We start from the raw sequence: 72,089 nt of genomic DNA, 5'->3' as shown, positions 1-72,089 counted from the left end.
GTGCAATAAGAAAGAGTGCCTTCTTAGTCAAGTTCCTGAGTGAAGCCGACTTCAAAGGCTCAAACGGTGGCCCCACCATGAGGAACTTAAGCACCACATCTAACGTCCAAGCCACTGTATCTTGCGGTAGCTTAGTGGTTTCGAAAGACCTAATGAGGTCCGACAGATCTGAATTGGAGGAAATATCCAAACTCGATGTCGAAAAACCGAAGAGCGCATGGCTCTATATACCTCTGATCGTCGAAGGAGCAGTTTTTCTTAGAGTTCCTAAGAAATAGAAGAAATCTGCTATTTCTGTTAAAGAGGTCGCAGAAGTAGAGACTTTAGCACTTCTTACACCACTCTCTGAAGATTCTCCACTTCCCTTGATAGAGTTTGTTAGAAGACTCTCTCCTACAACGAGCGATAGCTTTCTGCAGCTCTTCTTGAAAATCCAAAATTTTCCTTTCGCTCTGACAATTATTCCGGACAGTCTGAACCCTGTCAGAGCTAGAGCGGACAAGTTTTGGTGGAACCTCTTGAAGTGAGGTTGTTTGAGAAGCCACTTCTCTGGAGGAAGAAGTCTGGGGAAGTCTACTAACAAACTGGGAGAAGGTCGGGGAACCACTCTTTCCTGGGCCAAAGGGAGCGATTAACGTTAGCGTTACATTGCTGTGCGACATGAACTTGTTCAGCACTCTCTTATTAGACCGAACGGAGGGAATGCATAAGCTTCCAGACCCGACCAATCCAACAGCATTGCGTTCCACCGACCAAGCTAGAGGATCTGGGGACTGGAGAACAAAAGAGAGGAAGACGGTTGTTCCTTGATGTCGCGAACAGGTCTATTGACGGTCGTCCCCAAAGGCGCCAAAGTTTCTGACAAATCTTGTGTCCAAAGTCCACTCCAGAGGTAACACTTGCTGTTGACGACTAACTCGTCCGCCAGGACGTTCTCTTTTCCCGGAACAAATCTCGGGACTAGCTGAACCTTCGCTTCTTGTTTGACCACAGGAGGAGATCCTGGCTACTTCGTACAGAGAGAAAGACTGAGTCCCCCCCTGTTTCCGCACGTACGAGAGAGCGTGGAGTTGTCGGAATGCACTGCCACTACTCGACCTTCTACTAAGCTCCGAAACTGTCTGAGCCCCAAGAAAATTGCTAACAGTTCCTTTACATTTATGTGGAACTTCTTCTCCTTCTTCTCCGACCAAGCTCCTGAAGTCCGTTGATTTCCCAGTAGGGCTCCCCAACCGTGTCGATGCGTCGGAAAAGAACTGTAGGTTCGGGAGGATGGGTCGTAAATCTAACCCTTCTTCCAACCTTGCTCGAGAGAGCCACCACCTTAGGTCCTCTTTTATTTGATCTGACAGAAAGGTAATCGAGTCTGGTTGTGTCTTCCTGCACCAAGAGGCTCTCAGGAAAACTGCAGAGGTCTCATGTGCAGTACTTCCCAACGTCACAAATTTCTCCACTGACGTCAATTTGCCCAGAGCCTCATCCACTGATTGGCAGAACTTACCTTTTTGTCCAAGAAACTCCTGAACTGTCTCCAGACAGCCTTGAACCCTCTTCGGGACAGAAAAGCCCGAAAAACTTGAGCATTCAGAATCATCCCCAAATAAAGGATGCTCTGAGATGGAACCAACTGGACTTCTCTGTTTGTTGACCAGAATTCCTAACTTTCTGGCAAGATCCAGAGTTGTTTCCAAGGTCCTTCATGCACCGACTCTCTGATTCCGACCGGGAGAAGCCAATCGTCCAGATAGAGAGATTCTTACTCCTAATATGTGTAGCCAGCTTCCTATCGGGGATAGAACCCTGGTGAAAACTTGAGGAGCGGTCGCTAGTCCGAAGCAAAGCGCCCGAAACTGAAACACCTTGCCTTCGAACATGAAACCCTCAGGTACTCCGAGATTCGCGATGTATCGGAATGTGAAAATAAGCGTCTTGCATGTCCAGAGAGACCATCCAATCCCCCTGTCTGATGGACTCCAGAAAACGACCGAATGGCTCCATATAAAAGTTTGTTTTCTGGACATGCAAGTTCAGGGCGCTCACATCCAAAACCGGCCTCCAGCCCCCTGATGACTTGGGAACTACAAAAAGGCAATTGTAAAAGCCTGGAGGACAATCCCCTTCTATCTGTTTACTATCGCTTTCTTTGAGAACAAGCGCTTCACTTCTGCGGCTAGCGCCAGAAATTTGTCTGAGCCCGGAGAGTATGCTGGAATGGAATTGGCACAGGTGAGAGCGAGGGAGGTGAAACGAGAGGAATGCGATAGCCGAACTTGAGTACTTGCACTACCCAGGCTTCTGCTCCTCTGTTTTCCCATTCCTCCCAAAACAGAGCCAGCCTGGCTCCCACTGGTGCATGAAGAACCGAGCTTTCATTTGGAAGGTTTGTTAACCTTGGCCGAGGCCTTAGACTGAGGTCGCAAATTCGATTTCGGCCGAAAGAAGCGCTTGGGTTTTCTCCCTCGAAAAGGCGCTTGAGCCAGAGGAGAAACCGAAGGAAACAGTCCACAGAGCTTTAGGTCTCTTAGTAGACTGTGCCAGTAAATCCGAAGTAGATTTCTTATCTAGCGCAGACGAAATTGACAAACACTACATCGTCTGGAAAGAGGTTATCTTTCACAAAAGGAGCAAACAAGAGAGCGACTTCTGTTGGGACGTAACCCTTTTAGAAGCAAAGGAGCACCAAGTTGCCTTTTTCTAAGGGTACCAAAGGCGATGAGCGAAGCTAACTCATCACATCCATCCCTAATGGATTTGTCCGCACAGGACAGAACACCAATCCAATCCTCCGCTAACTCCTGAGAAAGAGAAGGACAGTCTTCGATCTTGGCGCTAAAGCGCCAATAGTCCAATCAAGGAAGCTAAAGACTTCCAAAAATTTAAATTGATTCTTTACAACGTGGTCCAACTCAGGCGCGTAAAGAAAACTTTCGCTGCGGTGAAAGCAGATCTTCTAGAGGAGTCGATTAAACTGGAGAAGTCTCCCTGGGAGGAGGCAGAAACTCCCAGAGAAGGAGCTTCCCCAGTTACATAAAACCTATACCTCTTACGAAGCAACTTAGAGGGAGGGGGGTAAGCAAAAATAGCCTTCCCTAAGTCTCTTTTCATAGACATCCATTTCTCCGTCTCTTTCAACGAATGTCTAACCGCTTTAGATAGAAAACAAGTTTTGGGAGGAGAGGGTCTGAAGTTTTCCTCCTCATCAAAAAAGTCGAAGTTGGGGAGCGCGGAGCCGCTTTCTCAAAATAATCTGGATAAGATACCAGAAGAAATCTAAGGAGACGTGAATAACACGAGAGGTGATGTGAATCCTCCTCCTCTACTTCTTCTTCATTCTCCGATACGCCGAAGAAGTAGACGGAACTTACAACCGGATCTGAAGGTTTCGAACCACCCTTGGACTCATTCATCCAGTTGGTTAACATCTCTAACTGCTTGCGCAAAGGCGCAGAGACGAATCAAAAAACAGTTAACGTAGGCTTGGAAAGAGCCTAAATGTTCAGCAGAGGCGGAAAAACTACTTGCGCCTCGCTCCGGAGCCGCCCCGAAATTCGAGGCGAAACAGGCGCATCAGGCGTAACAGACGAAAAAGCGCCTAAAGAAACACCCTTAGAAACTGCTAGCTACAGCGCTAAAACCACAATCTCTACTAGTAGATGGAGCCGAAAAAGGCACAGATTGAGGCGACGAAGAACGAGCCGCTAACGGCCGAGGCGCAACCCTACTCTCAGGCTCCTTATACCGCTTGACTGGAGGAGCGAAGAATCGGCGCCTGAACGCTCTTTAAGGGACGAAACGAAACGCGAATCTCGCCAAGAGCGCCGTGCGACCGGAGACGAATCGCTTGAATCATTTGAAAGGCGTCTGACCGCAACACCTTTCCAACGCTTTAACCGAGCCATGTTGAGGCGCAACAGGCTCAACAAGAGAGGCGCCTGTCTGTGGGCAAATCCCGATCGACTCCCTTGGACTTCCGGTAGTCTTCTCCCCGGTGCGGGGGAGCTGGACGGTGACCTTTGTCTAGGAGACGTGTCAGGACAGACAGACGCACCCTCAACTACACTCTTACCTGAAGCCGCTTTCTCCAAAAACGTCTTAACTGAATTACCAAGTTGCAAAACCGTATTTCGCTAGTACCGAAAATTTCTGATCTAACCTCGATTCCAGACTGCTGGTGTCGGAAGAAAGAAACTACACGGGAAGCCGGAGAAGTGGGATTAGTAGGAGGAATAGGAGGTGTAGTTAAAGGAGACATAACAATTTGAGAAGAAACAGAAGGAACAGATGCATCGCAAGACGAAGCAGAGCTAAGTCTACTTTCCCTAAGCGCTGCTTTTCTAATTCTGCTTTAGCTAATTTCTCGAGTATGAACTAAAAAACTTCCATTGAGAATCAGTCCAATCACTACACTCGTTACATGTTCGATCTGCTGAACAAACCTGTCCCCTACACTTAACACATTTAGTGTGAGAATCATACTCTAGCTTGGATAATCTAGTTTTACATCCTGAGATGCAAAACACTACGACGGACTAGAATCCGACATGGCAACGCCTAAATAAAAAGCAAAATAACAACAACGCCAAAAAAGAGTACTTCACCAATTCCGAAGATCAAATCCACAAGAAAAAAGCGAAGCAAAGTCATCCAACCGCACCGACCACCGATGTTCACCGGACGCCGGCAGGAAAAGAATTGATTCACCTGGGCAGTTGTACCTGGTTCTCCGCGAGTGGAGGGAGATGACGTCATCACCACCAGTGTTGGCGACGCCGACGCGCTAAATTTGAATTTAGTATCCTGCCGCTCGTGGAAATCACGGCTCTATAATTGTTCGGTAAGACACTACAATAAAAATTGTAATTTTAGCACTGATGACTACTACTGTAGTCACACTGTCTTGTTCTGGATAGAGATATCAAAAACATTTTTGTCATCCAATTAGGCAAATTTATAATTTTATTTTAAGTGACAGCAGGAAGCACAGCATATACTAAATGGTGGGGTCCCAGGTGGGGGGTGAGCCCCCACCTAAGCAACACGGCCTACAGGGTTATGTTAGGTTAGGATGTGTCCTTTGTATTAGCTGGCCTGTCTGGGGGGGGGGGGGGGGGGGGTGGAGCCCCCAGGGCACGTAACACAGCCTACTATAGGTTAGGTTAAGTTGGGTTAGGATGGTGTCTTTTGTAACCAGTTGGCTCATTTTTACAGCAGGTCCAAGTCAGGTATTCTTTTTTTTGGTAGATCTAGGGTACTTATCCACAGCGGCCTAGACAATGGCAGTTGCAGCTTGTCTATGCAGTTTTACCTACTGAACAAGAATTTTAAGTAATATTTATTCGGACGACTGTAATTAAAACCCCCCAGGGGCAGTACTAAACACAGTGAAATATATTGGACACCCAATCATATTGGATGTTGACTCTGCGGTTACGTTCCTTGCCGTCCGTGCGGACTGCTTCCTGTAGAAATACCTTTTTTTTTTTAAGTAATTAGGTAGATATGTACTTGTGCTTTATTGGGTAATACTAAGCAAGAACTCCTCAACAACTGCAAAGGAACAGTCCCGTGAATACGAAAGCCACTAGGGATTGAGGGTGAAATGTATTTCGCTGCATTAGGTAGTACCAGTCCCTGGGGAGTTAATTATAGCTGACCCACAAAAATAACTCTAAATGCTTAATAAGCAATCGAAAGACTTAATAGGAACTGTCATTTCAAAAGAAATACTCGACATGGAATTAGGCACTACCTATTGCTAGGATCTACTACCTTTTAAGTAAACGTTCTGAATGTTTAGGATAATAGCTGATACATGTGGGAAATGTGTGATTTTTTTAAATGAATGTAGGTAGCTATACCTAGTAGGGTGTATATAGGTAGTAATAGCTAACTCGAAAACAACTCATTTCCCAAATGTATTACTTTTATAATTATTCAAAACGCTACACACAAGAAAATACATAACAAAGGCTAGGTAGGCTACTTAAAAAATACAGAGTTGTTACTGTTGTCGGCACTAGGTACTAGGCTAGGTATAGCTAGGTAGTAGGTATAAACTGACCAAAAGGGGGGTGCTGCTAAGGGCCAAAGGGCAAAGGCCCGAAGCCACGTTGTAAATAAAGAACCTTAAGTCATGCCTACAGTGCACCGGATGAGGTGCACTGACGGCACTACCTACCTAATAACCCTTCTACGAAGAATCGGGGAGAGGTGGACCAACAGCCGGGACAAGCCACTCCCGACTGGGGTCGAGGCCGGGTTTACAACCAAATTGAGCTCCTGCCTGGCCTAATAGCCTTCGTAACCTACTTCACACAGAAACAACATTAACGGAGAAAATGTCTTAAGTCCTAATGAGAAATCCTATGCTACTAAGAGCTTCCAAAGAGTCGAGATAAGGGGTCCTACGAATTCTAGGTAGGGAGGCACTTAGCTACTTACCTAAGGTACTAGGCTATTCTATACCACTGACCACCGTGACCCGAGTCCGATCTTGGAATCTGCCTCTTCTGACTTCGATTCAAGACTTGAAATACCAAAGATAATGAAAGATCATTCAAGTTCACCGAAGAGATACTTTGAAAGGCGTTACGCGCGCCGATTTGTTTTTGCCGCGGCGGACAAGGCGACCAGACCTGGCTCTAAAGTTCTTGTTTTGAGCAGTGTTGCCAAGACACCAAGAAGATGATCGTTTTCCCTACACCAGACGTGTTTCCCCTACTTTCCCCCTACGCATCGAATGTAGTCGTAGGATACAATTGAATGAAAGATGAATTTATTGAAACGAACATAACTCAAGAAATAAGAAGAAACACAAATATGAGAGCTCTGGGCCAAAATATTGGTAAGTTTGAGAAACTTGGCAAAAAAAACAAGAAAAGAAGTTATACCGTTTTATTAATAATGAATCTGAAACAAAGGACCGCATTAGTGAATTAGTTGGAGGAACCATTATACATAAACATTGAAAACTATAATAAAGGTAAACAATCTAGAATGGAGAGAAAAAGATGGAATATGTAAGAATTGAAAATTGGCAGAAGTATATGAAATGCATAACGAATTGGAGATTTAATAGGATTCCCAAAAGGAGAACCACCATTGGGACCTATTGAGTCATAGCTTTGCCTAAGTAAGCTCAAAGCAAAATTATATAAAACGAAAAGGAAACCAAGGACCAAGGATCTAAGGCCAATAGATTTTTATTGAATATATCACACAAAGTATTCATTGATTTGATTTAGCTAAAAGATGAAATACGAAGCACACCGTCAGATTTGAATGAAGAAAAGAAACTCGAATGCCAAGACAGGGATTCATATGGAGGGAGTAAGGATTTGAAGATAATATCCTTAGATTACAATATCGTGTAGAAGAGAGCTATCGGAATAGAAAACCTTTAATGGTAAGTAGCTGCTTGATTACCAGCAAACAGCCTTTAATAACCTCGGTTAAAGGGAACTTTATGATCAAAGTTCCATGAAAGAAACAGTTCAAAGTACATTTAAAAAATCATAGAGGCAGTAGCTAATTAAATAAACGAAGGGGGTAGCACATTAATATATGGGTGGGTAGTTGAAGTTGAACAGGAAATGGGAAGTTACCAGTGGAATTAGGCAAGGTTGTCACAAGGTTCTGCATCCACTTTTCAAATTGATGACATATCTAACTAATTAGGCAAAACTGGAGGGGGGTGGGGAGGACAGGATTCGAAATATGAATGATTCAAAATAGGACCCACTATTGCTTCTTCCTTGATGATTGGTGTCAGCAATAGCAGGAAAATATAAAGAAGGATGTAAGGAAAAAATAATATAAATTTTAATAGATGCATGGAAACTAAATGTGGGCTAGAAATTAAAGACAAAGAGAAAAAGCAGCCATCATTAACTTTCAATATGAAGGAAAACCCAGAAGCGGAGGAATATAATAACATATTTAGGATAAAGATAAACCATACTAGAAATCTGTTTAAGGGCTACAGAAAAAGGAAATGATGGACCAAGCACAGAAATTAGCCAACCTTTTAAAAAACCTATTCAGTGATGAAGAAAAGCTTGTAACAAAGTACTTGTAGGTAAAACGTACTGGAAAAAAATAAACTCTAACATCAGTCCTTATATGGGACCAACGTAGTTTAATTCAACTGATACATTTCAAATATAAAAATTGGCAAAGAATAGAAGAAATGGGGTTTTATGGCAAAAATATTTTGGAGCTTGTAAAAGTACAGTAAGTAGCCCCATTAAGGTTAAGGGGGGATAGGATCATCATTCCTTGAAAAATTCAGAATTATTAAAGTGGAAAGCTAACGTTTATGTAAAATAAAATACTATCAAAGTGGACAAAAAGAAAGATTACTTGAAGAAAATCATTTAAAGAAAACGAAAGAAAAACATGGTGGAAAAAAACCAGTGGAAAAGTAATCATGAAATTAAAAAATCAATTTAAGAAAACTGGAAAGAATGTCCAAAACAAAGAATTAACGACAAAGCCCACAATCTGGGAGGACAACAGTTGAAAGTTGCAAAGAGGACATGGATAATCAAAGTTGACCGTAAACATATTAATATACTATATCGATATATATATAATATATATATATAGTATATATATTATATATAAAGTGAAAAAGGGAAGAAAAATATGAATAAATTTACGACAAGGACCTTTTAACTTCGATACTTAGTCTTTTTTATAGCAAGAACCAACTCCATTTGCACCTAAACATAATATGAGATCAAACCAGAAATGGGAACCCCCACCCTGTTGTTCTTTTTGCGTTAAATACAGAAGAAGGATATTTTTAATTTTCGTTTTCTTATTTTTTTTGTTTTGCCTTTACAGGGAAGAATGAATAGAATAATTGGCCTCCATCAACCTTATTGAAGAAAATGGCAAATGATATTGTTGGAATAAATTCCCTTTTAAAGTTAAAGAAGAACATAATGGAACTGAGAAAGGTAGAACCTTGAAATCAGATGTGGAAAAAAAGAGAAAAGAGAATTTAACGAAGCTTTAACAAAATGAAAATAAACCCAACATGCGAGTAAGAGGCTCCGTTTGTAAAGGAGGCATTATAATATATAAAAAAATTTATATAATATCATAATATATATTTTATATATATTATAGATAAATATAAATTATATCTAAATAAGTAGTGGAAAAATGGAAAAAAAGATGAAGAAAATTTACGAACAACCTTTTACTTTTTACTTCGATTACTTCTTTTTTAGAGCAAGAACCAACTCATTGCACCTAAATTATAATGATAGAGACAACAACCAGAATGGGAACACCCTGTTTGTTTCTTTTTTGCGTAAATACAGAAGAGGATATTTTTTAATTTTTTTTCTTTTCTATTGTTTTTGCTTACCTGGAAGGGAAAACGAATAGACTAATTGCCTTCCAGCAACCTTTAATGAAAAGAAAATGGAAATGAATAGTTGGAAAAATTCCTATTTAAAGAAGAACATAATGGAAATGGTAGAAAGGAGACCTTAAAATCAGATGTGGAAAAAAAGCGAAAAAGAGAATTTAAGGAGCTTTTACGAAATGCAAATAACCCGTAAAAGGTGAAGAGAACCCCATTTAACTGGCCATGCGAGTAAGAGGCCCGCCGTTGTTAACGGCATTGCCTCGACCCCATGAAACCAACCAAACCAGTTTACAAATACAACAGAAGGTTTTAGAAATGAAATTATAAAGAATAGTGGCCACTACTAAAGTGCAAGATGATACTATATTCCATCGCTGTATATTAATATGTTATATTACTTCCACATCTCTATGAAAATAAGAGGAGTGAATGGTGGCCTAAACATAAAAATGGACAAGAGTTAAACATATTAAATAAATACAGCCGATGGATTATAGTACTCGATGGTGTTGGAAAATAATGGCGCACATAGAAGGAATGAAAATAGTTAAAAAGCATATTAAATACCTAGGAGTTGACAATTGAACAACATGAAAGAAACTGCTTCATGAGAACAGATAAAAAGGGCCCAAATTGTAAAGCAAAGCAGATTGGCAAATATGGTTAATGCAGTCGTCAACAAAAGCTTGTATTGGAAAGGATTAACTAATGCCATCCTTCATGGTATGCCCCCATGTGTGTTTAAGATCTAGAAAAATTAGGGGCCTCTTCCTGCCGACTCAACGAGATATGAAGAACAAAATATTCTAACCTGAAACATACACTGAAGGGTGGTGGAAATAGGCTCCTATATGAGATAACCCAATGGATCAAGTTATGGAAACAAGAAAACATCCCTAGATAATGCAAGTTCAAAAGAATATTGAAAGATCTAAACACATAAACTTAAGTAAAATTGAAGCAGGATAAAGAACAAACAAGTTTAAGATAAATAATAAACCAACTGGGACAGAAAAAACATGGCTAAAAGAAATGAAAATTGAAAAATAAATCCAACATTAAAGATTCTACAGAAAATATAAAGAAAACATAAGAGATGACAAATACCCAACCGGAAAACCAATGCTAATCAGTAGGGCCCAGACTGAGGTACACCAGGATAAACTGGATAGAAATAAGATAAAAGGAGAATAATACAAAATGTTTTGTGGCTGGTGAGGAAACAAAATGAAAAATTTGTAGAAACTTTCTTTTTACTTTACTGTCCGTCAGCATACCAATGAGATTAGAAACATTGGATCTGGTTTTGTGCAGTCAACCATATCAAGAAAAGAAAAAAAATAAAAAGGAAATAGTAAGATTTAATTATACACGGTATTGGTGGTTGTGATCTACCGAGGAGGGAAGTGAAAAAAATAGGAAAGAATTTTCAAAAGAAATGTGGTTATTTCCAGAGAGAAGAAACTCAAACCCCAAACAAAGGAAAGAATAAAACAAGCAGGGGGAGGCCCGTTTCCAAGTAAATATCCCGTCTACTACTACTACTACTACTAGTTTTTTACTACTACTATACTAGTAGTACTACTACTACTAGTAGTGACCTACTCCTACTAACGAACACTTTTAGTTTCAATTCCCATTGAAAAATAAACATTCTAGATTTTAGGTTGGTCAGACAAATGAACTCTGTTTAAGAAAATAATGTATTGAACATTTAATTCATTTCTAGTTAAATATACAAATAAATTGGTAAACATTACATTTTGATTCAACACTGAATTAGGTCCACAGATGTATGTTCACAGTCTAAACAGATTTTGGCTTGAAGATTTTACAAGAAAAATTATAAACCATATAAATGTACAAAAACTTTGTAGATTGGTTTTCCAATTGTAAAATGTACCATGGATGTCATGAATGAATGAGAAAGGCAAAAGGGGTGCTAAACTCATGGTAAACCTTTTGTCAAATACATTTTAAATAAGACATATTACCTGCATTTATAGCAACCGTAAAATAAATTGCTAGATTTATTGTAATTACGAAAAAGCATCGATTATAAAGCAAACATAATTGTTTGGTTCCACCGCGTTTGGACAGTAGTAGTAGTAAGTAGTCGTTTAGTAGTAGTAGTAGTAGTAGTAGTTAGTAGGTAGTAGTTCGTAGTAGTAGTAGTAGTAAGTAGTAGTAAGTAGTAGTTAGTAGTTATGTAGTAAGGCCGGGATGTGCCTTTTGAAACCAAATTTCCCCTTCCCAACTGTTAGGGAAATATCCTCTTATGCGTTGGCAACCACTGTTTGAAGAGCCAGGCAAAGAGGTAGAGCTCCGTTTTGTCCTCTTCGGCTTCTTAGCCATGAATTTCCGAAGGTTTAACTATAGTAATCGTTTTTGTAGTAAACCTTGTAATCGGCCACTATGGTCATATTTTTTTTTGGTAGTTGAAGACTTCATTGGCCTAACACACAGGATTAAACTTGATGGTAAAGGCACCTGTTCATTTAAGTTTGCACCACCCCAGCTTCCCGTAAAATAAAAGGATCTGCTGGGTGCAGCAGAATTTTGCCTGCTTATGGGGTGTGAGCGCTCGTTTTTTTATGAGATTGAACCGAGGAAAGTCATCAGAACTTGGAATTTGTTTTAGTTTATCTTCCCTTCACCCTCCTCATATTTCCCCGAGTAAGACTCGGTAAACTAAAAAGAAAGGTAAGCTAATGGTTTTAAATGCAGTATTAAATTTTTCTTGTTGTTTCACAGCAAATAAAAAAATGACTGCACACTCCATAGTTTAAGCCGCTGTTGCACTAAAAATAAAAAAAAAACAAAAGGTTGGGCAGGATATTTTGGTGTGGAAATAATGAGGAGGAAAGAACGGATGGCAACGGTTGCAGACTACTAGCCCACTTTTGATCGGGGGGCGGTATAAGGCAAACTTGGTAGTGCCTTTTGTTTTTTTTTTTTTTTTTTTTTTTTTTTTTTTTGTTTTTTTTTTTTTTTTTTTTTTTTTTTTTTTTTTTTTTTTTTTTAAACTAACAGTTTTTTTTTTTTTAGGGGGTCTAAATTCACTGAACATTACGATTAAAGTCAAGAATCATGGAAAACAATGAAAAAATTAGAAGTTTATATCTTCTAACAGAATCATAGATTGTATTAAAACCACACACACAGCAAACACCAAAGGGAATAAAAGGGGAACGGTAAATAAACAAAAACCCAGTGTCTTTAGGGGTTAGGCTCAATAACTCCATAGAATTAAGTCCTGAGAAAATCGTAAATCTCTGCTTCTGTAGGCAGATAGACTGCCTCATTTTTTCAGATTATATATATAATATAATATATATATATATATAATTATATATATAAGATATTATTCTTATATATATTTATTCTAAATGAAGTGGCTGCTGTAAGGGCAAGGGTCCCGGTGCCAGGTTCCTACTTGGTTCCTAATTTTGAAAGCTCACGCCACAAACACAGTTTTCGGGCATACACTGCACAATCCGCGTGAAAGCGTAGGATCTTTTTATTCCGTTTTGTTTTTTTACAGTCTCTGCTTCTGGTAAAGCAGATAAACTTACTCATTTTTTTCATTTTATTTTAAATAAAGAACAAAGGTGACCTGTGCGGTAGGGGCAAGACCCTGTGCCAGGAAATCTAAGACGATCACTACAAACACAGTTACGAGTCATAGCTTCTTTTATTCTCTGTTTTTTTTTTGTTTTTTTGTTTTTTTTTTATTTTTTTAATTTTTTTTTATTTTTTTTTTACAAATTTTGCTTCTGCAAGCAGGTAAGACCTGCTATTTTTGAGTAAATTATACTTCTGTATGCAGATCCGTTCGCGAAGAAAAAACTTGAAAATGTGGACGAAAAAATCAAACAAAACACACCAGGATCAACCTATAAACCCAGTTTTTTGGACAGCAGGTCAGGACATTTACCCCACTCATTAGCCGAATAGAAAATCAAACTGGTTGCTGGCCATCAAACAACATTTATTCTAAAACCTAAAACAAATATGGCATGTATAATTTCAGCGAAACAGATAATTTTAGGATAATTTATCAATAAGAGATGACAAAGAAACCTTATGCACTGTAAGAGCCTAATGCAATTTTCATTTTCAATGCAGAACAGTTTCAGCAACGAACGTTAAGCCAGGACAACTTCCAGCCTTATGATATATAACGAAAGGTTAAATTGCAGGATCACACACCACACACACAGGGCACACACACCACACACACACCAATGTTTCAAACGACCGAAGAGACTATGTTCACATTAAATTAATTTAACAATTCAAAGTCATTTACGTATGAAACCAGTTTTAAAAACAGGAATTATCCACCCGCCATTTCCCCCATTATTGACTTCCGAGCCCATTACACCACGACCAGCATATATAATATATATATACATATATACATATCATACATATCTACATATATAACATATATCCATATATACATATACACATATACCCACTATACACATCTACCCACTATACACTATATACACATATACACCATATACAACATATAATACAAGCATATACACATACACACATACACCACATACTACACACATACACACATACACCCCACATAACACATATACACACCATACACACAAATACACACATACACACATATACAATTATAACAATATATACATAATATACAATATACATATCTCACAAAAATATATATATCTAACATATATACATATATACATTATACTATATATTTCTATATATATTATATATATATATTATATTATATTGCCAACTTGTGGTTTGTCATTAATAACTAGTTATTATTTAAGGTTTTTAGTTTTTTAATGTTAAACATACTGAAAGTTGTTTTGTATTCTTGTCTTTATTAGCCTTTTGTCTCCTCACCTGGTGGGTTATTCTTGGTTGTTTGTTTTTGGCTCACGACATGTTTTTAATATTTTCAAGTTGTTTTTGGTTTGCGTGGCTGCGCCTCTTCGTTATCCGAGGGAATGGTAGGTTTGCATTTTCTTGGAGGAGTTTGTCCCTCAGCGGGAGTGTTTCTGAGCCCTCCAACCTTTGAAGGGGGGCCAACACTATTTGCTCGTTGGAAACTATATTTATTCCTCGCCATATTGCGAAAGCTAAAGTTTTTGAATGCTGTACTAGCTTCTTGGAGTTATCCTTACTCTCTGCATCAAAGGAATATTTTTTCTTCTTCAATTTGTTTAGTAAAACAAAGCCAAGGGAGGACCTCTCTGTCCCAAGGTAATAACAGGTTTTTTGTAATAACTAATATTTATTTATTAAGATTCAACGGCCATTGATCCTCTGCTGACGTCATTAGTGGAGCTTGTTGAAAGCCTACCACACCATAAGTTTTGGGATCAATTTTCCCTGCTACCCCAGATTAAAGACTCCAGACGGGGTGTAGTTTGTTTATTGTCCTCCAAGCAAGGGAGTCCCATAAGTTCGTCGAGGGAACAGTTGTTTACGGGATTTTAAATTTAAATTGTCTTTGGTTTATGGATATTCTTACTTTTTGGGGTCGCTTGCCTCCTCCTTTCTGGACCCCCCTTCCCTTTTTCCCCTTTTTGTATGTATTGTTGTTGATGTTACCAAACCTCTGGGGTTGGGTTCTAGTACAGGTTCGTTAGTTACTTTATTTTTGCTGAGGATCCGTAAGACAGTATATGCCCCAACCCATGTTTTCAAGGAAAGGCATGCCAAAAACCTCCAGTTGGAAAAAAACTTAACAGTATTTTAATTAAAAAGCAAAACAGAAACTAATTTAAATCATCCTTGCAAGGTTCAAGTAAATACACACAACAATACAGCTTTAAAGCGAAGAGGACTAAATACCAAGTTCCTCAACGAGCCACAAGGCATCCTAAAAGAACTAATCCAGTCTAGCCCTAACAAAAGAAATTCAGAGGAGGAAAGACCTATACTTGTCCATAAATCAGTTGAGGGATCCAAATATAAGCCGGCCAAAACTATCCTAAATAACAAAAGGGCTGAAGGAAGTGGGAAGATATCAAAACAAGGAAAACCTTAAAATTTTATTCCCTACCTAGCCCATATAACTAAAGATATTTGTAAATAGTTATCCAACCCAATAAACTATAAACAAGATAATGGCAAACAATAAGCTTATAATATAAACAAGTAAAAAAACTATGAACAACGTAAATATATATTTAATCTTAATATAAGTAATATGTACTGCACGTACCCACTGCAAGTTCTAACTCCTTACGTCGGGGATGAATAACTGAAGAACTGGGTCGAAACTAAGGAGTCCATCGCGAAGCACCCAAACTGCTACTAAAGGGATTGGACACGATGCGCCAGGACAAAATGGGGTATAAGGCTCCTCGAATGGAGAATAACTATCTATACTGCCTTACCTGGCGATTGCCTCCCTAACGTTATCTCCTTACGAGCCAGCGCTCCCACCGATGCCCCGTCCCCGAAGAAAAGCCAAGAATGGACGAAGGCAGAAGTTGGCAGGAGTGAAATCCGTAATCAGTACCGGGATCCAGCGACGGTAAACCAATTATTCCTGTTGGCTCCTCCTCCGACGGAATAAGGGGTAACTACGATAAAGTCGCAAAATAGCTTAACCGCTTCGTGCGGAACCCCGTAAAGAGCGGTACAACGTATGGATCGCAAGTGAACGAAGAGCCAGGTGATCTGCCAGCACCGAGAGTCGCAGGTGACTAACGGCAAACCAACGAACGGTCGTGGGGAAAGAATTTCCAACCAGCGGCCGTTTTCCAAAAGTAACACTGCCAAAAGGTCGTCCTCCAATAATCCACAAAGCCTGCTCAAGGGGATTGGTTCTGTGACAAGGAGCGTTTCCAAAAGCCCGAACTTCCGGCGGGGCAGACCATACAACGTTCACAGTACAGCTACGAACCTATCCCCACCGTTAGCTCAAAAACAAATCACAAAAAACAATCGGTTAGAACGATAGTTCACAGAAATAAACAAGGAGGAGGAGGCGCTCAATAAGCACAAAAACTCTTTAACATTGAACTAACAAGCATTTGGCTGCTTAAGCAAAAGAAACTTAAAAGTAAACAAGGCTGATTTAAAACTTGATAAACTAAAAAAGCAAAAACTACGTTAATTTTAATAGTTGATGACCTTTGTCCCTTAATTGTGTCAATTTGGTTTTTCTTTTGCAGGAAAGATAAGGAGTGAGTATTCTCATTAAGTACTGTTATTATTGAGGTTTTGTCAGGGTGTTATTTCTGTCCTGGAACTTTATATATTTAAAATTAAGTATTTTTTTTTTTTTTTTTGGGTAATTTTTTTTGTCCCCTTTCCCTTGAACTTTGACTTTGCACTCTTTATTGGAAGTTGGAATACTATGTTCCACCTTTTGTCGACTTAGTATGTTTTTTTTGGTGTGGTGAATACCTACTTTGATAAAAAGTTTTTAGTGTTTTGTGTGGTGGTCAAACCAGCCATCACATCTACATATGTATATATATATATTTGATATAATCTATATTATAATATATGTATATATAAATTATATATTATACACACACCAATATATATATTAATCTATATATATATAATATAATATAAATATATATAATATATATATATAGATTTTAGATTTTTTATTCTCGTCCATCCTATCTATATTATTTTATAATATATATATATAATAGTAGTATAATAATATATAATATATAATATCCTCTATCTATATTATACATATCATATCTATATATCTAATATTAATATAGATATATATCTCTCCTTTATTATCTATATCTCTATAATTCTATTACTATGTATCTACCGGTATCTCTATAACCTTTTTTATTCTCTCCATCGTTCTCCTCTATATATCCTAACGTATATAATATATATATATAATTATAATATGCGTATAATATCTTATATTATATATATATATACTATATAATATGCTATATATCTATAAGATATATATATATATATATATAATTGGGAAAGAGAATAATAAAACAAAATCCGTTAACGTGAAGGCAGTTTTATTCACGAAAAAAAAGTAATGGTAAAAACATTTAAGAATTTTTTTTTTTTTTTTTTTTTTCCATGGTCCAAACGGAGTGATTTCGCATAAATACCAATACACCTTTTTTTGTTTTTTCTGCGCTAAATAAAAATAACCAATTCCATATCTCTCTCCTCTCTCTCTATTTCCCTTAATACTCTAACAGATTACGCTTGTCAATGCAAAGCCTTAAACACAAATGAGGAAGGAATAAATGAAGAATTTCCCGACTTTCGGGGTCAGATGAAGAGAGAGAAGAGAAGAGATTATTTCAGCAATTTATAACACCAAGGGAGACCCAAGACCATTATTCCGAAATCTTTTCAAAATAACTTCCTGATATCTTTTGACAAATCCTAAAAAATTCTCATCGTGATAAATAGCAACTCAATGAAGAACTCAGAAGAAAGTGGAGTGTGTGTAACGAACAACTTAGGTATGGCCTCCTGCAAGATACGGTCTTCCCAGTTTGAAGAAAACCTATATGGGCCTTGTCTGGCCCCTATTGGCCTTAGGTCTGGCCTCGGGCCAGCAGCTGTAGTTTCTGGAAAAAAACGGTTGTTTGTCCACATGTCCCTGGCGATTACTGAGAGGAGTCTGACTCAGGAATAGTCCATCTTTGTTTTGCTGTAAGCTGGCCCTAATTCACTGGATTGGAAGATGTAGATATCTGATGGATGGTAGCTGAAAGGGCCCAAGGAAAAGGAACTGAACAATAGAATTGAGGCCTTGACGAGTACAACCATCAAGCAGGTGAATCTGACATAATGAAATCGTCAGTTTGCAGCAGGGGTCGGACTACTATGAAGGCGTTGGACAGATCACTCATGAGGGTTTGCAACAGCAGGCCTGGCTAGAAAGGGGCCCACTCTCTCGAGGCTGAAACGTTGTTTCTGAAGAAGGAGAACGATAAAGAGGAAGAAACAACAGCTGGAAAACAAGATCCTCAAGATCACAGAGGAAAATCACCCGATGAAGTACAACACACAGGAAATTGGGCAGAAAAACGTTGCGTTATGTGAGGGATCTGTCTGTGCAGTTAGCAAAGGCAAACTGCCAGCTTCAAAGATCTGAGAAGCTCCTACGACAGAAGGAGAAAGCCAGCAGCTCAGGACTGAATAAGCATAGCGAAAGGCGAGGCTCATCCAGGAACAAAATGACGCGACCGAGGCAGCGCGAATCCGAGAGGAAAGACCTTGAGCTCAGGTTCTAGCGCCTGCTGAAGGAAGTGGAAGCCCTCACGAAGGAAAAGCGTCGACTCCAGTGTGATCTTAAGGTAGTGGAACTCAAGAGGATGAAAGGCTTCCCAAGTCCTCAAGAATCCCAACGGGAAAGCGCAATTCAAGACACACATGGAAGGCCGGACGAACGAACGAAACACACTGTGTCCGTCTGTCTCCAAGGAAGGAGGAAGACTTCGAAATCGAGAAGAGACGAGTCGAAGCCTCCGGCAGATTCTCAAACCAACCTCGAGAGAGTCTGCCATCAAACACAACAAAGAATAAAAATAAGATTTTGGAGGAGACCAAATGTCTGGTACACATAAGGAACCCTCCAAAATGTGAAAACAACAGAGTACAAGCTGTCAGAGGACCGTCCACATACAAGTTATTCTTCAAAAGGAAGTTGAAAAACCTGGAACACCATGTCAGGAAATTCTCAATCTTATTATATTCAGAAATTCAATGAATATATAAATTCAGAGTTGGAGCTATAACAGAAATTTTGAATATATATAAATTCAGAGTTGGAGCGGTAACACCATGTCAGGAAATTCTCAATTTATATATATTCAGAAATTCTGAATATATAAATTAAATTTCAGAGTTGGTGGAGCGAATACAAAACTTCCAGAAACAAACGTTATTTTTTTTTTTTTTGGTGAGCAGTGCCAATGAGCAGAGGGAAGGAGCTCATTGCTGGCTAAATAAAACCCCTCTGCTATGATTTGGCCCTGTGATGACACCCCAGCAGTGAGGCATCATGCCGTTAAAAGTGCAAAGAGAGAGAGTTAAGAAAAATTTCTGGAGCAGATGGAAGAGATAGGCTAATTTTGCAGGTGCAGGACGGAATACTTCTGGAGGAATTAAAAAAGAATCCTGTGAATGCCAAACACGGCATTACTGCTCACTTAGAAAAGACAGAGGACAGGAGGGTCCAGGGAGGTGAGAGGTCAAAAAGAACGTTTTTATAGGTACTAAGAAGAAATTCAGATGGCATTAGTTGTAGATACTGAAGAGGAGGAGGAAGGCTGACAGAAAGGCAGAGAGAAAGCAGAAAAAGGATGCATGAAGGTCTGCAGAGAAGAGATACAAGGAGACGAGAAATAAAGGAAGACTGGATTACACGAAGGATTCCTGGAAGCGGAAATGAGAGGAAACTGGAGAAAAAGCGAGATAAACCAAATGAGAAGTCAAACGGAAGTATAGCAAGAACATCGATAGAAAAAGAGGAAAACTCTGATTTCCTAAGAGACAAAAGAAGATCAAGAAAAATGAGAAAGAAGCTATTAGAAGATCATCAATAAACCGATTTTGTGCAAGGTGAAATTGTCAATGTTCATTTGAGTGATTCTCCGGAAGACGAACTACAAAATTTAATGGAAACCTGTTTCAAGGAATTCTAAGAAGTGTTATTATGGTGAGCAGTGCCAATAAGAACAGAGGAAGGCGCACACTGCTGGTTAAACAAAAACCCTTCTGCAATGATTTGGCCCTGTGATGACACCCCAGCAGTGAGCATCATTGCCGTCAAACGTGAAGGGGGAAGAGAGAGAGAGAGAAATACAGCTGCTATAGATTATGAAAAAGAATAATATTAATATGAATAGTCAGTTCTAATAATATTTAAGGCTTTTTTATATAGAAAATATAACGATTTACAACAATACGATGTGATAAGATTTCATAATTATTTTCCAAAATATATACGATAACATTTCTTAAAGCAGAAGGTATCAAATATATCCATTGATTAATAACTAAACAGTAATAAAAGCTCAGTCTGTCTGCCTGTCTGTCTCTCTCTCTCTTTCTCTCTGTACACTACATGCATTTCTTTTGTTACCATTCCTCATTCTCTATTTCTTTCTCTCTCTCTCTTCTCTTTTCTTATCTCTTTGTCCAAATATATTTCATTCGTTATTGCCTTTCTTTGCCTGATTACCGTAATTTTCCTCCTTCTCCCATTCCAACCATTCTAACTATGTACTGGTTGTTTGAACGTGGGCCACCTTTCAGTTCAAGAAGGGCATGATCTCTCCAAGCCAGGTTAAGCGGGTTTGGCGACGCCGGTTTTTGTTGTTCTGGCTGTACATGAGCCGGCCAACGTGTTGTTCTTATGATTTTATATAAACTGTGGCTGACTGAGGACATTCAGCAGGTGGTGGCCGAATTAGTATTGCAAATATAATCAAAACACCATGATGAATGATTCATTATAAATGAAACATGAACACCACGCGTCTTCACAAAAATCATACCTGTTTTGATAAACATGTGAAAGTTTATCAAAACAGACACCATTAGTTACGAAGATAGATTGAGAGTAAGATAATAAGATAGACTGAGAGTAAGATAATAAGATAATAAAAGTTGAAAAACTGTATAAATCTCAACAACAAAACTTAAAAATGAAAAAGATTTAGTCATTCAAAAATTTTTCAAAGCAGATAAAAACACTTTTGTTTTATCATCATGGATTCCAGAATATATAGTTCCTATTTTTCATTCTGTGCTTGTCTAATAATCCGAAAATGTTTGGTATCTATGCGAGTTTTACAAATCTTCAAATGTCGCATTTATTTGATGGTTCTGGAGTGGACGACTACTCCCAGTTCTGTGACTTGGTCCTCTTTGTTATTTTCGCTTACTTGGGGAGTATGCCTACGAATTACTTTGTTTTGTTGTGTTATTGTTGGGAGAAAGTAGGAAAGATCTATGGAAGAGGCTAAAAAAGGTCTTAAAAAGAACGTTTTGCGTTGAGTTAAAAAAAAGATTACAGGAGTTTAGGATGGGATATTTATAGTTTATTTATTAGAATGAAAATGTAAAAAATAAATAATGTGCATGTTGAACAGCACAGAAAAGTTATTTCTGATAAAATGCAGCCTATTTATTTTGATTTTCGTTGGTGAAACAAGGTTCTATTTGACAGTAGATTTTAACACTTTTTAATTTGTTAAAAATTAGGAATATAATGTTTGCAACTTATGCATAAGAGGAATCTTTGCATGCGTTCTCGAGTAAGCTGGAAGCCGGACCATGCCTTGTTATTGTCTATTTATCTTTTTATTTACGTTCATTATTTTCTGTTCAGGTAATTTTTTTTATTTATTTACATTTTTACTTATTTTTTTGTTTTTACATTCCTGTTTGTTAGTAATTTATTTTACACTTTTTGCTTTTTTATGGTTTTTCAAAGATTTTCTTTATTTTACATCTTTTTGTATGTTTATTTTTCATTTACTTTTATTTTCATTTAATATTTTTCCCTTGTACTTACTTATTTTTATTTATTTATTAATTGGTTTTATTTATTTTGATTGATTTTATTAAACTTTGTTTTATTTTTTATTATTTAATTACAAATTTTGTATGTTACTACATCTTTATGTATTATTTTAGGTTATTTATTCTTGATTTTTTATCAATTTATTCCATTTTTTTTCTATTTTTAAACTTGAATATATAGATTTATTCTATTTTTATTTATTATAGAAATGCATTTATCATTTTTGTTTTTCAGTTTTTATTTCCTAAATTATTTGTTATATTTGTTTTAATATTTTCTCTATTTACTTTTAATAAAAGTATAATTTTTTACTTGTTTCATTTTGTTTAATTCTATTTTGTTCATTAAGTTTTATTTGTTTATTTATTCAGTAATTTTTATTTTCTGATTAAGTTTTATTTATTGTACAAATCATTTATCTATAACTATAAATATTTTCTTTGTTATTATGTTAAATAATTATTTTTTATACTTTTAAATTCTGTCAATTTATCTATTTTTCAGTTATTTTTTAGATTTTAATTTCTTATCAAATTTATTTTTTAGTAAAATTATTTCTTAGTTTTTTTGCGTATTTTTTTGATTTCCTTTGTTTGATTACTTTGAATTATTCTCTTTTTAACTTTATTGTTTTTTGTTTCGTTTTTTACGTCTTTTATTTTTAATAGTTTTTTCTTTAATTAATTTTAATTTTATTTGTTTAGTTTGCGTTATTTATTTCATTTTTATTTGCTAATTAATTTCAATGGTTTAAAATTTTTATTTATTTATCTTTACATTACTATTTTTTATTTTTATTTTGGATTTGTTGAATTGTTTTTATTGTTATTTATTTGTTCATTTATTTTTATACCTCATATGTTTATATAGTTTATTTTGTTATTATTTTATTATACCTTTTTGCCTATTTTAAATACATTTTGTTTATATTTTTATATATTAAATATATCTATATATATATAATATATGTAGATATATTATATATATATATATATATATAATATATATATACACACACACACACACACACACACACATATTATATATATATATATCGTATATAATATATAAATATATTATATATAATTAATATATAAACAAATTTTTCCCTTATTTTACATTTTTTAACTTTTATTTTTTATTCATTTTTATTTTTAGATATTTTTTTTAAAAACTTTCGTTCGTTTATTCATTTACTTTTGTATTTAATCTTTATTAATTATTACCTGTTTATTTATTCTTCTTGTTCATTTATTTAATCTTATTTGTATTTATTTACTGAGTTTCCGATTATCATTCACTTGGCAATTGCTGTAGTGTTCCTCCAATGTTCCATTCGTTATTTTAGCGAAAGTGGACAAAATGTTCCAGTTAAATTTTACCATGTTGTGTGTTTTTAAATAATAAATAAAACATACTTACTCTTGCAACCTTGCTAATTGATTGATTATTCTTTTAATTATTCTGCCTGTGGGCTTAAGGGGGTTTTTGTAAGGCTTGAGATTCTTAAGGTAATGTAAGCCAAAGTCATCCATTCTCTTAGTCATTAACAATATATATATATATATATATAATTATAATATATATATATATAATATATATATATATATATATATATATATATATATATATATATATATATATATATATCAATAGAAGGATCCACAGTAATATCCTTGTTTATCAAGATAAAATATATTTATGGAAATATATTCAAAGCTTATAGCTTTTGTCCATCCTCCTGTGGACTTGATCACTAAGTAAATGGTGAAGAATTCCAAATAAACATAAACAAGCAGACAAAACAAAAAAAAAAAATTAACAAGGTTAAAAAATGAGAACAAGTCATTGGGTCGTATTCCTTTCCATAACTCGCTGTGATCTTCGAGGCGGGACAAAGCGCCGGTCTTCTTCCTGAATGACATCTTGAGGGTCGTTAGCCGAAGAGGTAGTTTGTAACTCTGGAACGGGCGAAGGGTGGTTATCCACATTATCAGATTGAAGGAGGCTGTACACATTTCTGAAGTTCTTAATTCTGGCCCTTTTGCAAATTTCTTCACTCAAAAGTAAATTGTTCTGTATTCCAGTATTCCCCTCAAAGGTGTCACTCAAAGTGACGAGAGCTACTTCCACAATTCTCCTAGTGGTCCTATCTGCACTCTTATAAATAACTTTTCCTCCCTTGAAGTCGATGACATGATCCGAATCCCAAGTATGCTTGGCAATGGCGCTGTAAACGTTGCCCAAACGGCAAGCTGCAATATGTTCACGTTTCCTCTGGTCCAGGGAACGACCGCTTTCACCATAACTTTCTTTTTAAGAGTATTAGGGTATTGAAAAACTACGTTATACCCATGTCTTTCTTTTCTAAGATTATTAGAAACTTTTTTCAGGTCATGATTATACGGAAGGGGAAGGCATTTATTTCCTGGTCAATGAAACTAGGGTCACAAACTCGAAAAGCTCTAAAAAACAAATTGGTCAGAACATTGCGTTTGATTTTCTCTTCATGATAGGAATAAAAATGTATGTAAGTATTTGTATGAGTACTTTTCCTGAAAACAGAAAATTTAAAAGACTTATTTACATCATCCCGGTGAACAACCAAGTCTAAAAATGGCAGACGCTTATCGACTTCCCACTCCACTGTAAACTTGATGGATGGAAGAAAACTATTCAGTTGTAAAAGAAACTGATCAAAACTTTCGGCATCGTCCTTATAAACAATAAAGATATCGTCAACATATCTTACCAATATAAAAGGTTTCAAATCATCCGGAAGTTTGTCCACAAAAAGTATTTCAAAAAATTCCATACAAAGATTAGCTAAGACAGGCGACAACGAGGATCCCATAGCAACCCCTGCTTTTTGTTGATAGAAATCTCCTTCAAACTCAAATATGGTGGATTCTACACACGTCTTTATAAGCTCACAAAATTTATTAATATGAATAGGTGGCGTGAATTTTCCTTCTTCGTCAATTTTGACCAAATTAGTTAGAACAAAGTCAAGAGGCACATTAGTGAATAAGGAGACGATGTCCAAACTATACATAATTCCATCCAAATTTCTACCCACAATTCTATCAATGAAATCAAGATTATGTTTCAGATGGGAGCTTGCTATATTACCCACCAAACCACCCAAAACCTCTGCCAACTGTATTAAAAACTAAGTATATTAAGTTATATTGTCAACAAATAGGACTTAAGTAGACTCAAGCAAAGGGGGTGTGGAACCATATTGGGTAATTCATCGGGGGTCTGGAGAATGGGGGCACGTGGCTTATTTTCCAAGGGGGTTGGGGGCAAATCTAATATAGTATATATATATATATATAGTAATATATATATATACCTATATATATATGTAAATATATATATATATATATAAATAATATATATATCTATATATATATACTATAATATAATATATATATATAATATATATATATATATATATATATAATATATATATATATATATATATATTATATGAAGTGGAATTGCGTGCCAATAATTTAAGTGAAGCAAGATGAATAAAAAAATAAAGTTACACCGACTTTTTTCAATAGTTCCATAAAGTACTGTTCAACTTAACTAAACATTTCTTGAAGAAATAACGCAGTTATATTACTGCATACAAATCTTATACTATAATAAACACTACATTTGATCTACTTAAATGAAAGAATTTACTGTTAGAATGGGAGGAAAACAAAGTGATGTAGTTAATTGAAATTTAATTTATTATTTTTCAAGTTAGTCACTGTTCATTTGAAAAAGAACTGTAATATCTTTGGTGGTTCACAGGATTTCAGGGGGGGGGGGGGGGGGGGCAAGGGGGGGGGGGTGGGGGGGCGGGGCAAGTGGCACCCCTTGCCCCTACGTGCGGGCGCCCATTGTCTGGAGTCATCGAAAGGTCAAGAACCCCTGTTCTAGAAAGTCTTGATTTGACCTTAAATTATGTATTGAATATTAAATGCTATTTTCTACCACGTCGAGCAATTTAGGCAAATCCTTGAAAGAGACGACCAAACCTTTCTGGAGAAGGTAGAATCCTCTTCTCTCCCACAGACACTCTTAGGAGGATGATACAGCATCAATCATGCTACCCAGTAGCTATTGAGTTTTGCTTTTGGAAGTTAATTTGTGGCTATGTTGTTGGGATCTGGTTAGTCCACAAAGCAGGAATAAAAGGTGAAAACGATGGTATAAGACGGTTTATAAAATCAAGGATAATAAAAAATAGATATCTGCTGATAAAATCTTATATGGGTAACTAGTACAAAAAAATATTAACACTAAAACACTCAGATTATTTGTAAAATGTACAAGATAAAATCTGTGTTAAATTCTGGTAAGTTAAAGTCAACTATGATAAAATTCTGCATGTAATACTATTAAAATTGTAAAATATTGTATATTTTCTCTAATAAAAGATAAAAAAATTTCAACCATATGGATTTCTTTTCAGTTTCTGGTCGTAAGATACTCGAAAATTTAATCAGTTATAGATATGAAATGACTTGCAGTTTGCCAATGTTTGTCCTGAGATAAAACCTTCCTCCCAAAGTACTCCAGAGATGTGGGAAGCGTTTCTCCGCTGAGTCATCATCGTTGTTAATGGGGTCGTTTGGCGTTGTTTTAAAAATTGGGGGGTGTGCTCGTTGCAAATTCGATAAACAGCCGCACACAGATAGCACAGTATTTCGGCATTTCGTTGAATGACAGTTGTACCATTACGGTAAGACACAAGACAAATATTTTCCTGCTAATCACCAGCCTATATTTGCAAACGAATGAGAAGTCAGTTGTCCGACCTGGGATAAAGTTAAACAAGGCCCTGGAGGTCTATATACTCTTAACGTCATAATCCTGGATGCGCAGGTAGCGACCAGTATTCTTTTGATAATATGATAGCGACAAAGTTAGATCTAAGTAATAACTCCACGTCGGGAATTTCTTTAAAGATTACAGTTTACTATAGTATTGGGCTTGCTTATTAAGATTTTACCGTTATCTTTTGGGGTCGACTGTAATTAATTACAGGGACCAGTACTAAACAGGGCGAAATACATTTGATGCCTAAATCCCTGGTGGCTTTCGCATTCGCGGGACCGTTCCTTGCAGTCCGTGCGGAGTTATTGCCTAGAATTACCGCGACAAACTTTGTGCCTCCGGTTGGTTGACCATTTCTGTGGACCTTGCATAACTATGTATTTGAGCTTGTCTGAGTGTGTAAACTTACCTAAGAATGCAAGTACTGTATTTGCCGTATAGGTAACACCATATAGCTCATATGCAATCTTGAGTAAAGACGTGCATGGCGCTGAAATAAACCTTGAATAGATTATACGCACGGATAAATTAAGAGTAAGACCGCTGGGGAAATTCCACAATGATGGGCCACCACATTATCACGATGCAAGAACAGAAAGGACAGAAAAGGCAGCTGGTTCGTTCACACACAGCTTGCCCATCTGATTGGCAACTCCGTAATCAACCCGTCTTTGTGATTGAGATAAAGTGATAAGGGAATTATCATTTCCCTTTAGGTGTGAGTGTTATTCATAGAAAGTATCGCGAAAGTGAAACCTTCCAAGATCTTCGACTGGGTCCTACAACCTCGTGCCGTGCTGCGTAAGACAAGAATAGCCAGCGAATCGTTACTTAAGGAGCACCGCGATACGAGTAGTAAGTAGTACTACTGCGCATTGTTCTTCCTATGTAAAGAAAACTGTACTGAAACCACTACTGCAAAAGACGCAAATGATTGAGAGGAAGAAACTTATGAATAGAGGCGAGTCTCAGTGATTTTGATAAATTTTCCAGTAAATAAAGAAAACATGGGAGACGATGGCCCTTTTGAACCTTCTATTAGGCTAACCCAGTGGTTTCCAACCTGTAGGGCGCGCCCCACCCCCTCCCCCCGGGGAGGCCTCGAAGGGCTGCCGAGGGGTGGGGGGGGGGGGGGGGGCGCCAATGCTTGATGAAGGGGATGATTATATCTGACAACTATTAATTACGATGGAATTCAGAATTTCAAAATATGAGAAACTATTTCAGATATGAATATGAAATTTAGTTGGCTAAAGTTAAAAGCATTTTCAAATTCTATGTTAAGGAATTTATATATGTATATATATATATATATATATATATATATATATATATAATATGTAATATATACATATATATATATATATATATATATATATATATATATTATATATATATATATATATATATATTGTGAATTATTGACATGTGCCGACTATGCCAGTAAATTACAGTATTTAACGAAAGGGGGGGGGGGGCGGCCGGAGAGAATGTGCCATTTAATGAAAGGGGGCGGGCGAGAATTAGAAAAGGTTGGTTGGAAACCGACTGGGGCCAATCCATTCAATTAGGTAACTGCCATTACATTGTTTCTTGTTTATAGTTCAGTCATACACAAATTAAAGCAAAAGAAAAAAAAAACGTAGATCTAAGTCTATTCTGGAAAACCACAGGATCGAAGAAAAGAGAAAATTCCCGAACTGTAGTATAGTCATCAATTGCAATTTTGAAAGTGATGTTAAGTGAGAAGCAAAAGTTGTCCTGCAATGATAATCTTCTGTCGTTTTCGTGGTGATGATTAACTGAGTCCCTTATTGGAAGCCTGAAATAATTTTAGCCTGATTCGAGGACTCCCAAGATTTAAACTTCGAGGTCCGTTGCTAGAATCTTATGCACGAGGATGTTGCAAGGGGACACATTCGAACTTGTGATCGGAAAGTATCAGGAAACAAAGTAACAGTTAAAAAGTAACAACTTTTGCTAGGAAAAAAAAGACGACAGAAAAAAATTAAGTAATTCTTGTATTTTGGAAAAAAGTAACATCTGTCACATTTACATATTCATACCATTAAAGACTAAAAGAAAAAAAAAATGTAGATTTGGAACTTTTGAACTATTTCAAGATAATATATTTATTTTAATGAAGAATTCGTATTATACATATATTATGTCCAATACCTTCTCAAAATTCTGAGATGGTCTTTCTTCCTTCCACTCAGTCATAGCAAAGACGTTGTAGTCGCTTCTGCATTTGAATGACCTGTCTGCTGTTCTTTTGTTTGGATGCAGTGCCAATCAGGTCTTGTTGTGCCAAAGTGTCGGAACCACTGTATTCATTTAAACATAGGGGGATGCTGGTGTCCAACCAAGTTTGAGAACTTATTATTCCAACCTTCACATACATTGTTGGTACGGGAGTTTCCTTGTAATGTAGCTTCATGGACATTCCAGACTTTAGGGGGTTACTTAGGGGGTACACAACGCAGCCTGACACCCTGTGAATCCTCGATCTGTCGGGATCTGTATCTACCCGAGATAGTACTAGGTTGATTGAAAATAGTCTACCAGCTCTTCTGCCCTCTTGTACCTCATTAGTGGGAACGAAGGCATACCAACATACCGCAGAAAAGCCGGAACCGCTGGTTTGAATGGCAATATTGTGTAAGACCAATCCCTTGAATTTTACGCCAAGTGCTCTAGTAAGGTGGTAGAAACATCCCTTGCTATCCACTACTACACCAAAGCTGGCACTCACTGCACATGAAACAGCAGCTTCGAAGTCGCTCACAACCGTCTGTACCTGAAGGATAAATACTAACTCCAACGATAGCATCAAACAACTCCGAGTGAGTACACTGCTCTTGGCTTCTTCTGTAGCAGATCATAGACACATGAAACATAACTTTCACTGAATGAAACTCTGAACACATACACCTGAGTGAACTGTGGTGATGCCATCTTGAAGTTAACGTCCACTAGATGGTCTCTGCAGCTGCTAACGAATGGGGTCCTCTTCCGTTGCGTTCGAAGCAGTGGACAAAATTTGATCATTAAACATTATGTGAAAACCCGGTGATACTCGTTTTCTTGTTACTCTCTTGTTGCGTTTTTCTTGTAGCTTTCTTTCCAATACGCTTTTTCTTGTTACCTTTTTCTTGATACTTTCTATTCTAGATTCAGTTTTTATGAGACATGAGCATGAATTAACGGAATCGAAACTAAATTACCAGATAATAGTAGCCTAACTCTAGCAACCCACGAGGAACGTCGGAACGGTAGTGGGTGCTTACCCCGTGGCACTGAACTTGAAGCTTTCAAATCAGCCAGATATATTAGTATATATAGACCTGAGCTCGACGAGTAATAAAAACAAGAGTATCTTTCATAGTCGAGGAATATTAGGAAAATCGACCTAACTAATTGCAGGAAGTTCAAACTTGGCACAGTTATGCACTGACCCCATACTTATTAAAATATTAAGTGTCCTTATTGAAGCTATGCTCTAGCCGTCATACTGGAAAATGGCGGCTGATTTTTATATATTCGCCTCTATCTTCTAAACCGTTAGAGTTACAGAAAATGTCCAAAAAATAAAGAAAAAATCCTCGTAAAAGTATAAGCATTTATTATACAACAAGTTTTTTTGTAGGATGAAAAATGAAAAAGTTACGGCGGAAACTATTTTTCCCATATGCTTGATCGCAAAACAGTCAGCATTACCAGGTATATATTAGTTTGGAAACTAATATACATTTATGTGTCATTATCAACTTCATGAAATATTTGCAGTTATTTTCAGTGTTTGTAGAAAATTCAATATCCATTTTAAATGGATATTGTTTATCCATTTAAAATGGATAGACAATATCTATTTTAAATGGAATCAAACTTCAATTTGGTTTATGCAATACTAGGTTGAAAAAATTGTTTGGTTTCCCAGGAACACTTATCTGCCAGATCACATTACAATATACAGTGAATATTAACTAGTGCTTATCTTTAAGTGGTTAGAGAATATTTTGATGATACTTAAAAGATAATAATTATAAAGTTCATCTGCAAAAGTAAAATCAATACATTCTGATGCTGTTCTTTCTATGCAATACTTAAATGACATATTTTTATAATTTTCCAGAAATACAGTATACATTATACTTACATTACATCACAGTTGGCAATAAATAGTTTTTAATAATGAATTATTCTATGAATATCAAAATTGCTCTACACATTTTCAAGCAGGTTATTTCACAATTTTCCAGCTCAGTGCTCTGGCTCTTCTAAAATTCTTTCAACTGAGTTTTCACAATTATTTCCTTGGCTGAGCAAAGTATACCGAATTGAGCACATTTGCTCCTATTGTTGCATGCAACCTTACAATTGCACGAAACCTGGTTCGGGAGTTTCACTTGAGTGGCTCCTTTGGTAGTGGGGACAGGTTTCAGTGATTTTTATATCATTGACCAACACCATTTTGGTGGATCCAGGCAGTTTCCAAGTCATTCCTGTACTTGCAAATTCACTCTGTAGGAGTGTTGTTCTGCAGCTGCGCTGGTTGGGGCTAAAGAGGCCAGTTGAAAAGATGTACTTCTTTTCTTCTATACAATAATTCTATTATACATGAAATATCTGAGCTCATTTAATGACTGATTGAGACCCATATCATTTAAGAATAAACTTTTCATCGGAATCTTTTATGGCATCCTTCTGATTGGCCATTTTCATTTGTTCTCGCAAAACCTGATTATTTTGCAGAAGCCGAAGTGCGCTCATTTTATCTTTTTTTGTATAGTGCAGATGTCGGGGCATAAACCAAAAGTAAAATGTCATAGCTTTCACCCATATGTTTTTTTTTCTTTTGTGAATGTTGTACAATGTGAGTGCTACCTGATTTTCCTGGTTTAAGATACTGTTTGTCAAGATCTTTATTATAAGCAAACCAGTCTCCTGCCCAAGAACGACAGTTGGATATTTTTTTTTAGCGTGATCAAGAGCGACTGTGATAATAACAGCTTCTGCATCACTTTCAGCTTGTGGAACTGAATAAGCTTTATTTTTATTTTTAAGCCTAACAACATAATTAGAGCGCATTTATTTCCTCGGTTTCATAGAAAATCGGGCTGTGGAAAGTTATAGTAGATTCACATCAACGGTGCATTTGATGTGCCAGTCCCTTACGACGCTCCTGATTGGCTGTTGATAAGCTAATCCCAGCGCTGGAAACTCTCAGTCTCTCTCGAGAGTTCACATAGGCCGGATCTATGTTTCACCTCTCCTGAGGGATACTTTTGAAAGACGTATCCCTCAGGAGAGTTGGAGCATACATCCTTCCCTGTGAACTCGCGAGAGAGACCGTGAGTTTCCAGTCCTGTGGTTGGCTTATCAATAGCCAATCAGGAGCGTCGTAAGGGACTTAAGCGCCTCAGTTGCGTGGTTGGTATGGTGTTTGCTTCCCACCTCGGTGGTCGCGTGTTCGATTCTAGGCCATTCCATTGAGGAGTGAGAGATGGGAATTTCTGGTGATAGAAGTTCACTCTCGGCGTGGTTCGGAAGTCACGTCAAGCCGTTGGTCCCGTTGCTGAATAACCACCACTGGTTCCATGCAACGTAAAAACACCATAGAAACGAAACGAAACGTAAGGGACTTGCCTGGACATTAAATGCACGGTTGATGTGCATCTACTTTAGTAGCTGGTGTCATTTCATAAATAAGTCATACGTCTTGCTGGTCTCTTTCCTGCTCGGCGCTCTTGTTCAGCTGTTTTAGTGGTGTCTCTCTCTCTCTCTCTCTCTCTCTCTCTCTCTCTCTGGATACCCATCAAAAACTACATTGCAACATTTTCCATAATAGCTCTCAACATAGCTTACATACAAATCCAGTATCTGACCAAATGTTGCTGCTTTTGGCTAAGGAACTCACTGAAGCAGATTTCCGTCATTTAGAACATAGTATGAGACAGGAAGTAACAATAAAGTCTCTTTCTGGAGGCAAAAGGCATTCAATTTCGGTTTGACTAAGACTCAGGCATAACATTCCCCGAAAGAGTTCTTGTTGGAAGCTCAATGTCACATTTTTATGATGCATCTTTATTCTGCCCCGAATGTGACTTTAGAGCAGTGTTTCTTAAAGTGTGGTCCGCGGACTCCCAGGGGTCCGTGGAATGTTCCAAGGGGTCCTCAGGATAATGTGAGGGGGAAGCGTTGCTGTTAAGTTCACTCAAATTTGTGAGCAAAATTATAATGTGAAAGCTATTTTACGTAGAATGTAAACAATTATGTCAAAGATAAGCCATTAACAAATAATTCAGTAGCAATTTTAGTACTATATATTATACCCTGAAAACGCTTCTAAACCCAAGAGGGAAATTATCATAATAAGAGGTCCGCTACATAGAGTCATTTTAATAAAGGGTGTCCGCTGCACGAGAAAGTTTGAGAAACACTGGTTTAGACAAAGGAACAACTTTCCTCTTTCGATGCAGCTGAACATCACGGAAGTTAATTCCTGAAAATGAACTGCTATCAGCCCATTTGAGATGTCAACTAACTGTCCAAGATAACTGACGAAATGGACTATGTCCTTTTAGCCTGTTCATAAACATGCTATGATCGTCATTATCTCACGGTACTCGACATTTTATACATTCTGTCTTCAGCTGGACGTTTTTTACATTGACTCAAGTAAAGCCTGATACAGCCTCAGATATCTCAAAACTTTTACCAATGAAGCAGATGATGACACCCAACTCTGTAGAGGTGCAAATGTTAATTCAAGATCTGCATATGAACCATCTTGCAAATCTTTGAAAATCATGAGCTGACATTTTTTTATGTTAATCCTCCATCAAATGTAAATAAAGATGAGCACATTAGCACAGTGTAAATGTCCGGCACTGTGAAAATAGGGCATTATCACCTTTTTTACTACTGCAATATGCAATTTCAAACAACCAGTTCGTTCTCTCTTAAATAAAAACGTTCGAACGATCAGCTGTAGGTACGTGTTCTGAAATACTTCACTTTTGTCACGCTGAGAATTTATGCTCCAACGTGGAAAATAAAAACTATGGCGTGAATGATAATTGATTGAGTAACATTGTCGCGTGTTTTGCCCGGAAAGCTGAGTTCAAGTTTTAAGTTTGCCCGAGTTATCAGTCAATGATACTAGGGTTGGATGAGTCTAGGGTGTTCCACTTTCTCGTCCTGAGTGATTTAATGCATGTTATCCTGAACTCTTATTGATAACCTACATAACGTTTGTCCTTTCTATACAAAACAAAGTTTTTACTAAGAAACTAATGGTTATGCCTTCGTAAGTTACGGGAGGCCTAGTGGTCTGTTTATTGTTTTTATATTACATAATTAGCTTCCTATGGTTCTGATAGACAGCTTACCGTTCACGCAAACCCTCGTATTATCTTACTTTAGTATTAGGCTACTATAACTCGATGCTGGAGTGATCGTGTTGTGCTCTATCGTCTGGACATTATTTGAGGACATAATTCATGATTTTGCTTTTGATACGTCAAGAAAACACTATTTCCCCCCCCCCCCCCCCCCCATTTTTAGGCAATATCAGTTATCTGATGTCCAGGCATTTTCATAATTACTGCCATTGATAAAGATACTGATTAATTCTGCATACATACATCAGTTCACAATATGACTAATTAAGTGTTATTGGTAAGCTACCGTATTCTATAACATAGTGAGAGGCATTTGTCCGCTTTGAATTTGCTGGAGAATGAGCGACCGGAGGAATTCATTGCCTTTCCATTCCCTCTTCGCGGCAGATTCAGCGCTGTGCGAGACTTCATGGCGCAGAAATCTGGCGGTTAGTCCTCTCTGTATCTATCGTTAGAGCGGTCGCACTTGTTAACGATTTTCTAATCATCCTGGAACTACGTGATTGTAGCGATTTTTTCATATGGTCAGGAATGATGACTAAATCATGCACGGAATTCACATTTGATGTTGATATATGACTGAAAAAAAGTACTACTACAGGCTTTTTCACTCATCGAGTTGATTTTAAGCTAAAGATTTGCAACTTTGCGTTTGCATATTGCATTATCGATATTCTTTAAAATGTCATAGTCAGGGAATTTCAGGAAAAATAGCATCAATCGACCTAAAGAATTTGTAGGAACGTAAAAATGAGTCTGTGGTTTCTTTAGGCCACTCTGATTGGTAGAAACACTTTTTCTGGTATTAAAATGATAGAGATATGTTCAATTAAAGAACTTAGATATTCAAATATTACATATTTACGTGTTTAAAAGCAGTTTGATGCTCATGAAAAATGCATTATTTGTAAAAAACGATAAATCGACCCGAAAAATAATAATAATAATAATAATAATAATAATAATAATAATAATAACTAATAATAATAAAAATTATTATTATTATTATTATTATTATTATTATTATTATTATTATTATTATTATTATTATTATTATTACTCTGAATGATTACACTGACTCGTTTGAAAAGTTCCAACAGGATCTGGACGCGTCTGGTAGGACCCCAAAATTATGGCTTCAATATTTTCAAAATGTTTTGCTTATCTTACATTTTATTAATGAAGTATCCCATCAAGTAATACTTGTCTAAGTAAGAATTAATCATATTCAAAACTCATAAATATTCTTCTTTGAATAGTAAATGCTACACAATAGCAATGGAACATTTTGCGCCATTCTTGATGTTAAAGCCAAGGTCAAATCTTAGAAGACGAACAAAAAATAAACTGTAATCAGAATAGATAACTCTTTCACCAGCAGTGTGATTTGTCGATAACACTTTTTATGTTGATATGTTGACAGTCATCTGGAACAAATGACTAACGATTTCTTGGCATTGACTGAGAGTCAATGTGATGTTATCGACGAATTTTACGGCAAACACCTCGATTCGGCCTAAAATTTTACTGATAGTTAATGGAACTGTGAAATCACATCAGTGTTTTAAAGAGCATTACGTTATATTTAGCAGCACTGAGTAGGATGGTGATTAAGTAGATGTATCAGTTATAATAGGCAAGTACTTAAAATAGCCATGTTGTGTATATAATCGATCCATTTTTTCAAAGAAAATAAGTAAATTGTAAAACTTATAAGGAAAACAGTTTACCTGGTTACATATACATATATACATAAATAAAGCCAAATTCGACGAAAGAAAGAGAGACGAAAGAATACTGCTAAGTAAAGGACAAGAGTCGAAAGGCCTTGCTGTACTCCGCCGTTTCCATTTCCTTCCTGGAATTTTTCGTGATTCAGTTTTATATATAAATATATATATATATATATAGATATATATATAAACATATATATATATATGTATATATATATATGTTATATATATATATTCTAATGTCTACAAATATAATTCCATGAATATTGTATAGCATCGAATTCACTATACCTTATGAATAAACAACTCCAGTCAGGATTCAGCCGATGCTTATCAGTTGGAAATTTCCGTAGTTTAAGTTATTCTCAAAGTAGTACAGTGATTTCCATACTATAACATAAACTGCTTGATATTAGTGGTTATTAGTATAATATTTACACACTCACAAACACACACATACACACACACACACATATATATATATATATATATTGTATATATGTATATTATATATTATATATATATATATATATATATATATATATATTTTTTGTTTTTTTTTTATTATATTTTTTTCTGACTCAGTCGCCCGAGTGACAGGCCAAGGTGGTACTGACTGACCTACCAGCGTCATAAAAGAAGTTGGCCCCTAAGTACTTGTCGCCTGAGTTTTTCCCAAGGCAGGTTTCTGAAGCCTAACATGGCGAATTTTACCCAACTTCCTGATCCACCAGTGAGTCAGTTGGTACCATTTCACTCGAATTACCCTCCACCGTGAAATATGATGGAGATAGTGAACACATGAGCGTGGGGCATGTTTGGTTTCAGAAGCCTGCCTGGGGAAAACCTACGGTAAGGAGTACTTAGGTTCCAACTTCTTTTTTGACTTCTGTAGGTCAATTGGTACTGCCTTGGCCTGTCACTCGGCTGACCGAGGCCCGTTCACAATGCGAGTCAGAAGTATGTTTCTTTGTAACTATTTATTGCCTTATATATACTTTATATATATGTATATATATAGATTTATATATATATATAAGTGAATGTTTGTATTTTGTATGTTTGTATGTTAGTGCTCTATAGAAATCCGAGCTGCTTGATCAATCTAGATGAAATTTGGCAGGTGGCCATCATTTGACCCAACTTAGATAATACTATAGGTTTCAAATCTGTACCCTTCCCCTTCGTGATCCCCCTTCCTTTTGTAACTTACTTGGTTAATAAACTCTTCGCATCTATCCTACCTCATTTCATGTACTCAATACCAATGAAATTTATTACTGATAATGCTTTTCTTTCCTGTAATTAATAATTCTGTATCAAGTTTTGTGTTTAGATTTAGCGGTTGTGTGTGCTTAAGTTTCATGGGGGTGTGTGTTTAGTGTTTAGATTTAGTGGGGCTCTATGTAGGTTTAGCATGGGATGTGTTTAGGTTTAGCAGCAAATGTGTTTTGGTTTGGTGGGAGCTGTGTTCAGGTTCAGTGGGGGTGTGGTGCTTAAGTTTTGTGGGGGTGTTTCAGTTAAGTGGGTGAGGTATGTTTTGGTTTAGTAGGTGCAAATGGGACAGTCACCACAGTAATGTCTGGATAAAATGGATAGTCACCTCAGTATTTTCTGGATAAAATGGACAGACAGAACAGTGATACCTGGATAAATGGAACAGTCAACACAGTAACATGTGGATAAAAGAGACAGTTACCACAGTAATGTCTGGATAAAAATGACACTCAGCACAGTAATACTTGGCTAAAAGGGACAGTCAGCACAGTGATAATTGGATAAATTGGAAAGTCAGTAGAATCATACCTGGATAAATGTAACTGTCACCAAAGTAATAGATGGACAAGTGGGACAGTTAGACATAACTATCAGGATAGATGGGACAGTCAACACAATACTAATATTTGGATAAAAAGGGACAGTCACCACAGTAATTTCTGGATAGAAGAGACAGAACAAGGAAGAGCAGGAAAATATTTTTAAGTCCTTCAGGGTTATCCTGGGCAGCGCTGTGTTGGTCAGCTGCTAGTATGTATGTATGTATGTATATGTATGTAAGTGTATATATATATATAATATATTATATAATATATGATATATATATAGGTATATATATAATAATTATATATAGTATATATATATACATATATCATATATATATATATATATATATATATATGCATATATATATATATATATATATATATATATATATATATCATAATATCTACTGGTCATATTTTACCAGATCCATATGTAATTGCAATAACTTTAATGCCCTCTCAATTTCTCGATTTCTTCACACATTTTGGAGATGCTTGTGATTACAAAGCCCTAGATCTAATGTAAGAATGTGAAGTAATTCTGATGTCTGGTAGTGGAATTTGAATCTGTATCAAGAGTATCAGAACGAGTTCATATAGCTGACACAACTACATCAGAATTACTTCATATTCTGGGAGTAAATGAAACCCCTTAACTTGACTGTTACCAATCCTACATTGGTTTTACGGGCAAATCACTCCCACAAAGACTAATACAACGTACGAGTATAAGATATGGATAACAGAACTCAGCTATTTTTAACTACATAAACAATCATAATCACAAAATAAACTGGAATATGTCATGTATAACTTATAGCAGCAATTGTCTGTTCAAAAGCCAGATAATAGAATCAGCAATGATTAACCAAAGAAATATGATGAAGCTCTCAAAAGGAGCCTGGGATTTAGATCTGATAGATAAAATCTTTATCCAACCAGTGGTTAAGAAGAGTAAGGAGAAGTCATGACTGACTTCTGGAATATTCCATCTTAGGTATAAATAACGCTGCTCTGTAACTCTTATTTCATTCATTACCTGCCTGTTGAGGGAGACAGACAGTGTCTGTGAAATACAGCTATAACTTTCTACCCTTTTGGTGTTTTTATTTGCTCCTTTCATTTGATAGATTTCTGTTTTAGCAGAAAATATTTTAGCTTATATATACTATACAAACACACACATACACACACACACACACACACACACACACACACACACATATATATATATATATATATATATATATATATATATATATATATATATATATATATATATTATATGTGTGTGTGTGTACACACATAGGCTTGTATTTCTATTGATAGCCGGATAGGTAAAGCACCACTGTACGTCGTGAGTTCTCGTGATCGGGGGTTCGAGCCCATGAGGTGATGAACTTTTAATGGACTAAAGAAATCCTCTTCGGTTTACATATATACAAATATATCGTTTCCGAGGTAGAGCGAATTGGATATCAAATGACAATTGTAGCTTAATGCTCGTATATATATATATATATATATATATATATATATATATATTATATATATATATATATATATATATATATATATATATATATTTAAGAGATTCTGGGATGAACACCTCCCAGTTCTTTATATAAACGAGTGGATAGAGTATGAACTGTTATCGGTCATGAAAATGAAGACAGACTGGCCACCTTACCAGAATGAGTTAGGACATGCATGACCTAGATTAGTAGGTGGACTTAATTCTTACTGGATTCTATGTTTGAATACTATAGCAGATTCACATCAACCGTGCATTTGATGTCTAGGCCATTCCCTTACGACGCTCCTGATTGGCTGTTGATGAGCCAATGACAGGGCTGGAAACTCAGTCTATCTCGAGAGTTCACATAGTTGTGATCAGCTGCTGCCACTTTCAGACATTTTTTTTCTGCAGTGTTTCATTTATCTTTATTGACAGTTTTCCTGAACGCCGAGGAAGATATACTATGTCCGAAATGGATTCGTCTCGGAGACCTGCCAACTCACTTGACGAGGAGACAGTGGGAGGAGCAGGACCTTCCTGCCCGTCTCGGGTGCCTCCTGACGGCGGGTATGGGTGGGTCATCGTTTTCGCTGATTTCATCGTCAAGGTAAATAATTATAATCAATGTTCATTCTGTTCTGTAAGGTGTTCATTATTATTATTATCATTATGACTGAATCTTGATGGAACCGAGAAGGTAGGTGAGTGACCTTGATCCATGACAAAACTTAAACATCAGAAGACTTTCCTGACTATATATGACTTTCATGGATGTGGAAAATCCCACATTGGCGCCATTGAACATTTAGAAATGGATAGGAAATGACTCACTTCCTTTTTAACCCACAATTTTAAGTCTAAACGGTCAGGGAAAGCGTCCAGAGACAAATCTTTTCCCAAATAATGGGTCCAAGTTTCGAAGGTTTTGTAAGATATCCAAGAAGGCTTAAGATTTATATTTGTTTAAAGCTTGTTGACAATATTTAATGTGGAGATAATTGTGGTTATGCAATGCTTTCATTTGCATATCGAGTTTTTTCTTTTAACTATGCTAAAGACTTCATAGAATTTTAGAACCTTCTATTCATTCGGTTTTGCTATCTATGTTTTATGGCCATTGCGAGACATTTCGGAATTTTTACTTTTGTAAATGTACATAGAAAAAATTCCGTACATTTTTAATGCAATGGAGTTATATGACTGTGAAGTTCTAGTAAGTCATATAATATATTAATTTATAGTATATTATAGACTCGATATAATATCATGTATATATATATATATATATTATATACAGAGAGAGAGAGAGAGAGAGAAGAGAGAGAGAGAGAGAGAGAGAGAAGAGAGAGAGAGAGAAGAATAATTAGCTCTTTGTCAGCGAAATATCTCTTGGTAAGAATAACTGTTTAATTCATTTTTTTTTCCTCAGGTTATAAGCGTTTCGCTAAATAACTCGCCTGTATGTATACCTATTTATTCGATTATCCTGATTGTCCCAGACTTTATTAGTGGGATGGGAAGTTTTATTTCCTACAGAGCTTTTCCTGCATGCGGTGACAATCGTGGTGATTGCAAATGTGATTTTTTCCCCCCATCTAACCAATAAACTAAGCTCTGAGGAGAACATCTAAGGAACAGAAATTTCATGATTCCCTTGATATCCTCAACGATCTTCAGGCCATTAGTATTTGGTCTTTGTAAAGGATGTTCGAAGATATTCAGAATTATGTGACAAAAAAAAAAAAAAAAAAAAAAAAAAAAAAATTAGCCCTGGCAATGGAGTATCGTAGCCGTGACGTCGCAGGTCACGTGGTGGGCCACCTGGCCGTTTTCGCTCCGTAAGAAATGAAAAGGCGTGGATTTGAATCGCCCATGAAATCGCTAATATAAGAAAGTTAGCATTTCGACCCATACAAATTGATGAAGAAAAATAGGTATTTGTATAATGTTACATTAAATATGCTGCTTAGTTGTCATTTGATTTTTTTGATAATCAACAAGTATTTTTTGTACATACTATTTAATAAATCTGTCTTGCTTTCAATCAAGATATATGGGTCTGATGCTAACTTTCCTCTATTAACGATTTCCTGGTCGTTTCAAATTCGGCCCCATTCATTTCTTACGGATCGAGAGAGAACAGACAAGTGGCCCGTGGAGCGGTGATGATTGCGTCACACTACGGTACTCTTTTTGCATATTGTTGGTAATTTAAGTCACAAGGTGCCCGTTGATAATGATCACCACTTCTCTGGTGTTCCATAACGTGGAGTTAAATGACAATATCATTCCAAATGGAGAGAGTAATGTTTATGTAAACACCACGACTCTGCATCTTCATCTCGACTTTTTGTTGCATATTGAGTTTTCGGTCGCTTGGAACCAAGCGTCTGTAACTTGCTTTGACGGGATGACTTGAGACAGTGTTGCCGTTTCGAGGATTTTCGTCTACTAGTGTGGCTTTCTAGTGACATCTGGCAACCCTCCGTGGATATTCTGACCACAGCCACGGTGCTAAGTAATAAAATTCTTCACTTTGCCTTTTTAGGTTTTATCATGAAAATATGGCTCTAAAACATATCCTGCTTATTTATATAAATGAATTTTATCGAAATCCTTTATTTTTCTTCGGTCAAGCTAGTAACGAGTAGCTTTTTTTTACGTCACGGAAAATAATTCTACATCGGATAATACGCATTCTAACCATTAAATTTTCTGCATTCTAACCATTAAATCATAAATAACGCAAAAAAAATCAGTAGAGCTGCGTATGGTAACACTGCTGAAAGTCAATTGTAATGGGAAAAATATTCCTTTAATTATTAGTGATTTATTTAGGAATTGATTCATCATCCTCCTCTAATATCTTTACACTGATGTTGTAAAAGTAATTGGAACTGTGAAATGTTTTCGTTTCTGTTGTGGACGAGTGTGGCAGTGTAGCCAGTCCCTTTTTTTGTTTATCTTTCACTTTGAGTAGTGGAGCGCTGCCCTGAATCTTTCGGCTACATTTTGGTAACACTAGCAACACATGTAAGAATCACTAATGCTTTCGTGTGAGGGGTCGTCAACCTGTCCGCTCTTCAATTTGGCTATTTTACCAATTATTAATACAAATGATTATCTACCCCTTGCCAGGGATCTAGTCCAGGGATCTAGTCCAGGAGTTCTGAAGACTAGGTAAATTAATCAAGTCCAGGAGACTAGGCCTGGGAGAAATTTGGCATGATGTAATGAGTAATAAAGAAACAAGCTGAATACCAGGAATTTTCGTCAATACCCCTAAAATGGAGATCAGCACTTCAACTGCCTCCCAGTGGGAAGACATCACCTGGCCTCATCAGTAGTAAGACCCATACGCACAAGGAATATCATGTAATAGCAGGTAGGACAGGCCTACCCTATTTTCCAGGCAGCGTAAACGTCAGTCTTCATACCCACCGTGTCAACTATGACACAGTACCATTCTCCGACCCGTGTCTCCAGGCAAGAAGACTGACAAAAGTGTATATGTATACTAGTAGTCTTATTCTTCTCGTATCTTAATGTCGTGGCGGGGAAAATCCGCCCGTGACATTTGGTGGCAGCTGTGTTGGATCTGTAGCCCAGTGCTATTGATCCAGACCCACTGTGCCTATATGTATTATGTAGGTCACATATAATGTTTTGTCGTATTGTATGCATTTCTTTATACAGTATTGTTGATATTTGTCTGATTAAGGTCATGACTTATTTACATGCATATTCATTATTTCTATAGTAACAGATTGTATGGTATTGTCTCTTAATGTAGTTTACATTTTATTATTTGATTATATATAAGTGTTTGAAATACTGTAACAATGGTGACTGGTACTGATGAATCATATATTGATCTAATTCAATTAGAACAAGAAACACAACAAACATTACAGACAGTTAAGAGCTTCACTCAATCCTACCAGGACATTTGGTCTCAAGTGGGAGATTTAACAAATCAAATCAAGGACTTGGACCAGAAGTTGGTTGACATACAGGGGACCATACAACACTTAACACCCAACCGTAATAACACTCAACCCCCCATAATGTCTACACCACATACGTCTCACATTCCAAGTAATCCATTCTCATGTGACAACCTCAGTACCATAACAGGAACCCCACAATACATACCCCCAATACCACCTCGTACAAATACTAAGTACCCACCACAAAACACAACTACTATCGCAAGTACAGTGCCCTTAATACCCATTAATGTCTCATCTACACCACCTAACCCTGCAGTGGTAGTACAACCTCCTACATAACCATCCACACCTATACCTAATCCATCATCGGGTAACTCTTGTCAAAACCCTCATACCAGTCAGTCAAACCCATTCATTTTGCAGCAAGGTCAACAGACTGTAATACCCAATCCTTTCCTTGGACCACAGCCTACTTATCCCTTTACTAATACCAATCCATTCTTTTATTCAATAAACACTCCAGTAGCAATTCCTCAGAGTGTACCAGTGTTAAAGCCGAAAGATGTAGCCCTTCTCAAACTTTCTGAACTCAAGGGAGTTCTTGCTGACAATAGACTTAATACTTTTTTTAGACAAGTAGAGTCATGCACTAGCTCAGACGACAGAAGAATAGAAGTGGCAATGGCCCGGGCTGAACCAGATATAGCTACATTCTTAACAGCAGCGTTAGTAAAACAGGGTAATAATCTACCTTGGGATGAGATTAAGAAACTTATGAAGAAGCAGTTTATTGGCTCAGCCACTCTGTTACAGGCATGGCAAGAGATTACTGCCATGACTTACTATTTTGATGAACCTCCTAGTTCCTTTATTAACAAATTACAGTGTAAAATCTCAGCTTTAACTTTGAAATTCCCCAATGTTCCAATTCCAACATCAGATAAATTTCTTAAGACAAAGGTGTATAAGGGATTGAATTCACAGGCCCAAGCCAAACTAGTTGATTTCTTAGCAGATCATATTCCATTGGAAAATTTCATGACATGGGCCGAAGAAGAATATTATAGGGCTCAAGGAATGAATAGTAGTAATGGGAATAGTGTCTTGCCAATTTCAGGCACCGGGAACCCTCAATCATCAACCCCAGTAAACAGGTGTTCAACAAGGGGAATTACAAAGAAGTGAGCTAGATAATTTAAGAAAGAAGCTTGAAGAGTTAAATAAAAAACTGGAGAAAGTAAACATGAAGAAACAAAAGAGTAATAGTAAATATTGTGCCTTTTGCAGAGTGACTGACCATGATCTGTCTGAATGTCCTCTTGATCCTCCAAAGGGAGTTTGTTTTGATTGTTTCCAACAAAATAGTAGGAGAGGTCATGTAGGATGTCCAGGAAAAGTAGGTATAAAATGACTAAGGAGTCCAGCACGAGCTCCTAGTATCAGTCTGGTGGTTAATGATAACATGATTGAAGCCTTAGTTGATACAGGTAGCTGTGCCAGTATAGTTAAGAAATCCTTTGTGGAAAGCTTAGGTTTGAAGCCTGCCAAGATGAGAAATTTACCAAGGTTAACAGGAGTCACCCAGGCAGTTGCACCAGTACTAGGATCTGTTTATTTAAATGTTCATAGTGGCACTAGAGTTGTTACTCACTTATTTTTTATTGTGCCAGACAACTTGTTAGATACAGAAATTCTATTGGGCACAGATTTGCTTGGGGTTGCTTGTCTAACATGGGACCATAAAAAGGGTATAGTAATTTGGGATAATATTACATATCATGTGCGGTTTCTTAAACTGAGACCTTCCACAAGGAGAATTAGGAATCTCAAAATTATTCAGCCATTAAGCCTTGGAGTAGATGAGATAAGATTAAAGAAAAAGATTATCCTACCTCCCTCTTCTGCAGGTATTTATGCTGTGTCAGTAAATGAATTAAAAGATACAATACTCGAATATACCTCAGACTTAAAAGCCTATGGTGCTACGAAGGCTTTGTGCCTTAAAGTCACTGATAATCAGGAAGTACATATACCTCTCAAAAATAGTACAAAGGGTGTAGTTAAGTTGAAAATAGGAACACTGACAGGTACTTACAATAAGATTGATGAAAGGGACATCATTTCAGTAGCTCCCACATGTCAAAAGATTGAAATTAGGAATGAGCTGATCCCTGAAAGCATGCGTGTTGTACCAGAACAAGGATGCACTAGAGAGAAAAAGCTGGAAAATTTGATTGCACAGCAAGATTGGTCACATTTAGATGATGAACAGCAGGCCCAATTAAAGAATCTAATCATGAAAAATCACCAAGTTTTCATAGTGGAGATTAATGAAATAGGAAAATTCAAGGGAGTTCAGGGACATATTATTGTTAGTGATTCTGAACCAGTTAGGTCACCCATGTATAGATACCCTGAGAAAGCCAAGCAGCTGATTGCAAATATGTTGGAAGATATGGAAGCTAAAGATATAATTGAGCCATCCACAGCTGCATGGTTAAGTCCTATAGTCTTGGTAAGGAAACCAGACAATTCTCAAAGGATGTGCTTGGACTATCGAAAAGTCAATACCCACCTTCAAACTGACATCCATGTCCTTGCCTAAGATTAGAACGAGTTAGTTGGAGTCCAAGCATCAGGGAATCAATTTTATGCTTCATTAGACATGAAAGATGCTTATTATCAAGTAGAATTAGATGAAGATAGTAGAGATCTGACAACGTTTAGTGATGGAGTCTCCTTATATAGGTTTAAGAGGTTACCGTTTGGTTTGAGTTGCAGCCCAGCTATATTTTCAAGGGTAAATAGGTAATATCTTGGCTCCATTACTAAAAAAGGGATACCTAAGAATTATTTTAGATGATATTGTAATATGGGCACCCAGCTTGGAAGAATTAATTGAGAGATTAGAAGAGCTGTTCAAATTATTTAGTGAAAAGGGTGTGAAATTAAACATCAAGAAGTGTCATTTTGCGCAAAAAAGAGATAAAATTTCTTGGCCATATAATATCCAAAGAAGGATGCAAGCCTTGTCCTGACAACATAAGTGCCATCAGAGATATGAAAGCTCCTACTGATGTCAAAGAAACTAGAAGATTTTTAGAATGTGCGGTATTATTGTAAGCACATATAAAAATTTTGCTAAAATGCTGTCCCCTTAACCAATCTTTTAAGAATGAAAGAGCCATTTGCATGGACACCAGAGTGTCAGTCTAGTTTTGAGCAGTTGAAACAGCTCCTTATGACAGCTCCTTTGCTCATAAAAGCAGACATGACAAGACCTTTTCAGTTATTCACAGATGCTAGTCTGAATCATGTAGGAGCAGTGCTGATGCAGGAGAGTGATGGCCTTTTGAAACCTGTTTGATACTTTTCAAAGAAATTGAAGCCTGTAGAACAGAGATATTCTACTAACAGATAGGGAAGGCCTTTGCTATTGTGTTAGCATGTAGGTGGTTTCATCATTTTCTTTGGGGTGTTCCATTTACCATTCACACAGACCATCAGCCTCTTGTGTCAGTATTCAAAAGAAAGACAAAGTCACCTAGGATGAATAGATGGATTATTGAAATGCAAGATTATCGCTTCAAAGTTGTGTATAGGCCAGGAAAGCACAATGAGGTAGCTGATCAGTTAAGTAGGCCAGTTAGGGCAATCTTTCACAATAATCAAGACAATTATCTTGGGTTGGGGGGGAGTTGATTGCTTACTTAAAAGGAGGAAAATTGCCTAGGAAGAAGTTTCCCAGAGCATTCATCCATCAGTTTATGCTGTATGAAGGCTTGTTATATCTGAGTGCTGACAAGCATGACAATAGTATTCAGTTAAGACTTGTGGTACCGCAGGAGCTTAGGAAAGCTGCTTTGAAGTTTGGTCATGAGTCTGTTGTTAGTCATTTAGGGAGAAGGAAAACTATTGATGCTCTGGAGACTTATTTCTATTGGCCTTCACTTAGATCTGATGTGGTTAAGTTTGTTAAAGAATGCATTACATGTCAGGTTCATAAAGACAGTCCATCCTTACAGCAGAAATTCCAAGAACTTCCACCAGTACGTAAACCCTTGGAGCGTATCAGTATTGATTTGACAGATATGATGTCTGGTGCAAATGGGTACCGTTATGTGCTTACAGTGATTGATCATTATTCACGCTTTGTGAAGTTTTACCCACTGAGGAATAAGACTACAGAAGTGGTCAGTAAGAATTTTCAGAAATATTTAAATGATTTTGGAATTCCAGGGTGTGTAATTCTTGACAATGTGGCTGAATTCACATCACAACAGTTTAGAGATATTTGCCAAAAGCACAATATAAATACTGGTTTCATCACACCATACCATCCTGAAGGTAACAGCATATCAGAAAGAATGCATAGGACTATGAAGACCCTATTGAATGTCATGTGTCAGGGTCATCCTTATCAGTGGCCAACCTATTTAGGCAAAACCCAACGAGTCCTTAATTGTGCTGTCCACGCAACAACAGGTGAACAACCACATTATGTCTTCTTTAGCAGGAGACCTGCTAGACAAATAATAACTACATTACCGTCAATTGATGATGAAGTGAGTGATTCTGATATTGCCAAAGTTCATGAGATAATCCAAAAGACCCACTTAGAGAGGTCAAAAACATTTTTAAGTATAGCTAATCAAAAGCGAGTGAATACGAGTGTTGAAAAGAATTCACTAGTCTGGGTCAGAAATGAGACTCAAATACCTGGTACTAGTCGAAAGTTAAATGTTAAGTGGCTCGGACCCTATAGAGTGGTAGAAGTTGTGCGAGATGGATCCACTTATGTGTTGAAAAATTTGTTTGATGATACAATCGTAGAACGAGCTGCTAATAAACTAAAGCCATTCCACGGTGATGAAGAATGGTTAGTTACCATGACAGAGCACTCTGAAAATGTGCCTGATATAGTAACTGAAGGAGTTCGTACAAGAGGTGCTAGGAATATTGTGCCTCCTTCACGTCTCATTGAAGAGATATAGACTCTGTGTGATGATGTACAGTACTGTAAGTTTGTATGTTTTGTGTATTCTCTTTATTTGTTTGAGAGTGATGAAAATGTAATTTTTCTATTCGCCGTGGCCAGTAATGTGAAAACTTTGTAGTGTTGAGGTAATGAACAAAGGAATAATGTAAAACATTTTGTACAAGAATTTACGTAGTGCCCTGGTTGGGAATGCAATTGTGTCTTATGGGTCTTGTCTTATAGGAAATTGTCAGAGTTTTGCTCTTGTAGTACTGGTTTGGTACATTTTAGAGGATAGAGTACGCCACTTTCCAAACCCCTTTGAGATTCAAGTTTAGAGTCGTTTCTAGCCAAGAGCTCAGGTGAGTTTGATAATCATTAGGACGCCTCAATAGGAGTAAATTCTGTCTTCACATGTGGAGAACTCTTTTGTTGCAGAGTGATGTGACATCCTGTGTAAGTGGAGTCAATCTAACCCCAGTATTAGGCTAGACAAAGCTATTAGGAAAGCTGTATTGAACGCACACCTATATGGTAGTGTCCCCATTTAGTACTCAAGTATATCCTTGTTTTATGTTGTTGCAAGAACCCCTTTAGTCTCCAGTTGAGATCGTTGCTTGTTCCTACTGTTCAAGACCTGTTTTTCACAGTCGCAGACCCATCTAAGGAGCGGTTTGGTTCCGTTAGGAAAAGTTGTCCTTGATATTAGAGTGGACATGAATCAATTCTTCCCAGAGGGAAAAGCTTTGTAATGGGAAAAATATTCCTTTAATTATTAGTGATTTATTTAGGAATTGATTCATCATCCTCCTCTAATATCTTTACACTGATGTTGTAAAAGTAATTGGAACTGTGAAATGTTTTCGTTTCTGTTGTGGACGAGTGTGGCAGTGTAGCCAGTCCCTTGTTTTGTTTATCTTTCACTTTGAGTAGTGGAGCGCTGCCCTGAATCTTTCGGCTGCATTTTGGTAACACTAGCAACACATGTAAGAATCACGAATGCTTTCGTGTGAGGGGTCGTCAACCTGTCCGCTCTTCAATTTGGCTATTTTACCAATTATTAATACAAATGATTATCTACCCCTTGCCAGGGATCTAGTCCAGGGATCTAGTCCAGGAGTTCTGAAGACTAGGTAAATTAATCAAGTCCAGGAGACTAGGCCTGGGAGAAATTTGGCATGATGTAATGAGTAATAAAGAAACAAGCTGAATACCAGGAATTTTCGTCAATACCCCTAAAATGGAGATCAGCACTTCAACTGCCTCCCAGTGGGAAGACATCACCTGGCCTCATCAGTAGTAAGATCCATACGCACAAGGAATATCATGTAATAGCAGGTAGGACAGGCCTACCCTATTTTCCAGGCAGCGTAAACGTCAGTCTTCATACCCACCGTGTCAACTATGACACAGTACCATTCTCCGATCCGTGTCTCCAGGCAAGAAGACTGACAAAAGTGTATATGTATACTAGTAGTCTTATTCTCGTATCTTAATGTCGTGGCGGGGAAAATCCGCTCGTGACACAATGTTGTGAAGAAAAAACGGCATCGCTGCTTGAGGGGCGTTCAAGATCGATTTCAGAGCACAACAGACAAAAAAAGATTCACGGAGACATTGTAGTATACTGCGCATACCGTATGTTTTCTCTTCCTCAGTTTGTGACGGGCAGCATCATGCCTTGCTTCGGGATCGTTTACGTGTACTTGGTGCAGAGTGGTTACACCAACGCGCAAGTTGCCATCGCTCCAGCTATCATGAATGCATTGACTAACCTCCTAGGTATGGAACTCTTTTTCTCTTTCTCTCTTGCATATTCATATCTCATCAGCAAGTCATAGTCAGACTTACAAGCCTCCTCATTTCAAATTTCTTCATGACTACTACTTAGCTTTAGCAATGTCAGTATTTATACTTTCTCATTATCCTCTGGCGACTTTGTGGGAACGTGGAATTTGGATGTTGCAAGCATTTGCTAACTGGATTTTCAAATCCATGCTGCAACAGCAACCAGAATTTGAATTACTGATCAGCTTCCCAATTAAGACGTGGGAGGCTGTTGGAGAGCCACCAAGTACAAGCATAATACTACATCCTTTGTTTATAACCCATTCAGCTACGTCCTTGCAGATGAGATCATTGACTGCTCTCCTATATTGTCATCCGCGGTCAATATAAATTTTTTCAAGGCAATGGAGCACTCATAGAGCTGGTGTAACTGCTGTTACTTTGCTTCGTTCTTCTAATACTACAGACATGATACTGTGTTCTTTATATCTTTCACAGAAAGATAGAGAAGTTACACTTAGGCCCTGTGAAGGCCATACACTGTAATATCTGATGCAAAGTCAGCTATTGTTGCACAGCATCAGGCGTTATTGTGTCAAGGCAATATTAATCTCTTGCGGTCATGCCAACATTTAAACATGTTCTTCAACATTCTTCAATATAAAAGTCCCCAGAATCACAAAATCCTATACATACTGAAGAGCATCATATATCCTGATAGAATCAATTACAGTTGCATTCGCAGTCACTGCAATAAATAGTATTACTGCTACTCCGGCAGTTTGGAGTGGGACGCGTGAAGCTGTTCTTTTACATTTTTAAGATCTTCACCCACACTCACTGTTTTGCTCAGAGGCCATCCAGTTGCTACATTAACACTCTTTCTTAGGTATTCTTGTGGGCTGAAAAGATTATTACAACACTTTAGCTCTATTTGCAGGGCCTTTTTTCATTCCAGTAAAAACATGGAGACTTAGAGCGTGGTATTCCATGCCTTTGGGGCTGAAAGTAAATCCTTTCATTCTAAAATGTCCATGGTCATAACCCATCTTAGTCATTTCATTCATCATACGAAACCAGTCTGAGTTTCAGATTTCAGTCATCCAATCAGACTAGAATGATTCAAGTGTGGGTAGGGAAACATCACATGTTTTTTCTCCATGAAATTTTGGAACACGTCAGCTGGTAGTGGGTTATTTTTTCCAGATAACTCAGTGTCCCATAAATAATGTCTGTGACTATTGATTTTATTTCTGAAATGATTACATATAATATGTATATATATATATATATATATATATATATATATATATATATATATATATATATATATATATATAAATGGTTCTTGCATGAATAAAAAAGTCAAGCTTATTTACAGGTCATCTAGACTTCAAAACATTTGCTGTATACGTTCTTTATCTTTATTCGTTGGCAATTTTCTGCTAATTATCTTGTCGTACAATATATCTCAGAAGTGATGGCTTTTGAATTTCTCACCTTATGAGTTCTAGTTACCTTGGGAAGATCGGGACATGATTATAGTATTATTAGTACTATGACATAGTACTAATTTTCAGATACACATCCATGGGAAAGGGCACCTTCCTTCAGTGAAGTTTACATAATAGTCCTTTGCATAAGTAGGAAAAAGACATTCATGTGTGAAACGCTGCTGATGTAGATACAAGAAAAATGGTTATTTTCATTAATGAGTTACCAGACTGCAGAGCCATCATATCCGAACTGCACGGATTAGTTGTAGTACTAGTAACAGTAAGGAATTTTTCTTTGCAATGGCTCCCTTGCTCGTTCAATTTTGCCTTTGACTGTGCTTGTTGAAGTAGATATTCTATCATGTTGAAGTAGATATTCTATTATGTTCATTATCAATCGACACAGTGCGTTGACGCTTGTCTCCACCCATTTCCAGCTCCTTTCAGCACGGCTCTCTCCAGGTATTACAGCCACCGACGACTGGTGTGTTTGGGAGTCGCCCTGGTGGCATCTGGCCTTTTCATCTGTTCCTTCAGCAGTCACATAATACTCTTTTATGTATCTTATGGAGTTGTCATAGGTAAGCGAAAAGGAAGATGCTGATTGTTTGATGGACGATCCCTTACTAAATCTATCCACTAATTTCTGTGTTTCAGCCTATTCCAAAAATTATGATAGCAAATTTCAATGACTACTGTTGCTTTGCCAGAATAATAGTAATGAATAGCGGTAGTATTTTCGCTTAATCGGGGTAAGGCTACAAACTAATTTGTTGTTGTTGTTCTTGTTGGGGGTTAGGAAAGCCCAAAAAGGTCTGAAAAAATTTGTTTTGCGTTGAGTTTAAGATACAGGAAGTTTAGGATAGGACATTCGTGATTTATTTATTAGAGTGAAAAAATAAGATATAAATAATATGCATGTTAAACAGTAGAGAAAAATTATTTCTAATAAATACAGCGTATTTATATGTATTTTCGTTGGTGAAACGATGCTCTATTTGACCGTAGATTTTAGCATGCACCCCGAGTAAGCTGGAGGTGAGAGGTTCATGCTTTGTTTAAAAGTAGTACATAGTTAGTGTGAGTTCACAAAAGACATTTTTGCATCTATGAACTATAAATGTCCCAAAAATAATCATGGTGTAAAGAGTGTACAGAAGCAATGCCTATATATATATATATATATATATATATATATATATATATATATATATATATATATATATATATATATATATGTAAATAAATTCTTCTGTTAAAAGAGGATACGTCCTCAAGTATAAAAGGTGCATTAAAACACTGTTTTAAAGCTAAGGACTATATTTCGGTGGACTGACTTGATAAGGGTGGAAGTAAGTCCACCGAAATCTAGTCCTCAGCTTTAAAACAGTGTTTTAATGGGCCTTTTATCTTTATATATATATATCTATATATATATATATATATATATACATATAATATATAATATATAATATATATATATATATATATATATATATATATATATATATATATATATATATATATATATATATTATATATATATATATATATATCTAATAAAAGGACCCCATAAAAACACCAAAATATAGAGAGAAAAGTACTATATTTCAGAGACTGCTGTCTCTCTCTTCAGGTATATGAATGAGAAAAGTTTACGGAATAGGTGGTATTTATACCAAGAGATCCATTCGCAGGTAAGCCAATTTAGGTCACCCCCGCTGATAATCTTCCTTTAATCTTCTTAAGCATTGATTGAATGAAAACCTTGTCGATCACATCTGAAATCCACGCTCCTTTATAGATGTTCATTACCTGCCTCTCTTTTATTAAGGCCGATTCCATCATTTGACTCTTGTACCGGCAGTTGCTGCTATAAATTATACGTGACAAATTCCAGTTTATTCTATGGTTATGTTCATTTATATGGTTGAAAATAGCTGAGTTCTGTTGTCCATGCCTAACTGACCGTTTGTGTTGTATTAATCTCTGGGGAAGTGATTTTCCTGTAAATCCAATGTAAGATTGGTCACAATCCTGGCATGGGATCTGATAAACCCCAGTGTCCTTGGGGGATGTCTTTTGTTGGACGTTAATCAGGGATTTGGCTAAGGTGTTCGGGTAAGTAAATGCAAAAGGGTTAGATTTTCCGAGGGTCTGAGTCACCTTCTTAATCGTGTCCAGGTGTGGAATTTTTATTTTATTGTTGGGTGTATCTCTGGTCTTGTCTTTAGGGGGTCGGTAGAAAATTACGTTTGCTTTGTGAATTGCTTTCTCAATTATATGGTCAGGATACTTTAAAGACGAAAGTTGCTTACGAATTAGTTCAAATTCTTTTTCCAGGAAACCTGGGGAACAAATTCGTAAGGCTCTTAAGAACAGGTTGCTGGCTACACCTATCTTGATAGCAATGTCGTGATAGCTAAAGTAGTGAATGTATGAAAGTGAGAACGTTGGTTTTCTGTATATGGTAAATTTGTATTCTGTCGTGTCTCTGATTATTAAAACATCAAGAAAAGGAATTTTGTTGTCTGTTTCCCATTCAACTTTAAATTTGATGCTGGGCACTAATGCATTTAATTTTGAAAGGAATTCATTAAAATTTCCCCACCTATTATCCCAAAATGTTAGAATATCATCAACATATCTCATCCACAGCATAATTTTGGGTTTTATTGCATTTATTACTGTAGTTTCAAAGTATTCCATGTACAGATTGGCTAAAACAGGACTTAAAGGACTACCCATACTACACCCGAATCTTCGCTTGTAGAATGATTCCACGAATGAAAATATGTTATTAGATGCACATAATTCAACTAACTTTATTATTTTGTCAAGCGCTAATGGGAAATGATCTGAATAGGGGGATAATTTTTCCCTCAAAAACTGAAGAACGTCTTGTACTGGTACTTTTGTGAATAGGGAATCTACGTCAAGGCTTAAAAGTTTTATGTTGTGAAGTGGTATATGTGCTTCTCTGAATTTGTGACAAAAATCTTCCGAATGTTTAATGTAACTGGGAGAAAAAGTGCCTAAAAAAGGGGAAAGGAGGCCAGCTAACTATTTAGAAATTTTGTAATTGAAAGCTCCAGCACATGAAAACCTTGTCGATCACATCTGAAATCCATGCTCCTTTTGAGATGTTTCATTACCCCCCCTCTCTTTTATTAAGGCCGATTCCATCATTTGACTCTTGTACCGGCACTTGCTGCTATAAATTATTCAGAAGATTTTTGTCACAAATTCAGAGAAGCACATATACCACTTCACAACATAAAACTTTTAAGCCTTGACGTTCTTTTTTATCTTTAAGAATTTGTTTCATAGTGACGCTACATAGCACGCATACCCGTCTTTTTAAGTTGGTCAGTCAAGTAAAAATTTATGTGTACTTATTAAGCAGCATATGTATTCAGTTAGAACAGCCCAGACTTCAAATGCACTATTTATCCATCTGAGCGAAAAATCTCATTGTATAAATTGGGGCGATAGCTCTGTAATCGCTAGGTCTAATGATTATGTTTCAAGAAATTTACTGGAATCAGCAATTATACAAATCACTAATGAAAACAACCTAAATCTTAGTCTGTGATTGTACCATTTGGACCCATATATTTGTAAAATGTTTATGAAGGACCTCTCTCTCTCTCTCTCTCTCTCTCTCTCTCTCTCTCTCTCTCTCTCTATCTATCTATCTATCTCTATCTCATGCTCGCTATATTTATATCCTATTTTCGTCTTTTCACTCATTTTTTGGAACATTTTTGTAAATTTCATTTTAACTAATACAAAATGTATTGTTTTTCAATTAAAATTTGCCTTGACAAAATCCTTAATTTATTTTTTCGGGATGTTACTTAGTCGTACATGCCTCCTTGTTTTTCAAAATGTATTGTTTTCTGGCTGAATCATCTGCTGACCACGTGTGTGTTCCTCCAAGGTGTGGCTGTCTTAAATCTCTAATCTTGCCCTCGGATGTTTTTTTCGTGTCTGTAGAGTGAATTGGACCTTACACTAATCTTGTAATGTCGGTTTGGATATTAAGCCTACCTGTTCTATGTTTTTCCTCTGTATGATCAGTTGTGCCTAAGTAAAGGGTCGTGTTAGACCGGAAGTTCTCAGCTTTCTCGCCTTTCAATTTTCCTCTGTGGCATCAACTTTATATATATATATATATATATATATATATATATATATATATATATATATATATATATATATATATATATATGGACATGCTCATTCGATATACATTACTAAAAATTGCATATATGTACGCGATTTGTTTATCAGCTGAGGCCACAGAAAAAAAGACCTGGTATGCCATTGTTGGTTTGTGGGATCTATTTTACTTGCTGGACGATGTCATTTGAATAATAACGTGACTATCAGTACAATACTTACACGCGTCAGATTTTAGGCACCTTTTCAGATTGCAACAAAGAAAAGGTTGTTGTATAAATAACATAAGGTATAGGATTAGTATGTGCATTTTAAGATCAGTTTATGTGAATGTATTTCTCCTTTGTTTATCATATTTTGGCATTCACCAGTTTCATAAGTTCCTAACTGAGAATGCAATCTGTTCGCAGGGACTGGCACAGCGCTGCTTTCGCCTCAAGGATTTCTCGCATCTCAGAAGTACTTCACCAGCAAACGCGTCACCGCCAATAGTCTGCCCATGCTCGGGACCTCCATAGGTTTCATGACATTTCCTATTCTTTTGAATCATTTCGTTCAGGAATATTCTCACAGAGGCTCCTTTATTTTATGGTCTGGTATTGTGCTTCACGGCTTTATTGGAGCATCTTTGCTCCATCCAGTGGAATGGCATATGAAGCCGAACAAGACAATACCTTTAAAAGTACTCACCAGAAGGAACACAGCTCCAGACATGGACGGCCAAAGGTGCGCTAAGTATGATAGACAACAGAGGAACTCTCTCAGGAGTTCTGTGAATGATGATGATAGCAATGAGGACTTATCTGTTTGTGGAGACGAATCTGATCTGCCAGAACTTGAAAAGCCTGGAAGCGTGGGCGATTTGTTAAATAGAAGCATTAGAAGGAAGAGTGGAAGATCCAGCAGCCTCAACAATGCGCGCCAAATCTTCGGCTCATCCAGCAATGTTGATGCTTTCGGAAGTTCAAACTCAGCGCAGATGGAAGCAGGAAACGTGGAACTCCAAGATGCTGGAAGCGTTTGCTGTGGTATGACTGTGCCGCATTTCAGTGAGATCTTCAACTTCACCCTTCTCAAGAATCCAGCATTTCTCATATCGTCATGTAGTAGTGTCAGCAACAGAATGGTAAGTTTAGGAAAGTATTTGGGTATACTTTACTCATTTGAATGTTCGAGGCGAAGCATTATGAAGACCCTATGTCTTCATAGGACGAGCTTTTCTGATGCAATGATGATAATCCCCATGAAGAGTCCTATAGTCTGAGAGACACTTCAAGGTCCAATGTCAGTCGGACATTCACCATTTCCCGTTGAATCGTTGTGTGACCAGGTGTACATGTGCTTCGTGACCTACCTTCCGTCGATATCTCAGGATCTGGGCCTGAAGAGGGACACGCCTTATCTCATGATGTGCATCGCGGTATTCGAACTCATTGCTAATGTTACAACATCAATCATAAGTGACAGGTGCTTCATGCCGAGAAGATATTTCATCATCTTTGCCTCCACGGGAGCATGTATCAGCTGTTTGTGTAAGTATGGGAGAAACGTTTTTAGCTTCTGATAAGGGTTGGGGGCAGGGGGGGGGGGCGTTTTTATGACGGTATGCTCTTACATGTCACATTCAGAATATCCTGAAGCATTTTCCGTTCACTGACTCTGGAGAAAACAATATTTGCTACTATTGAGAACTAATTTTTCTCGTGATATTAAAGCTTTATTTTATTATTTTTTGGTTGCATCGTTACTTGGTCAAAGTACTGCAGATGCTTTTCCATTTAATTCAGTGTTTTGTATAAGTAAGTACTAAATTGAGGAGTGGTGCCAAGAGGTTATATTTTGATTTATTATTACACACAGATTTACAGTAAAAAATTCAATTAACGCAACCAAAGTTGTATCAGTTAGGATGTGAACCGCAAGAACAGCTAACGGTGTTCGTACCGGTTATGCTACATTTGGTTCTGAATAAACATTTCACGGACTGAATATTATGATATTATGTAGAGCAATCGCCATTTGATATTAATAAGAAAAGCTTGCGAGGCATTATCAGCATTTTGTCGTGTCTCTTGCGACTAGCAATCTACGGCATGCGACCCAGTTAAGATACTGGACCCAGTTGCTGATGAGTCACTTCCCCACCTGGCTATGGTACGCTGTGGAAATTTCATGGCTCTTCGCGGTGGGAGAAACTCTTACCAATCTCTGTCCTGCCCTTTAACTTTTATTCATAATTCCTTGATAAAATAAGCACAGGGGGCCTCGACTCTCATCGCCCAGTGGGGATCTTAAAGATGAAATCAGAAATCAGACAGCTTTGATGTCAAATTTTATCTGAAAGTTCCTCTTTATCCAATACAAATTTCATAATATGACTAGTTTTTCCAAAATTGACTTAATATCATAATATCACAAGAGTTCCTCGTTGGACGATTGGTTTTCGCGCTCGCCTACCAATCCGGTGGTCTGAAGTTCGATTCTCGGTTCTGCCAACGCGGAATCAGAGGAATTTATTTCTGGTGATAGAAATTCATTTCTCGATATAATGTGGTTCAGATTCCACAATAAACTGCAGGTCCCATTGCTAGGTAACCAATTGGAGTGCCTACAGTTTAGTTGACCAAGAGTATTGTCTGCTACTAGATAATTGGCGGAAGAATACAAACAAGATGGCACGCGTATGTTTTGGCTCGATTTTTGAAAACGTGCAGTAATAGATTATAGAAAGCCTAAACCAAACGAACCAACCTAATCTAACTTAAGGCGCGTCCCCTAACCTGGCCAGGGGGCGAAGGCCCCCCTGGACCCCCTGGTATGGTAACAAAGGTTGTGACCTAACCAAATGAACCACACTAACCTGACTTAGGGCACAAAACTGTCTTCCTCTTTCACGAGGATCATTGTTCCCTCTTTGCAGTGTTCATATTGACCACTAAAATTGCGTCAAAGGCCACTTTTAAAAAGGAACGAATGTAACATGTCAATATCGTCACAGAACTTGATCAAGTCTGAAAACGTAACCAGTTTAGCAGCGGCAAAAGCAACATGCGACGGACGGGATGAGGAGTAGATGGTGATGCCATGCTGACTGTTTTGAATGGTTGCGCCTTGCGGGTCTGGTAGGTCTTCCAGGTCGAAGGGACTACTTACCTTGGCGGAGGGATTATGGGCCGGGCAAAAGGTGTTGCGCAGCCTGGCCAACCACGTAAAAATACCTAATCCTTGAGGCCAGTCCTAGGAGAGCTGTTCATCAGCTCAGTGGTTTGGGATAACTAAGATATATTTAACTTTTTTACATAATATCACGATATTCAGTCTGCAAAATGTTAACTCAGAACAAAACGTAGCCAAATAGGTACGAACACCATTCATTGTTCTTGTGGTTCACAACATAACTGAAACAATAGAAAAGATTCCAAACTTCCTGAATGATTTCTCATATAACTGCATTCGTCCACGAAAACTTGGAGGGCATTTGGGAAGTGACAGCCATCCATTCACTCACTATCGTCTTTTCAGCCGTGACCTTCTCACGGGACTTCTGGAGCCTCGCCCTCTGCTGCTGCGGGTACGGGTTCTGTGTGGGGATCATAATATGTGTTGGGCCCGTCCTCTTGGTCGAGTACTTGGGCTTGGAACTCCTGCCCTACTCGTACGGCCTCCTGCTCTTCATGAACGGCTTTTCAGGACTCGTCATCTTCACTGTGACTGGTAAGAGGCCTCGTTTCTATGAAACACAAGCACTTTGGAAAGGGGGCAGTCTGCCCCATCTCATGTTAAGTTTTTCTATAAAGAAACTTTGCTCAGATTCTCTTTATAGGAAAAGCCGATTATCCAAGTGTAATGATCTCCTATGAGTTAGTCTAGGAGTAGGAGAGGAGTCATTACACAAACACCCACAGTCACTTTATATCAAACCAGAATATTAAGGAACGTAAATTAAATAGGAAAGAAATGCTAGATATATATATAATTACACAAATAACACAAGTTACTAATAAATAACGGCAGTACAAATCATACAAATGAAATAAGAAAAACTTACGAATACTTAATTGTAAATAATCACTTCACAAACACTCTTCAAGTATGTAAAACAAACTAAATGTAGTTACCACCACAGATCAGCTGGAGAGAGGTTAAAGGTCCCGTAGTCTGAAAGCCAATGACATATGCTCGTATAAAGCCAAGGAGGTTAACAGAAAACGAGACTAAGCAAGGAGTCTCGAGACTGAAGGGACAGGTGGTAGCATACTTAATGATTATAGAGTACAGAAACAATTATTCCCCGGACATATGATTAATACAAATCATATTCTACAAAATATAAACATAATCGTAACAGCTCCCCCGTGCTAAAAGGCGGCTGAGAAGTTTCACGATGATCATCCATTTATGATGGATGGGAGGGATGCTTGAAGATGCCTAAACGCGAGACAATGCATCTGCTACTTTATTTTCTGCTCCAGGAATATGCTTCACTTTCACGTTGAATTCCTGGAGAATGAACGACCACCGGAGCAGTTTCTTGTTATGGAGCTTGGCCCTTTCAAGGAAGGCCAGTGGCAAGTGGTCTGATAAGACTGTCACAGGAGTATTTCCATGCAGATATACTCCGAAATATAGAAGTGCAGCTACAACACCATAGAGCTCTTGCTCTACAGTAGACCAACGCTGCTGAGTTGGGGAGAACTTCCTGGAAAAGTATGAAACAGGAAGCAATGGGGATTCGTCAGATGGCTCTTCATCCTTTGACTGCAGAAGCACAGCACCAATACCTGTGTTGCAAGCATCAACCTGCAGATAAAAAGGCTTGTACACATTTTAGGATTGGACGAGAGGTTAATATTAGTTTTAACTGATCAAAAGAGTTCTGGCATTCTGGTGACCAGATGAAATTTGCTTTAGCTGATGTGAGTTCATAGAGAGGTTTTGCAACAATAGCAAAATTTTTACAAAATTTACTGTAATAAGCAGACATCCCAAGGAAAGTCTGTACTTGCTTACGGTTAGAAGGAACTGGGTATTCTAAGACTGCTTTTATGTTACTATCTTTAGGTACAACAGAACCACTACCAATTACATGACCTAAATAGTTAACTTTGGCATTGCCAAAACAAGATTTCGAAAGATTAATGGTCAGATTGTTTGAGTGAAGTTTGTGGAACAATTTTTCCAATGTTTCAAAATGTTTTCCCAGCTGCTTGTTGCAACAACCAAGTCGTCCAAGTAGGCATATACATCTTCAAGATCTCTGATCAACTCATTCATCACACGCTGGAAGGTTGCAGGGGCATTACACATGCCAAAGGGAAGAAAGTTATACTGAAACAAGCCAAAAGGAGTAATGAATGCACTGATTTCTCTAGCATTTTCAGTTAACTGAATCTGATAATATCCCTTTAAGAGGTCTATTTGAGTTAAATAATTGCAATTTCCTATATTGTCTAAGATATCTTGTATTCTAGGAAGTGGGTAAGAGTCCTTCTCTGTAACACTATTCACTCTTCTATAATCTGTGCACATCCTTACTTTCCCATTAGGTTTGGCAACTAAAATGCAAGGCGAAGCCCAAGGTGAGCAACTAGGGGAAGCTAATCCATTGTTTAATAAATATTCAACTTCACTTTTCATTAACTGTAGTTTTTCACCCACAATACGATAGTACTGTTGTCGAATAGGAAAGGTATTAGGGAGAAGCTTTATATCGTGTAAAACAATATTACAGTTACCAGGAATATCTGAACACACACTTTCATATTTACGTAACAGGCTCTGCAATTGTGTTCTCTGCTCACAAGTCACGTGTTCAAAATACTTATCTAAGGAAGCAAGAATATCAGAGTTGGAAAAATCTGTCCATGAAGTATTCATGTCTAAGTGGCTATCTTTTTCATCGTAATCTTCAGTACTTCCTCCACAAGGTTGCACACTTACTTCACAGGGTTGCACACTGATATCAACTAACACTGGGGAAATCTTATGGTAAGGTTTAATTAGGTTGACATGAACTAGCTGGGTAGACTTCTTCCTGTCAGGAGTAGAGACAACATAATTAAGTTTATTTATCACTTTTGATACCTTATATGGTCCAGAGAACTTATGTTTTAATGGAGATCCTGAAATTGGAAAATATACTAGAACATTGTCACCAACTGTAAACTTTCGCACCTTAGCTTTTTTGTTATAATTTTCATTCATTTTCTCTTGTGAAACTTTCAGATTATTGAAGGCAAACTTATGAATTTTGTCAAATCTGTCTTTCATGTTTTGCAAAAACTTAGAAACTGTTACAGGAGTGACTACTTCAACCTCACCAGTTAAATTTTCTTTAACAACTCTTAGCACATCTCTAGCTTTTCTACCAAAAAGCATTTCAAACGGAGAAACTCCAAGGGATTCGTTTGGAACACTGCGTATCACAAACATCAAGAGATCCAGGGTTTCATCCCAGTCTCTTGCAGATTCCAAGGCATATTTTCCAAGAAGGCTTTTCAATGTCTGATGTGCCCTTTCCAACACACCCTGAGACTGTGGATGATAAGCTGAAGAAAAAGATTGTTTAATATGCAGCTCTCTCAAGACAGATTGGAAAACCTCACTTTTGAAATTTGTTCCCCTATCACATTGTAATTCTTTAGGAAAACCTAAGACAGTAAACACTTTAATTAGACTTTCTACAATCTTTTTGGCAGTTATATTAGGTAAAGGAATGGCAATTGGAAATCTTGTGGTGGGACACATTACAGTCAGCAGATACTGATTACCTTTACGGGTTTTGGGCAAAGGACCCACACAATCTATAACAACTTTACTGAATGGTTCATGTGGAATGGCAATAGTTTTTAATGGTGCAGGTGGTATCACCTCGTTGGGCTTTCCCGCTATCTGGCAGATATGACAACACTGTACAAATCTTTTTACATCATTTTTCATTCCTGGCCAGTAGAAATTAAAAGATAATCTCTGATAAGTTTTACTTACCCCTAAATGAGAATCGGCACAATGTGCAATTTCAAGAATCTTACTTCTTAGTGAAAATGGAACTATAACCTGCTCACAGTCTGCCCAAGATTCTTTCGCCGACAATTTAGAAGGTCGAAACAAGCGCATCAGTATTCCCTTCTCGATGTAGTAGCAAGGAACTTTGTCAATATCTGATTTCTGAACAGCCTTTTCATATAAATTACTCAAACTACAGTCTTCCTGCTGTAATTTAATAAAATTATCTTTAGAAAGGTTTAACAGATCAGGTAAGTTTGAATGATTAATAGAAACATTAGGTACATTCTTAGGTTGCTCATCAGTAGATTTCTTTGAGCGAGTTACTACACAAATTGAATCCTTAGGCTTAGTACCTTGTGAATCTTGTTTATCACATTTACTCTCAGGATCATAAATTATCAAATTGCACATTACTTTACTACCCGCTAAATCATTACTGAGGACAAGATCTACATTAACAGGAAATTCATTATCAGTGACAGCAACTTTTACAGTTTCATTAACATAAGGGCAATCAAGATTTACTTCAGCAAGTGGCAATACTTTACGACTTGAAAAGTCTGAAACAACTACATGTTCATTAGTAAATTTAAGATCAGGAACAAGACTCTTATGTATTATGGACTGAGCAGCCCCTGTATCTCTTAGTATAGATACTTTCTTTGAATTGAGAAGGCCATGGCAAACAAATTCTTTGAAATAATCTATCTGATCAACAGCACAATGCAAACTAGTTTTCTTAACCACTGACTGTGATACCTTACTAGACTGATTGGCCACTTTGCAACCTGGTTTTGTACAATTCTTTGCGTGGTCAGGCTGCTTACAATAAGCACAAGAGCTAATACCAGTTGCACCATTACCATCAGTATCTTTAGACTTATCAGGAATTTTAGGCTTACTCTTATGAATTAAGCTATGATTATCAGCAAGATTTCCAGCTTTCATTAGATCTTTGACCTCTCTCTCAGCTATATACATCGAAAATAGGTGGTGGAAATCTCCGATGGAATTCTTCCAAGACTACTAGATTAACTAATTCATTGAAATTTGCGACTTTTTTCACTTGCAAGCCATTTTTTTAAATAACCAAAGCTTTTGATTAGCAAATTCTGTAAATGTTTGAGAAGTAGTCTTAGTAGCATTCCGAAACAATTGTCTATAACCCTCGCTGTGATAGCATAAGCGTCTAGAATATTCTGCTTTATAACATTGTAACCTTCACAATTAAATTTGATACAACTTGAATTGCTTTGCCACGTAATTGGGGTTTAATTAACCATAACCACTGATCTGCAGGCCATTTCTAGATTAGCAGCAATATCTTCAAAAGCTATGAAAAAACTTTCAACTTCTTTCTCATCAAAAAATGGCACAAGCTTTCTTGCTCTAGACAAGTCAAAATGAATGGGCCGAGAACTAGAAATATCAAACTCTTCACGGTGCTTTTCTACAGCTATTTTAGCCTTTTCCTCTTCCAACTCTTATTCAACTCTGCCTCTTTAATCTTATATTTCTAATTCCAAGTCCAAAAGCTTCTGCTTTTCCTCTAACCTCTTCCGAGAAAGATAATCCTCTTGTTTCTTTGCTAACTTCCCTTAATCTTAACTGTATTCTAGCTAGCTCTAATTCTTTATCTACTTTACTATGCTTTGACCTCAAGTTAATTACCTGTTCTTCAGTAAAAACATCCTCATCAATATAGTAATCCAAAATAGAGTCTAGAATTTGACCTTTAAGCGCTGTGTGGCTCACTTCAATACTAAGCTGACTAGCAAGGGACAGCAAGTCCACCTTTTTAGCTTGAGAAAGCTGAAAAAGTTCACCAGCAGGGTTTGCTACAAATTCTGATACATCAAAAGGCATTTCGGAGATTATTACTCAAACGATACAAAATATCAGGAGTCAAGTCATTAAAATGCAAAAGCACGAACTAGGAAATTGAACATGTTAAAGTTGGTCGAAGTCTAATCATTGAAAAATTTATCAATGACACTGAAAATCACTAAGACTAATAGGCACATCGAATATTATTCTGACAAAAATTACATTTAGATACGTACGTTTAATAAAATTTGCATATGCGAGTATGAGTATGAATGAAGCATTAAAGACGAAACAGCTCGTAAGAACAAATTTCAGACGCTTCGAAAGCGTTGTCATGTGAAGACCAATTGTTTGTACGGGAGCAAACCGCTAGTCCAGACTAAACAACTACTTTAACGATAGTGACGTGGCTTAGGTCGCTACAACAAAAGATAGCTTGACAGTTTCCCTAATAACAGTCAAACAAGGAGCAAGGAACTACACGAAGTACCCTTTTAACTCTAAAATCGTCAATACTATCGGGAGCAAGGTATTGCTAAGACACCAACACGGCATAAATGACTGAGAACTTAATCTACCGAAGGGATTAGCAGTCAGACGAACACTTTAGGGAAGCTACACTCACTTAAACTTCAACCGAAAATTATGGCAGTAGTAAACTATTGACAATACATTTAGTTTAAAAAACTTATTTGAAAAATAAACAGATTACGAAAAACATTATCCTGATATTTGATACCGATAAAGCAGTTTATTCTACATACAGACGTGTGTGTGAAGTTAACATGATAAACACTTTCCGAATACAACTAATAGTTATTGAAAACAGCAACTCGTAATCCCGGACAGGCCCCCAAAATGTAATGATCTCCTATGAGTTAGTCTAGGAGTAGGAGAGGAGTCATTACACAAACACCCACAGTCACTTTATATCAAACCAGAATATTAAGGAACGTAAATAGGAAAGAAATGCTAGATATATATATAATTACACAAATAACACAAGTTACTAATAAATAACAGCAGTACAAATCATACAAATGAAATAAGAAAAACTTACGAATACTTAATAATTGTAAATAATCATTTCACAAACACTCTTCAAGTATGTAAAACAAACTAAATGTAGTTACCACCACAGATCAGCTGGAGAGGGGTTAAAGGTCCCGTAGTCTGAAAGCCAATGACATATGCTCGTATAAAGCCAAGGAGGTTAACAGAAAACGAGACTAAGCAAGGAGTCTCGAGACTGAAGGGACAGGTGGTAGCATACTTAATGATTATAGAGTACAGAAACAATTATTCCCCGGACATATGATTAATACAAATCATATTCTACAAAATATAAACATAATCGTAACACCAAGACAAATACCGTCATGATATACAATAGCAGAAGGTGTCATTATCCAGAACCATCATCGTAATGGCGTAATTATAACTGGTTAGGAATATCCAGTAAGAAAATCACACTTGCGTATTACTGAATGCATGAAATACCGTTACTTTGAGGTCACTGTCACTGCCAAAAGCACCATCGTAAGACATCATAAGCGTTAAGAAATTTCCTGGAAATTCGCACATACTTCCACAAGGAAAAAAATCAATGTTTCAGAATCATCTAACTGCTCAGTGTTCCCAAAGGGCGGTAGCCTTTTATGTCAAAGCCCTTAACACAAAGACACGTCAGGAGTGAAAACCATCTAGCTCTCATTTGAAAAGTAAGTTGGCTTTCATGATATATACTAAACAGAAAGCTTATCAAATGAATACTATATAAACTCAATAGCCATGAATATAATAACCAAATTGAGGAACTTTTTGCAGCTATGTAAAGTAACTGTTTCAGTCCTGCTTATTGTAAAATATACAGGTGTTCAGTTTTAAAGTACGTTTTTGTCTTTAAATTACTTTAGAAAACTTACTTTAGACAAAATTACAGTTTTCTAAAGTAAGTTTTATGACAAAACCTTACTTTAAAACACCTGTATATTTTTCAGTAAGTAAGACTGAAACAGCTAGTCCTGCTCACTTAAAAACATCCGGGTGTTCTAAAGTAATTTTTGTCATGGGAAGTTCTTACTCTAAAAAGAATCATGTATGGGGCAATTAACTTTTGGCATAGACACCCGTAGTGAGAAACATTTGTCCACCAGGATGTTGACTTTTCCCGATCGTAAGGGTTATTCGTTTCTCCTCCTCCGCAGGGTTGCTGAATGACATGGCAGGCAATTACGTCACCACGTACATAGGGCTGAGCTTCTTGTCGTTGGTTGCCGCTGTCTTGTGGAGCTCTATCAACCTCTGTTACAATGCCCTCGATTCAGACCACTCATAAATTCTATAGGAGTGATCTCATTCCATTGCGCAAGTGTAAACAATGGCTTGTTGCCTGTCAGTAGTCTGGAAGAGTGGTTATAATAAGACTATAATAATACTGCTCCAGTCACCTGGAATGGTTAAACCAAGAGGCCTTTACCCTTGAAATGCAGTTTTGCCACAACTTTGAGAAAGTCCAACTTTCATTGCCAATTTTATTTAAGTCAGTTACAATAAGGGTAGACATACTGATAGGATAAGGGCCCAAATTTTAGCATTGTGGACAGAAACATGACACAGTATCGTCTCACCTTCCATTCTATTCTAGGCATCAATGATCCTGGTAGTCACGACGCCAGACAATTATTAATTATTATTCATTCATTCATTCCATTCCGTTCTTAATTTGACTAGTTGTGGTATCACTATGAGCCAAGAAGCAACCCCAGTTGGAAAAGCAACAAGCTACCCCCAGGGGTTCTGGTAGCAACCCAGCAAGGGAAAGAAAAATAGTAGAGAAGAATAGAGACTGTAAGGGGAAAAAACCCAGAAAACCAAGGACAAAACATCTAGATTATGAAATGCAGCTCATGTGAGTCTACTTGACAACAAAGCATTAGGATACAGTTTGAATGTCTGAAGCTCCAACAATTCTACTGCATGATTACAAAGGTAATTCCATACTTTGTTGCAGCTGGAATGAAATTGCCAGAGAAAAAGAGAGGTGCCGAACTGTAAACAAGAAAAGATAAACCTATTAAAATTAACAGCATGTTTGGTACTACAGGTGGATGATACACTTTCAGTTTGAAGCCTTTTCTGTATTCTATGGTAAGAAGAATAACCGCTACAGGAAATGAAGAATGAGGAAGTATTATCATTTTTATATTAGACATAAAAAAACCGTCATAATTTCTATAGCAGCTCATTTCTAAGCGCAAGACGTTGCCGTCTCAGTTAAAGAAAACGGAGTTTTGAGAGAGAGAGAGAGGCAGAGAGCTTGAATGTTGTTGAGTTTGAATATTCATCCCAATTGGGCTCCGCAATTCCTATAGTGGATTCACATCAGCTGTGCATCTGATTGGCTGTTGATAAGCCAAACACAGGCTGGAAACTGTTAGTCTTGCTCGAGAGTTCTTAGAGGCAGGATGTATGTTCGGACCGCTTTCAAAAATTAAAACTTTCATTATACCTCAGTTTTACCTGCAGAAAAGGAGTTTCCGAAAGTTCTAGACAGATGATTTTACCATAGGGACATTTTGGCTCCAACACATTAAGCCATTCTCGACCTAAAATAGAGGCTAAATGCCAAAACATAAAATTTTATTTCTGTAAAGTACAAAACAAATGAAGGTCACACTTGAGAAAAATAAAAATGTTCACTATAGAACTTGTTTGGCTGTTCTGGATGAGGATCAGATTCTCTACGAATAGTCTCTAGCAATTACTCTGAGTAGATAATGATGCTTTTCTTCTTTTAATAATTCTTGCCAGTTGCTCAGTGACAACTGTAATTGAATCCTCCTCTTTGAGTCATCAGTTGGATGGAGATGCCGAGTGCTGGAATCCTGTAATGCCATTGCTTTGCCTGAAGTGGTACTGCCATATAATTCCAACGAACCATTCTTTCATGACAAATGTATGGGTATCTCGTTGTTTGTACAACAGCCAGTTGGCGACAATTGCCCTCAGTTTTAATAACTTCATTTTACTGCGAATTTAATTTCACCAAGTTCATGTTGCTAAATGCGCAGCCTACATCAGTATATAATTGTGGTAAGAATACACGCAAAGAGGTATAGGTAAGTATAATATTCAACTGTAGGATCTCTGCAATTTGAGAGTACTGCGGACCAGCTAGTATTATTACTTCCACTGGAAATCACTTGATTAGGGGAACTTGCATCCACTATAAAATAAACTTGCAAACTCAATTGCATTAAGATTACCAGTCATCAGTCACACTGAAAAGTAAAACAGCTGCAACCCAAGTATTGTCGGGTAAGTGTTAGTGAAGTTGTTCTATCAGTTCAATGACAAACTGTATGAGCCTCCCTTGCTTGTTGCTTTAATCTGTATGAAAATATAATTGTTTTTCTTCTGCAAGTTTCTTTATAAACTCAAAACTAAAGTAATGGATCGGATTCAAGTATTTTGAGTGCTTTGTATGGCTTCATTTTCTTCCCTGGGAGTCATATTTCCGATTCCGAAGAATCAGTCAATGAATCTGGGTCTCTTAGCAGTTTTTTATGGGTCCTGCATTGTTGTTTCAGAAGTATTGTTGACAGCTTACCTTTCCAAGAATTGTTTGAGAACTGAGAGAGTTATGTGATTTGTTTTAATTGTCATCAGGTACTGAATAAAACAGATCTGCCGTTTAACATGGTTTTTCTGGCCTTTCTGGTTGGACATGCGCACTATGTTTAATCCACTGTTTCAGAATACTCCCTGCAGCACTCCAGTAATAAAACCACTTAGTTTGGCTCAACTGCAGAGATGGAAAACCATCCCTGATTGTTTCATGCATTTGTTCGAATTTCATCTGCCCTAGGGGCAACTAGGAAAACCAACCATATGTCTCTTACGATCATAAACTCTGTTTCGTGGCAATGTTGTACAGTAAGTACGTGAAACAACTAATTGGATGGAGTGGCCCACACACTTTATAACCTACTATGAGATTCAGGGTCTCTGTAACACGGTTTTTTTTACTTTGCTCCTTGTCAAAGCATCGGATGTAGCTGAAAGTTGACAAATGTATATTTTACAACCACACACAAATTTTGTCAGCATTATCAATAACCTAAACCCGATAGTTTTAATTTTTATAGAGTGAAAATGCTCTAGCCGACGCCATGGCCAATGATTACGAGCCAAGAGTCGAAAAACATTCATTACGTAAGCAAGGTAAACACACCTTTTGACGAAATGTTGCCCCGCCCATCCACTAGACATAAACTCCATCGGCTCTGAAACCCAAAGACTTTATGAATGGCGGAACGATACATAGATGTGGGTGGGGTATCAGTGCTAGCGTAGTAATACTATTGTAGCAGTAGTGCCGCAAAATTAATAATAGCAGCAATATACATGAATTAAAAGTTTAGGCCAACTGCTGGGATCCCTGAAGATCATTTAGCACTTCTTACAACTAGTCGAGAAATTAGTTTTTATAGACAGATGTTAAATTTTCTAATCCAACAGTGCCCATGGTAGCCTTCAGTGTTATCCTGAATTATAACGAGGCGAAAGTGGGTGGAGCCTCATGAAGCCATCATTCTGACGATAATTAATGGTGAAGGTTTAAAGCCAATATACGGTACCGGCTATTTTTTTTTTCAGTAAATAGGTAGATAGCCAATAAATAAAAATTGCTTGACATTGGATATAGCAGTTATCAAATCAAGCTTGTCTACTATGTTTTTGAAAATTACCAGCTATTCCCTACATCTTGTCAATCTGATTGTGACCTATAAAGTAGACTGTAATTTCTTAGGAGGCCTATTTTGGGAGTTAGACTAATAATCGTAGTGTTTTTGTATTTATTAACATATTTTGTTGGTTTGTTAATTATGACAATTATCAGTGGAGAGGTTCCAGAGTTCATAAAGGTGTACTGCTTTGCTTGTATTTAAATTTGTATGTCATCGTTGCCAGAGGTATAGCCTTCGTTACGTATAGCCAATCATCTCTCAAGAAAGAGGGAAGAAATGCTGTCATAAGTTACGTAACGAGTGCGTTCGAAACCTTTTCTCTGAGTAAGTTGGCCCGTCTTCAAAAAAAGTCACTTTTACATTATAAGTACCAAATTTATTCAACCTACGTAAAGCAGAATACAGTCAAAATTTATGTGTAGATATAATATGTATTCTGAATAAGCGTTATATTTATGAAATGCATAGATAAAAAGTTATAGCGAAAAAACCGTGTTACAGAGGCCCTGAATCTCATAGTAGAGATGTGCCAGTCTTGTCAGAGCTCTGTTGTTAAGCTCAGTCATTTCAGAGGCAGTATTACCTTCAAGTGTTCGTAGATTTTATATTTCTGAGACCTTTCCATAGAACAGCATTTTGGCTGCTTCACAGATTAACTGCATTACATACTTTCATTAAAGTTATATTAAAAATGTTGCAACAATGCTTTTCTACTGATAATTCCTCACATCTTTGAGATTATCACTTATCTCCTCGATAATTACGCACACTTTTCTGCCACCAATATCATATTACAGGTCTTCCATGAAATATGGAACATATACAGCCACCAACAAAACCGGTGTCGCCCCGCCAAACCTGGCTCGGAGGGCTCATGCCCTTTTTGCCCTGAAAGGTGGCCTTCGTTCAGACAACCAGTACATAGTTAGAATGAATGGTTCGAATGGGAGGAGGAGGAAATTATGATAATCAGGCAAAGAAATGCAATAATGAATGAAATATATAAGGACAAAAGAGAGAGAGAGAAAAGAGAAGAGAAGAGAAGAGAAGAGAAGAGAGAGAGAGAGAGAGAGAGAGAGAGAGAGAGAGAGAGAGAGAGAGAGAGACTTTTATTCCTGTTAAGTTATTAATCTGATGGATATATTCGAGACCTTCTGCTTTAAAAAAATATGTTATTGTATACATTTTGGAAAATAATTATGAAATCTTATCATCTTGTATTGTTTTAAATCATTACTATATTGTCTATATAAAAAAACCTTAAATATTATTGGAACTGAGTATTCATATTAATATTATTCAGACGGAAATATCCTTCTTTTTCATTATCCTATAAGCAGCTGTATTCTCTCTCTGTCTGTCTGTCTGTCTGTCTCTCTCTCTCTCTCTCCATCTGCCGTTCTGTCCTCCGTCTTATATCACCTGGATCCACTATTTGAATAATGGTAAACGTTTGATATGTTATTTGAAATTGGGCAAGGATCACAAAACTGTATATGGCTACTCTACCAACTTTTGCTTGGCTGCATCTATTTTTGTCTAGACTGACTGAACTACAATTACCTGTATTACCAATAATATCGAATCTAGTCACAAAGATGTTACACACCAGGTTTTGTAGCCGTGGGTTGTATGAGTCATGAAAGCATCAATTTTGCAAGGGTATTATTTTATTAATTAATCTATGCTAAGAGCGCATTACTGGATATGATAATCTAGTACTACAAGATTTGTATTTATGGCATTACTTACTATGAGATTCAGGGCCTCTGTAACACGGTTTTTTGGACTTTGCTCCTTATCAAAACATCGGATGTAGCTGAAAGTTGACATA

The 72,089-nt window shown here is 37.0% G+C and overlaps 1 protein-coding gene across 2 annotated transcripts; it reads left to right on the top strand.

Annotated features, from left to right (window-relative positions):
- Window positions 1–27,062: 27,062 nt before the first annotated feature.
- On the top strand, window positions 27,063–71,307 carry LOC135217365 (monocarboxylate transporter 7-like). 2 transcript variants are annotated; one of them, XM_064253207.1, is made up of 8 exons: window positions 27,063–27,641; window positions 39,703–39,874; window positions 49,857–49,980; window positions 51,920–52,063; window positions 56,078–56,793; window positions 56,998–57,199; window positions 59,190–59,381; window positions 60,871–61,238. In XM_064253207.1, exons 2-8 carry the CDS (start codon window positions 39,731–39,733, stop codon window positions 61,050–61,052), a joined length of 1,704 nt encoding a protein of 567 aa, XP_064109277.1. In that variant the 5' UTR covers window positions 27,063–27,641; window positions 39,703–39,730; the 3' UTR covers window positions 61,053–61,238. The 2 variants fall into 2 exon arrangements, with proteins under 2 accessions (XP_064109277.1, XP_064109278.1); XM_064253208.1 differs by lacking the exon at window positions 60,871–61,238 and adding an exon at window positions 66,710–71,307 and having other exon boundaries at window positions 27,407–27,641.
- Window positions 71,308–72,089: the final 782 nt, after the last annotated feature.

The sequence above is a fragment of the Macrobrachium nipponense genome, chromosome 7 (assembly GCF_015104395.2).
Source record: "Macrobrachium nipponense isolate FS-2020 chromosome 7, ASM1510439v2, whole genome shotgun sequence".
Classification (NCBI taxonomy): Eukaryota; Metazoa; Arthropoda; class Malacostraca; order Decapoda; family Palaemonidae; genus Macrobrachium; species Macrobrachium nipponense.
The sequence above is the reverse complement of the archived record's forward strand: the minus strand, read 5'-3'. Positions and strand labels throughout refer to the sequence as shown.

Excerpts from the sequence above, each read along its gene's own strand:
- LOC135217365 (XM_064253207.1), top strand. The coding sequence starts at position 39,731 with ATGTCCGAAATGGATTCGTCTCGGAGACCTGCCAACTCACTTGACGAG. Across the intron at positions 49,981-51,919 it reads TGCATTGACTAACCTCCTAG|CTCCTTTCAGCACGGCTCTC; the intron begins GTATGGAACTCT and ends ACCCATTTCCAG. Across the intron at positions 52,064-56,077 it reads ATCTTATGGAGTTGTCATAG|GGACTGGCACAGCGCTGCTT; the intron begins GTAAGCGAAAAG and ends ATCTGTTCGCAG.